The 72,089-nt window shown below is 43.1% G+C and overlaps 2 protein-coding genes across 3 annotated transcripts in view; one reads left to right on the top strand and one right to left on the bottom strand.

Annotated features, from left to right (window-relative positions):
* TARS1 (threonyl-tRNA synthetase 1) overlaps positions 1 to 1,098 on the bottom strand; it is a gene marked incomplete at both ends in the record, with an annotated part of 15,083 nt that extends 13,985 nt beyond the window's left edge. For both annotated transcript variants that reach the window (XM_082013200.1, XM_082013199.1), the window contains 2 exons: positions 613 to 693; positions 1,078 to 1,098. In XM_082013200.1, the coding sequence (XP_081869326.1) occupies positions 613 to 693; positions 1,078 to 1,098 (102 nt within the window). The remainder of the gene's footprint in view (positions 1 to 612; positions 694 to 1,077) is intronic.
* Positions 1,099 to 17,460: 16,362 nt separating this feature from the next.
* NPR3 (natriuretic peptide receptor 3) lies at positions 17,461 to 59,356 on the top strand (the record flags this gene model as incomplete). Its single annotated transcript, XM_082012928.1, has 8 exons — positions 17,461 to 18,169; positions 22,843 to 22,965; positions 27,900 to 28,066; positions 47,125 to 47,260; positions 51,102 to 51,196; positions 54,417 to 54,552; positions 56,044 to 56,131; positions 59,106 to 59,356. The coding sequence occupies 8 exons, from the start codon at positions 17,461 to 17,463 to the stop codon at positions 59,215 to 59,217; spliced, it is 1,566 nt and encodes a 521-aa protein (XP_081869054.1). The 3' UTR covers positions 59,218 to 59,356.
* Positions 59,357 to 72,089: the final 12,733 nt, after the last annotated feature.

The raw sequence follows: 72,089 nt of genomic DNA, 5'->3' as shown, positions 1-72,089 counted from the left end.
ACATATGGTAATAAGCTACTACATAGTTTATTAAACACCTGTTTAATAAGCTACACAAGGATAATAATCAATTTGAAAAGACTGTAGAAGTTCAACATAAAAATAGATTTTGCTTATTAGGTCAAAAAAACTAAGGGCACACCTCTACTCTGAGACAGCAACTGACTCCAGTCTACATGTCATATAATGCCATCGGGGCTATCAGCTTGGGCATAACCAAGTTTATACAGCTATGCAGTTGGCTCAGGATTAGTGCTGGGCAGCAGCTGGCCTTCTCTGTGCACAGTCAGAGAGATCTGTGTTTACCCACCATGACGACAGAAAAGACGAAGCACCTTATGCCCGCTTTCCTCACCCCAGAGTTCTGCTGCCTACCTCCTGGAGCACACAGAGGCACAGTGAAAAGAGCAACTATGGAAATCATAGCTGCTCTCCCATTACACAGGTGTAAAAAGCAACTAAGTCACTTCATGGAAAACTTTAGCAAAATAAAAAATAGTGGGAAAAGGAGTAACTGTAATGCATGACAAAACACTTCAGAGGGATAAACTCCAGCAGTACGCAAGACCGCATCTTTCAACCCCCCCCCGCCACGGCACAAGGGCAGCTCACCTCCGTCCGCCCTCCATCGCCGGCCCCTTCCTTCACTTTTTTCTTTCCGCAGTCTGCCTTTTTTTCTTCCCCAGCATTCACCTGAGGAGGGCGAGCACCATTTCTTCATTCTCTAGCAGTCACTCACACCCACGGCGCTTTAACTCCCCCAGCCAGCTCCACACACCAGCGAAGGGACCCGAGCCCTTCGCCCCGGGCAACGCCAGCGCAGCTCCCTACTCTACCTTCAGGTAAATCCCACCGCCCTTCCACCCTGCTCCCTCGGAGATGGGGAAACACCCGGCGCCCCACTATAAGAGTAAGGGGGAAGAGGCCTAGCTCCCTCCTGCCGCCAGCAGTCGTCCTCCTGACGGCCGACCCCCCTCCAGGCCCGAAGAAGGGGGTGCCCCGCCTCAGGACGCCCTCCGGCCCGCGGAGGAGGGAGCCAGAGCTCCGGCGCGACCCTCGCCGCGGTACCGGGCCCACCTGGCAGTCAGCACCCGCCATGGCCGCACGCGGAACCTCCCGGCGCAGCGGGGAGGGGGCGGAAATGGCCCCGCGCAGGCGCCTCTCGGCTTGCGCAGCTGATGCAACCGGGGGCGGTCGCACTGACGCGGCCTGAGTCGCGGGGTCCGGCCAATGGGGCCAGAGGGCCACGCCGGGCCGCCCTGGGGTGTGTGGCCGGGGCGACGGCGCAGCAAGGGTGGAGGCGGCCTGTGAGGGGCCCCAGCAGTTCAAGATAGCGGAGACCCTGTCAGCACCCATGGGGGTTTGAAAGCGGGGCCGCGAGGCCCGTGTCCCCATACCCCCGCGCCTCTCGCTGCTGCGGGGAGAACGGTACCCAGCCTTCCCCTGCCAGCATGGCCGTAGGGCCCCACGAGGGTGGCAAGGAGGCTGAGGGACGGGGTGGCACTCGGGGAGACCCAGCTGCCATTGCCCTGAGGCAGAGATTCAGTCAAGGATGGATGAACGAATGGGAGCACTCTTTGCAAAGGAGACTAAAATAATCAGATTGACCAATCTCTGATTTCCCGGGAGGCGGGGATAGTGGAAGAGATTCTTGGGAGAATCTGTCAGACCTGCACAGCAGGAGTGCGGCTGATCTTAGCCCCGTCCTGAAGGGGGGCTCAGCGTCAGGGGGTTGGAGGCTACCGACATCCCTAAGAACAGGCTGTGATATTCAGGCACAAGGCTTTTTGCTTTGTAGCCATGCTTTCCTCCCCTTCTCTCCCAGCTGTTCTTTTTATATAATTATATTTTCATTTAGGAAGGTTACTTTCAGCACATTCTCATGGTGGCCCTGGGCTTGCAGAGCGGCATGTCCAAAGGCCCATGGTGTGTTTGATGAATTTGTACAGTAGCCTAGTTTTAAAAAAGGTGTTTATTACAAGATTTCATGTTTTCAAGAAATCCTGGCATACGAACCTTACTTTGAAGTGTCCAGATCAGGGGTGAGGGCTATGGCTTGCCTTGGACCTTGGCCAACTGCAGAGTACCTGACACTTCTGCCTCCTGTAACAGCCGCTGCTTCTTCATCTGCAATAATGATCAGGGATTTTAGAATGTTTCAGTTGGCTAAAATGTGCTTAAATGGACATCAGAGCACCTCACACCCCACGGACTTAAGTACTGCAAGAAAAAGTTCAGGAAAAATGGGCAGTTTTGTATAGCTTTCCAACAGCAGTTATGCAGGGCTGAAGGATGGTTGAGAGAACATCACCACATTACTTGACCACAAATGCAAGGGCCTAAAAAATTATGTAAATGTTTTTATATTTTTTTAAATATTAAACCAGGAAGTTGTAGTCAATATGAACTTAAACACAGAATCAGGTCTAGACCTGAATAATTTATTTGCTGTACAAAAGTAAAATACCAGCAGCATAAATATTGGCAACAACATTTCTTAAACAGCTACATTTAATAATATATGCAAGATGTTGTGTAGCAACACAATGTTTAGTAACAGAAAGGATATTTCTTTTTAAATAATTTTCAGGTTTGCAATATCTTCTAAAATCTTTCAGTGGCTAAGAGACATCACATTGCAAAATCTACAGATAAATTATCTAACCCCAAAATGAAGAAAACCTTGTACTGATACTATTAGAGAAAAGATGATTGGGGATTTCAAAAGCCATCGGGTGAACTGCGGGAGAACTGTCCCTTTTGCCAGAAGATGGCAGCAGCGAAACATGCTGCGCTGGTAAGACGCTCATTCTGCAGGATCCCCCGCTCACAGCTCTTGGCTTTAGAGAACAGGGTTTATGGCACAAAATACAAAACTGAATGACTGTTTTACTGGCTTCGCTCTTAAACAGCGTATTTAAAGATGTGTTAACTGAACTCAACCGGACTCTAAGCCAATGTAAATTGATTTCAGTGCTCTTTAATGATTATCACCAGGTGAATGAATGGATGTTTCTGCTTCATTTGAAGTTTGTTGGAAAAAACATAGTCAGAAAGTTCGATTGGAATGGCAGTGTTGTTTGGCTTATATTTTGTTCGGGAAAACTAAAAATCAAAATGAAGTTAAAATCAAAATTTGAAAAAATAATCAAAATTTAAGAAAATAAAATATAAAAAAAAGCTAATCAGAATTTTAAAATGGAGACGAGAATAAAAAAATAGTGAGAAACAAATGGTAAATGAACATACAAAGAACTGAGGAAGGGGAAACAGATGATATTTTAAGAAAAATATTTCACAACCTGTACCACATTTACACCAGTTACTTGCACCAGCTGCTCTAGGGAAACCCATCTAACTTGTGCTACAGCACGGGCCTTTCTGTAAAATGTCTGGGTTTGTTTATATTTGGTGAACATTAAATCAACCCTATTCACTGTAGAGTATTTCCTAACTTTGCAAACTCCCAACTAATTTGAAAATCAAACTTTATGAAAGCCACCCACTTACATCCAGTGTTCAAAATGTATCATTTGAGTTCAAGGCCTAATGGATTTCTGTGAGCCCACACCAAGCGAAGAGCTATCAGCTCCCATTACAAAATCATGCAAATACAGGAATCTCAGCTTTGAGAATTGAAATCTTTTTGTGCTGTTTTCTGCTGTATTAATTTCACCTGGGCTGATATAACAAAGCAGTAGACTTCTTATAAATCCAGTATAGCAAGCTTTGAAACCTAGATTAAGAAATTTAACAACACATGAAGTTAAATAAATAAATGAAGTTGACATTAAATTAAAATACCTGTGAAAATAACAGAAGTCCTGAATCCTGGATGATTTTTTTTTTCTTTCCTTTTTCTGTAGTAAAACTAGATTTGGCTTTCTTCTTCTTCATAACAAACATAACAATGATAACTCATTTCCCCTGCATCTCAGATTTACCCCTACTGAACTTGGCTACCAAGTTTTAGCATACTTATAGTGGAGTCAACAATATTTTGCTATCTCACATTATGAAAAGTAGTAGGTGTGCATACATTCAATTAAACTCAGGTCTCTACTGTGTTCTTTTCATAGAGCTCATACATTTAATTTTGGGGGGCACATTATTAACCCAACTGATATATCTAGGATTAAGATACTTTTCCAAATCTTTGCCTTTAGGATAAACTGTCCCCCTTTTCACAGTATTACAGCAGATTACTCCTATTTTCCCGTTGCACCTAAAGACATAAAACCGTTGTTTGTTTTTCATTTAAATCTTTTTTGGGTACTGGTCTCAGAAAAAAGATGTGCTGTCTGCAGTTGTGTGGATCTGTGACTCCCACTCTGGTCTCCACTCTCAGTCTTGTGACTAGGCTGTGAGACTGGGATTCAGAGCTCTGGCCTTCCATTTCCTATTCTTTGGTTAATATAAAACAGTGAGGCAGCAGTCATTTAAGAAGGCAAATAAAATCTTAGCAATTTCATATACTGAGGAGGAGGGCTGATAAACCGAAAAAAATTAAAATCACATGTCCTTAACTGTCCTTAATCATGACTTAAACTATTACAAAGAACTAATGTTAAAAATCCAATTGATACAACACTTTCCCCAAACTTCTGGCTCTTGGATGCACCCTTGTTTTTTGTACCTAAATTTAAACTAACTTTTACTATAACTGAACATCACCAAGCTATTCTAGTGTATAAAATCTTTTTGCTCATATAATGGAATTTTGCATAATCCAAAATACAGTTTTGGTAACCTTTTCTCCCTAACAAAGAAATATTATGGTACATTTTAGTGTGTTTAGTTTTCCACAAAAAATAATTAGCCTGATGAGACATCCTTCTGGATACTCTTACCAGAAAAAGTAGTGATTTGTGTGTTACAGAGACCAAACTGTTCCTTCATCTTCTCTGTGGGCAGTCTCCTCCATGCCATGGCATGACGTGGCACATGGAGGAATTTCCTACATAATGCGATTAGAAGCAAGGGATGCATTTCTGAGTCACTCATTTGGTACAGTCCATAACCATCGATTTTCCAACTTCAATTTCTTACTCCAAACAATCTCCATCATACTCCATAGCACTGGAAATGATCTCCAAATACCAAAGGACAAAAAATTCTTGTATTAGCTTCTCTTGCAAGTGCTCCATCAGACAATTTTCAGCGGAAATGACAGACAACACAGAGAAAGCAGATGTTGCATTCTAGGGTCTTGTTTCCTTTGACCGTATTTTTCATTGCAGTTATGACTTAATTTCACACATTTACAGTGAAATTTATTTTATTTGCAAAGTATGTTCTGGGTTTCTCTTTTTAGCCATGACTCAAATGTTCTGGTGATCTTCTCACAACCATCCCATTTTAATGACGTTTCGTGGACACAATCCAGTAACATTACTTCAAATAAAGAAACACATGAAAGCTGATGAAAACAGGGACATCTTAACTGTGAATTTTATCTAACCGCTTGTGACAAGTTATATAAAGTCTTTTTTCTTTGTGTTCTCTTCACTTGGAAGTATTTGGAATTTTATGAAAACTAATACTAAACTGGTAAATCATTTCAAGGTTTTATAACTACACAGATAGAGGACAGAATACTCTCCGTAGCAGTAGCTGCCAGAAGATGGATTCCTAAGGGACTCCATTGTTAGATGCTGATCAGAGGAAAAAGATATTCCAAGGGGAGATACAAGGGGGTTTTTTATTCACAGTTTACCTGGAAGAATGGGATGGGACATCTTGGCAATAGCATGGAAAAGAAAAACAACTGATCACTATCTTGAAAACATCTGCTCCATATGGAGGGACCACAACATCTCCTTTCAGTCTTCTCTCTCCTAGACTAAGCAAACTTAACTTTTGATCCTGTCTCAGGGGGACACACTTCCAGACTCTGGTTCTTCCCTTCTGAACTCTCCAGTTTTCCTGTGTCTCTCTCAAAACCAATAATGCTCAAAAGCAAACATAGCACTCCTGCAGAACAGAGAGGGCTATTGCTCAGACCTAACATACAGCACTTCAGCTAATATACCAGCATCATTTTCCTCACTCGCCTTCAGTTCGTGGGCCTTTAGGATGAGCAGAATCTTTTCTGCAGCTCTGTTCTGTACTCTATTCTGCTTTTCTGTACACTTTCCTGATGGGCAAAGCACTGGACGTTATTAAATTGATTGTTTGACTTCAAACTACCTCTCCAGTTTGTTATGATCATCAAAATTTTAAAGTATGTGTCAGCCCTCTTTCATCTTGACATGTTCGCAGATTTTTAGCATGTACTCTTTCCTCCTTCATACACCTAATGACTTATTGGACAAGAACCAAACAAAGGCTGAAATCAGATTGAAATATCCTTCTGGTTTAACACAGGCTGACTGATAGCCGCTCTAAAGTACATGTTTTTCAAACATTTATGCCAGTTTCATCTAATCATGCAAGTGGTCAGTAAACTAATGCAATTTATACTAATACAGACCTTTTTGTTTCAATAAAGTCATTATCGTCACACCTAGCTGCACTTCTTACTGCTCTCATGTCTCTCTGATATCTCCCCATTCATTTGTCACGATTCTGGCTCTGCCTTCATGTGATTCTCCCATACCTGGAAAGCACTGCATTGTTCATATGTGGCACGTACTCACACTGCCTATGCTGCTAGGCTCTGTACATAAAGCTTTCCTTTCACAAATATCATAGGGTCAATCGCCCCTTTAAACGAGGGTACTGTTTAATGTTGGCACAAAGGGTAAGCCACAAGAGAAGGAAAGATGGTAAAAAAAGATATTGTCTACATATATGTTTATTTTATCTTCTAGATCACCTAAGCCCAATATGCCATCTTAGGTCCAGCTGCTTTGGGATAAGAAATTTGTTACTGCAGCTCACCTGGAGCTATTTTCTGCACTACACCAGAAATTATCACCCCCTCCAGTCTCTTGGCATTTCTTCATGTGGAGCCGCTCCTTGGCCTCGTTTAGCAGAAACACCTTTTACACTCAAATCATACTGGCAGAATTGGGGTAAGCAGCAGCTACACATGCAGTTGTCGTGGCATATCTAGAAGGGCAGTGAAGTCTGGCCACAGGACCCAGCCAGCCAGACAGCTAGGGGCTGGAAACCAGTCCCCAAAGCCTCTTCTTTCAGACCAGCTACTGCCAGAATGAATATGACCTCTAGCCTTCTTTTTTCCCCTGTTTCTTTTGATTCACGACAATCCAATTGATTTCAGCAAGAACAGTTGTACACAAAAACCAGAACAGTTCCACTTGAGCTACATATTACATTGGGGTGTTGCTCTGCTCTGTTCTACATTGGACCAGGTCCTGACTGCCTTTGAGATTAAAAAAGTTGGCCAAACCCATCTTCCTAAAAAGATCTGTCTAGCTTTAAAAACGAATGGTGCAACAATTGAAGAAAAAAAGAATTAAAACCTGATATTTGCTGTCCTTGTTTTCTTATGTGAAAGCTGCTGGGAAAATTTAAGAGGAGAAAAGAGGTGTAAAACTGCTACTTTTTCAGAAAGAGGTCTAATTCTTGCTAACATTTCCACAATTGCATGTTTGCTCTTTCTGTCTGCTTTGGCAGCAAAAGATGTGAAAGAGGTGGGTTGTTTTTTTTACAAATATGGGAATGTTTCCGTCCTTTTGACCTTAGTCTACAAGTGCACATACAGGAGAATGAGTTAAACATTTTCAAGCAGTAATTGTTTTTGTGTGTGTGTGTATGTCATAAAAGCACTTACTCATGATGCCAGCAAAAGCAAAACACTCAACTAACGGAAAGTAGCAGTAGAGTCTTAGGAACATAAAGAAGATGTCACTTCCTAGAGGTTGGTTAGTGCACAAATGAAGCCACACTTCCAAAATACCTCTGTCTTTGCAGAGAGGATGAAGACACCTCCATTTCCTCTTCTTCTGCTTCTGTCAGCTTGAACAAGTGATCTGTTCTGCAATGCCGAGTTCCTGCCTCCTAGCAGGAACTAGAACCTCTATCCTTTTTTTTGTAGACCTCTTACCCATCTCAGTCAAATTAAGTGACATTAACTAATGTATGAAATGAACCGTTCTTCATTAAGTGTCAGATGTCCTCTTTTGACTTGCTTTGGTGCATAACACTTTATTGACTACTGCTATCCCACTCTTTTCTCTGTGCTGTTTTCATTACTCTGCCGTGTCTTCCTCCATCCACTTATCTGTTCCTTCAGCCTTTCTCCTCTCTTGGTAATCTTATGTGTTCCCATTCCATTCATGTGATGTCATTTGTCATAACAAATGACAAATGTGTATTCCACCAAGTCCATACATTAATTTTTTATCACTTAGTGCTTTAATAAGATGGAAATGACAGAACTCCCGAAGCACATATTTTTAGTTAATGAAATATTTAAAAAATCTACTCACTGGAACAAGATCTGCCAATAGTATTAAAAGTGTCTTTTTCCATGCTTTTGCAATAATTTAATCACTAATTAACATGCAAGAGAAAAGACATACAGAGATTTCAGTGCTAATGCCAATTCTAAAGAGTTCGTGCCTCACGTCTCTGGCAGCTTGCCGCTGTCCTTTCAGATCTCTTGCTCTGCCATGCCGACACAACTGCAAACCATATCAATGAACTGATCTGGCTTAAAAATTAATCCACATTTTCCCTCAGAATATTTTTAAAGATTAATCAGTTCCTGGGCTGATATTACTATGTAAAGTGATACTGCCTGTAGTGCTGAACATCCAGCCAAAGCATAGATGTCTTATGTTATGAGACTTCTGTTCCATTTATATGGGAATACATGTGAAAGTAGCACATCAAGATAGTTCCTGTTTTGAGGTTAAAACATAACAGCAATCCAACTCTTTGGCTGACAGTGGAACTGGGATGTCTGATCCCAACTCTGGTTTTGAGGGGCACATGACAATTTTTCTAATATGTCTTTTACAAGCAATATGGGTACCTATTGTAGACTTAACTAAAACTTGAGCAGAAATTATCTTTGCTATCCAAAGCCTTTTAAGTACTCTTGACAGAATTGCTATGGTGCTGGTAAGGCACAGCAAACGTTTGTACTTCAGCACTTGCTACTTATCTCAAACTATGATGTGGTTCTTCGATGGAGACAAATGCACGAGGAACAAGGTTGCCATTGTTCTGTGCACTTCAGGGGTGATCATCCAAGATTTACACTAGCAAAATCCTGGGGCCAAATTTTGTAGGTGTTGTTCTAAGACATGGAAATTAAAACAAAAGTGAAAATCACAGATTGATTGATTGTTGATCCAGACCAATATGTTTTATCCTTCTAATTTAGTTTGGTTGGCATAAAAGGTCTGTTCTATACCCAGATATTATCTGTAAATATAGAAACTGGTTGCCTAGAAAAAGTTAATCTTTCTTACAAATCCAATGTAGCCTAGGTGGAAGAGGAAGGTGCATTTTGGAGAGAGGCAATATAAGTCCAAGGTACTTTATAAGGTTACACTTTTAAAAAGTATGCAATAATTGCTTTCTAAATATTACTCTCATCTCTGAAAGTACTTGGAAAAACAGAAGAAGTGTGGGGTTACTTTGTTTAAATCGACCATAAATGCAAAAACATCTTTCTTAGAAATAAAGGCTATCTTGAAGGTTTTGTTGTCACCTTATGATCAGTATGTCCTTCTATAGGCTTCAGTGGAACCATGCATATGCTGTAAGGGACTAACAACTAATGTAAATAATGTTTGCTCTGTGTAAAGCTGCATTTTGCCCATGTTGTACATTGTCTGGGGTGGCAGAGAGCGGACAAGAAGTATTATTCCTCCTTGAACATCCATGACGAGAAGTTTAATCTTTGCTATTTATGGAAAAGAAAGGAAAGATAACTTTCACTTTGTGGACGTCCAACACTTCTGAGGAGTACCCTTGTAGAGCTCAAGTCAAGTCAGTGGAGTCTGGCGGACTGGCCTCTCATTTCTGTGGCGATATGAGGTGTTTACTGGTGGCACCTGCTTCCAGTTGTTCAGGATATTTTTTTACAGAATGACAATATAAGTCCTGTTGTGCACTGCATTTTGCTGTTTAGGGATTTTTAGAGTGAAAGATAAACAGACATACTTTTTCACTTAGCGATAGGAGCCAGACAATATTTTATCCAAAGTATAATGCAATTATTCCTTGTAATGCATGATTGCTTTCAAAGTTTCAGGCATAGGTTTAGTCTGTGGACCCATAAACAAGGAGCTTCTTTTGCGAAGACTTTCAAGGGAAAAATCAAAATTTTTCAGCATTTTTTTGCAATTTTAATCTTGCTGCAAAAACGTGGAACTCCACTGTTTTTTGCCTTTTTGGGAATCCTGTTCCTTTTTTCTTGAAGTTCAGTTGATGACAAATCACTTGATCAGGCATAGCCTTCTAATGGCGGTACCACATTAAATATTTTCAAGAGATAAAGCGAATCAAAATCCTGAAGTTTGGTGATGGTTGAGTTTATACTTCGATTACACTTAGCGTTTACAAGCAATTTCTGTATAAATAAAGAAAAGACTTAAACTCGATTGATCAGCACCTGGGACTGGCTCAAAATTAAGATCTCTATTTTACAGCCTCTGTTAACTGTTTTCACCACCACAAAACAACTTTCACAGTAGAGCATTGTATTACTCATAGATTTGTAATACACCCAAAAGAGTACTGGCTCTTCTTTCTATGTAGTACAGAAATGACACCTGCACCACATCAATAACTGCTATACAATCAGTGCCCTTCTTCATTTGTGGATTTATGAGTAATTCCATACTCCATTGCCTTTAAGGCCTAACCCTCTTATTTCTACCTGTGACCTGGGTTATGCTCAGCCTGATCAGTCATTTCAACTTGCCTCTTTTGTCTTTCAGGGAAACTCACAAGTGTTGCGCTGCTGCTGAGTGTTTGTCTACATTCTCTGGCTCCATGTTTGGCACTGGTTCAGCACCATGCAAGCTCTGTGGTAGCACAACACACACGCACCACACACACATCTACCAAATTTTATGGTGAGAATGGAATGACTTGCATTTGAATGGGTGTTCGTGACTTTTATTGGCAGCTAATTACCTTCAAAGTTGATGCTTGCAATTAATGCTTATCTGGTTCTTTTTGCTAAGGCCACATTAACAAATGAGTCCATGATTTCTTGTTGGCCTTTGAACTCTTACACTTTTGTTTATTCTGCTGCTTGCTGCCAGTATAATTTCAGAGGGTACAGTTTGTGGATGCTGGACTGAGTTTGAGTTCGAGAGACACACGCCTCTACATGATAAGAAGACTAAGTTCTCCCTAGCACAGTTTTATAATTAAAATACCATGCAAATATAGCATACTTTCTTATTATTAATCATAACCATTAAAAAAAAATGGTCCAAACTGAATATAAAATGTAAGGATATGTTCCTGTTACCCAAGATGTTTTCTTTCTGTGAAGCATGTAAAGTGCTTTGGGAAATCTGTGGTAGGACACAGATAGGAATTGCTGTGCCCAGCTGGAGAATGGCCAGTGCTGGGATGTCTCAGGAGGGGGCAGAAGAATCAGTCCAGCTTTCCCCTGGGCTATACAAAGAAAACAGAATGAGGCTTCCCAGTGTTATTTCTGGCACCCTCATGCAGGAGTCTGGAGTAGCTGAGGTCCCTCTAAGTCCTGGCCCAAAGCAAGCGTATTCATCCCTGTTGGTGCCATGTATGTGCCATTGGGTCACTGGTAGGGTACAGGGTTGGGATGGAGATAAAGCTCAGTTGCTGGGGACAGACAGTGCAGGTACAACATGATAAGCAAGTTGCAAGGGGATGGTGCACACGAGGAGAAAAAATCTTGGATTTATGCTGTTAACCTTTTGCTGCTTGGACTTCTCGTAGGAACAGCAGTCTTCCTAACCTTGGAATTCAAACCTGGTTAAATGGCACATTTTCATGTGCCTGTCCCTCACACACAGGCTCTCTCCTCCACCACTCCCACGCCCCTCCCAGATTGGAGGGATGAAGTAAAAAAGAAGTTGCCAGTTTTTTGTAGATGTAAGGCAATGAATATTTCCTTAAGCTCTTGAGGAATGGCCAAGATTTTCCAGCTGAAGTTAGAATAAGAACAATTAAAAAATGCTATGGTAGACACACATTCTGCAAACTTGAACCCAAACTGTTATTGTTCAACTAAAATGAAAAGAGTCAGTTTATATATAATGGCTGCATGTAATGCCAGTATATAAAGGGCAATATCAAGCAATATCTAGTAGGTAGAGCTAACAATACTGTAATAGCTAAGATATCTTGTTGCTGTGTTTGTTGAAAACTATGAACCTTTTCCATCGTCAGGTCTTTTTTAGCTTTCTTTCATTTTGGAAATGAAAAGCATAGGTGTGGCAAAGTTACTGTGGCAGCTGCAGACATGCCTTAACTGCAGAAGTACAGGTAATTATTTGTTCATTAATACTAGTCATAGGGAGGGAGAGAAAAACGTGCTTTGTAATAATCCCTAAAGCAACTATTTCAGTTTGGAACTGGTAGGAATACTGAAGAAAAATTAACTTCCAATAGAAATATAATCTTCTGCACACTGTTCTTATTTTGAAACACTTCAAAAGATGATTTTGCCTGTCCCTCATAGAATTCGCAGTGTTTCTTCCTGCAGTTATCACAGGATAACCTTCCTGAGATGGGTATGAGTTATTAGAAACTGAAAAACATTATATACAATTAGTGACAATTTTATTTTTTCATATAAATGAAAAATTATTTCCCCATATTTTAAAATTAACATGAATCTGAATAAGGCCTACATTTCCTTGGCAATGTATCATATATTTAGACACATTCATTACTAAGGTAGACGGTTTATTGTTCACACAGACTAGGGCATTAATTGGAAAGGAAACATGGAATGTAATTCCAACATACTGTCTTGATGGACTGCTACTGTAAAATGGGGTTATTCTTACAACTTCACAAGCAAATCAATTGCCTATCTTCAACTTTTTCTTACATAAAAGATGTCAGAGATGATTTATCCCTGCTATAATGCCAAATGGATTGACCTGAAAAGGAAGGGGAGAAGAAATGAGGTGACTGAAAGTGTATCATGGAACAGCTAATGAGACATCTCTAATTTAAGGTTGTTAATGTTGTTTCTGCATGCAGTGAAGGGTGGTGCTTCAGGGAGTCTCCAAAGTCTTCTGATGGAAATGAAGGTATGGATCCAGTTCCTTCGCTACAACTATACAGGGCACAGAAATAAGACTGTTTGAAGACACACTTGCTGACTGTGATTTATACCGTATCAGTCCCAAGGTATGAATTTGGGCCCTTCTGAAGTTGCTCTAACCCATACCCGTTGTTAGTAATCTAATTTTGATAAATCGGGGTATGTCCCTAGCATGCATATCTGTCATAATTCTTCTTATGGCAAACTGGGGCCTCCTATGACAATTCTGTGAGCAGTATTTTTCTGTAAGCCATGGCAGCTCTCCTGCATTTTGCCTTGAATGTTGTGTCTCTGCAAAGATTTCCTGATTTGTGTCGTTCACCCCATTACCTTACATTCAATATAACCCTGTAGATGTGAGGAAACACAGCAAGTACTGATTGGGTTACATAAATATATATCGTGTTGGCTTTTAGCCCCATAATCTGTATGTTTTAAAAGAGTAAGCGCTTTTGAAATACAACCTGGGCACATGAGCAGAATCTGCAACTAATTGGGCAGGGTGGTGTCAGTCTTTTTCATCCTAGGATCTGCTTTTATGTAATTGAACAGCACATCTCTCATGGGCCTGGATCTCAGCTTACCTTTCGGTACCGGTGGGAAACGATGGGTACCTGTAGCACTGTGTGACTGTTGAGGACCATCAAGCCATGATTTCAGCAGCAGTAGTGAAGATAAGCAGTGCAGTGGAGGGATGATCTTGACATCACCCTAGACCTCTGGGACATCACAGTTTCCCTTCCCAAGTTCTGTTCTCTCCTATTTGTAAAATAAAAATGACATCTACCTGCCCGCCTTTACCTTACCTTGTGCTGTGAAGTGGAAGCTGTTATAATAGCAAGAGTAATGAGTTCTGCAAAATGTTATTACATATGTATTGTACATATATGCTTACGGTTTCTGTTTGTTGTTTTGTCATTTTGTAGTTCGTGTATACATACCTACACAGAAGTTGGTGTCAATTAAAAGAAGATCAAGTAAATATGTCCCCTTTCCATGTATTTTTTAGCATCAGATCTGCTCATCTTGAGCTTTCATGCTGCAATATTTTCACCTAAAAGCTGCGTTGCATTTTTACATAACATGAGTGTACAAAGGTAAGACCACAAGACGTTAAAAGAGACACCCAGATCCATCATGTCACAGTATGAAATCCCTTAGGTGTGTTCTAGAATATTGATTCCTTGAAATAAAAAGAGAACAGATTTCCTGAAAAACAAGGAAAGAACTTGAAGTCTGAATAGCAGAATAGATTTGCAGTACAGATGATTTAAAATATTTCATCTTTTCAACCTCTAGGGGGGACTATGTTTTCAGCAAACTTGTCTGTGAAGCATTTTCTTAATCTGCAAACAGGCTGCTCAGACCGTTGCTAATGCCAGCTTGAGCAAGTCAAGTGATTCTTGATTTGAGTTATTTCTGGGGGGAAAATAGCCTGTGTCTGAAATGACCCGAGTCCTAAAGGGCCAGCCTGAAACTGCTCGCTGCAGTCTGCGGGCATTCTGCCTGCTACTGATTCACAACTGCAGGATTTGTTCCTGTTCAAAAGCATTTATGTAGCTGAAAAAAATAATGTCTGTGGAGAAATGTTGGATTTATAGCTATAGAAAATACTGTAAGTGAACTAATGATGAAGTGGATTAAGTGACATTTTGAACTGGGATTAACAAGTAAATTCTCATGCATAACTTTCTAGCTCAAAAAATAAATCAGTCACAGGCTGGGATTCTTCTTTATAAAACTGCTTAGGGTGAAGGGGAACAACCGAAATGTTCCTGACACTGTGACCCCCGTAAGGCTGAATGCAATTGCTCAGGCCCCCTCATGCTGCGGGGGGCCAAATCTTTTCCTGAAAGCATCAAAATTGGTCTTGATGCTACTACTAATACACAGTACTGGCTAGATGCCTTTTGTTTCTTTTTCCCCTCATGCGGCCCTGCTTCTCCGACTCTTATTCATTCCCAGCAGTACTTTACCTCACAAGGAGCAGCCAGTGTGAAGGGATGGCAGCCCTGTGATTTATGGGCTTACAATCTCTTCCGTTGTGATTATAAGGCTTACACTCAAAAAAAGACAGCTAGGAAAGTATAGAGCTCACACGTAAAATGAAAAAGATATCCTCGTGGGGGAAGGAGGGAATCAAGAGAGATCTGTCCAGATTTCGGTGTTGTAAACACATCTGTAGGGTCACCATAAAGCAGTGACTACAAAGGTCAGCATTTCAAAATGTGTCTTAAGAAAATGTTTTTGCAAGCTTTGTGGTGAAGATGGCTGGCGTGTTGTATATTGTAACATTCTGCTTAATCTCCGCTATGTTGTATGGAGTCATTTACAACAAAAAATGCCTGACATAACTTACAGTACAGGAACACACAAAACCAGCTTCACCAGGGTGGATGTTTATGTAATCTTCAAGAACACTCTGAAGTTCAATTCAGTAATCAAATAAAACTACGTGAGAGGCACATTTCTCAGAGACGCTACCCATCTTTGAATTTCTGAGCTTCTTTATTTTACCAAGCCCCATTAGGTAAATGTTCCTGAAAAAAATATTTTTTTGATGATTATTTCTGTACATCACATTATCTGCTGTTTTCATTCCACTTCTCGGTTGTAATTGCACAAGCGCTTGCAGTTTTCTTTTCTTTTTAACCGAGGCATCTTCAAGGTGAGCAGATGGTCACCCCAGGAGCGCAAGTTTCCCATTCATAGACTGCACAGTGAAGGCAGCAACAAAAGTAAGTTTACATGTTCTGCCCTGACAACAATCTCTGTGCTGAACTAAACAAACCCCTTCTGTAAAGCCAGGAGCTGTTCACTCACCTTTTGAATGCAAACCTGGCACTCTCTGGGCAACCATAATACACCAAAGAGTGCAGCCCTGCTCTGGGTTTGAGGATGTGTGCCGTTACAAGGCAAAGGAAACTCCACAGAGGGCCATCCTTTAGGATTTTGCTGTCATACAGCATCAGGTATTTCAAACCCTCTTTCACAAAATATTTTGCACATTTTGCCTTGACTTTATTCCAGAACAGGAGTATAGATTTTAAATGGATAACTGACAAAATTTTAAGCATAGCAGCTTCATGGCCAGTTAAGTAGAGCTGAGCAGGGATGCATTTAACACGCTCAGACGATGCAGTACTGTCAAGATAAAAAGTTACTTTCCTTTTTTTCCCCAAGAAAATAATCTCAGAACAGGACTTGTCTCCTTCATTGGGGAAACCTCTGCTGCTTGGGATCATGAAATTTTGTCTCTGAGGCACAGGGGGTGGCCAGTGACAGAAAACTTGCATCTGGGCCCTCTTGACATGGCGGCGGGGGGGCGTCTCAGAAAGACCCCAGAGGGATACAGGCAGGGGTCAGGGATGCAGTGCCGGATTCCCCATCGAGTTATGCCGTCCCGGAGCACCGGCACCTTTTCTGGGTGAGGAGCTGGGGACCGGGCAGCCCTACTTGTAACCGGCCGCAGCACCCTTCGGGGTGCTGCCTGCACCCCCTAGTACCGATGCTGCCACACCCTCCCTTCCCCAAATCCCCCAGCCCTGCCGAGCACCGACCCCTGAGCCACTGGGGGTATGTCCCAAATACTTCCGATATGCAGTTAAACGCAGCTTAACTGGGCTGAAGCAACATCTCCCCCGCCTCCCCCCCCAAAAAAACCAAACCTGCAATGCTTACTCCCCGACCCTGACCGCGGGGACTCGCTTGGCAGGGAGGGCAGCAGCCGAGCAGGAAGGTAGATGTATGTGCCGCCATAAGCGCTACATACGCGATACGCACGCCCTCCGCGCCGCGGCCGCGGCAACCCCGGCGCTGGCGGGCGCGGTGCGCGGGCGCGGGGGGCGGCGGGAGGGGGCGGGCGGGCGCGGCCGGGCCGGCTCCGCCCTGCGCACAAAGGCGGCGGCGCCGCGCCGGGCGTGCGGAGAGCTGCCGTCGCTCCGCGCTACTTAAGCGGGGAGGGCGCAGCCTGGCAGCCCCGCAGGGGGATCCGGCGGCGGCGGTGGTGGCGGCCGGGGGGGGCGGGCGGGGGGAAAGGCAAAAATTAATAGCCATCATCATCATCATCATCATAATAATCTACCTCTAAGACAACAAGAAAGGCAGAGCCGAGATGCTCCGTCCGTAACCCGCAGGCTGGGGCAGGTTGTGAACTGGCCAAACACCTGAGAAATAAAACACGACCGAACAATTTCGAGGCGGGCGGGGAAGGGGGGCGAAAAGTTTGCCGGAGCTCGGGGGCGTCTCGCGGGGGGGCGGGCGCGATGCCGCCCTGGCTGCTCAGCAGCCTCTGCTGCGTGCTGGCGGCGCGGGCGGCGCTGGGCGGCGGCCCCGCGGGCGCGGAGGCGGCGGCGGAGGAGGAGAAGCTGATCCGGGTGCTGGTGCTGCTGCCGCAGGACGACGCCTACCTCTTCTCGCTGGGGCGGGTGCGGCCGGCCATCGAGTACGCGGTGCGGAGCCTGCGGGAGAGCGGCGCCGGCCTGCCGCCCGGCTACGCCTTCCAGCTCACCTACGAGGACTCGGCGTGCGGCAACCGCGCCCTCTTCAGCCTGGTGGACATGGTGGCCCTGCAGCGCCGCCGCCCCGATCTGCTGCTGGGGCCCGTCTGCGAGTACGCGGCGGCGCCGGTGGCGCGGCTGGCGGCGCACTGGGACGTGCCCATGCTGTCGGCGGGGGCGCTGGCCGCCGGCTTCGGCGCCAAGGCCGGCGAGTACTCGCACCTCACCCGCGTCGCCCCCGCTTACGCCAAGATGGGCGAGATGCTGCTGGCCCTCTTCCGCCACCACCAGTGGAGCCGGGCCACGCTGCTCTACAGCGACAGCAACCCTGAGCGCAGCTGCTACTTCGCCATGGAGGGCGTGCATGTGGTCTTCCAGGAGGAGGCCTTCCACATGGCCGTGCACAGCTTTGACGAGAGCAGCCGCCACCTCGACCTCGACGATGTCGTCCGTGCCCTCCAGGCCGGCGAGAGGGGTGAGTGGTGGTGGCGCGCCGGGCTTGGCTTCTCGACGGAGTTCGGTGGCGGCTGGGGTGAGGGATGGGGCGCTGGGGCAGCGGGAGCACCGGGGAGGGACGGGAGTCGCGTCCCAGCCCGTGGGGAAACTCTCTGCAGCGCTGTGTCAGCACCCCTGGGCTTGGCATCTCCCTACAGGTGGGGACCACCTACCCTGAGCGAAAGCTATGCCCGCAGAAGTTCATTCTGCGGTGGGGAGGGAGGCTCGCCCTCAGGGAGCATGCTACAGGGTTTTGTGGTGTCTTAAGAAATCGGCTTTCTGCCGGCGGTCTGGGTTACCCAAAATTGCCCGCATCTGCAGAGCAGCAAATCTGTTGCTTATTCTGTGAGGTTTCTGAAGTGACTCTCTTTAAGTTCAAAGTCTAAGCAAAGATGTTTCCTCCTCACCCTGCTGTGGGTCCTTTTCCCTGCTCCTGCCGTTGGGAGCCTTGTCGAGTACTTCATTAATAAGAAATGCATTTAGGGGAAGCGGTCATTTCGGGGGATGTGTGGATGGTGAAACCCGTGAGTGTGTGCGGTAATATTGCCACCAACTGTTAGCAAAACACTGTGGAGATAAATGGCTTATAAAAACATCTTGGAAAGTCGCCTCTGGGCTGAATGAACTGGCCAGTAGTAAAAGAACTGAAGTAGTAAAATGCTCAAAGTGCTTGAGGATGTGCAAATTTGTAGTTAGACATGTTTTAAAGTGAGGTCTTGCCAAGTGATATGTGGATACACGTGCTTATCAAAAAGGCATTTTTTATTAGAGGCTTCTCCATAAGGTTATTGCAAAAAAAAAAAAAAAGTGTATTCCAGGAGTGGACTGGAGGATCAAGTTAAAGAAAGTCCTTAGCTGTTTTCCAAAAGAGGTGTAGGTGTAGAAAAGTGCTTTTTACACTTTTTACATCCGTGGTTGTAGAACATTAAAATAACACCAAAATTGGACCGATAAAGGTCATGCTTTGTGTGACTGGCACAACTGGTGTTAATGGTGCCGTAGGCTGCGGGTGGAGCAGCCATGCACTGCTGATGTCGTTACGTTGCTGTTAAATAACGTGTGTGGGAGCGTGTGTGAGATAACTGAGGTCTAATAGCATATGGCACTTTAATTCTCTCTTCATCAAAGCAGGTGCTTAAAATAGAGCTTTCCTAGTAAGTACCATTTGGGGAAATACACAGAATGGAGACAAAAGAAAGTGTAAGTGCTAGAGGAAACCGCTATGTGGGGAAAGATGCTTTTCTTTTTTAATCTGCCTAACTTTTGCCTGTGTGTGTGTTTGACTTCCCTGATGCTAAGAGTATAACAGCAAGCTTATGGCAGGAAAAGCCAAAGGGAGCTGTGGCCGTGCTGTAGGAACATGACCGATGGCTAAAGGCAAACCTCACTCGTCAGGCTGTGCTGTCAGGGAAGAGGGGCTTGCTTTCAGCTTGGGCTTAAATGCTTTGCTGAGCTGAGACCTTTGGTCTTACATCATTCAGTTTTGCAAATGACTGAACAAAAGCAGTTTTGTCTTACTTTTTCCCCCCACCCTGTGCCCGCTGGGCTCCCCTTACTCCGTCTCACCTCTTCATTTGTCTTCTGCCTCGTGCTGCTGCTGCAAAATGCAGCAAGTGGGGCCCTTCCACCTCTGCTTGTGCCCTTCTCATTTTCAAGACTGACCACAGGACTCGCCTTGGACATTCGTCTGGGCTGGAGGGGTGGTCCTGCTGCTCATGGCATCTTTCAGGTTGTCATGGTATTTTAAAAGTCACACACCATGTGAAGGATGAACCGTGTGCCTTAGCTGACCAGATGAGGTCTTCATTTCTCCTCGGAAGTCCTTGGAGGTGCCCCATGGGGCAGCAGGGCTGGTGGGCAATATGGCACTGTCCAAAGCACTTTCTAGAAACATTTTTGTTTGATTGGTTTCCTCACCAGTTTTTAAGGATTTCTGTATCGCACCTACCGTGCCACCAGGATCTTGTACCCTCTCTGTTTCCAGAGTTCGATGGTGGTGGTGGTCCCACCTGAGTGGTCAGGCTTCCTTGAGCTGCTCTGAGTGGAAGTGGGCTGTCAAGCAGATCAGGATACACGTTCAAAACTCCCAGGGCTGAGAAAGAAGCTGCCCCATCAGCTGGCCCGTGGGGACCCAGGGCAGAGGCTGGCACCGAGGGTTAGGTGGGGGTTTGCACTGAGCTCTTCGGGGTCCAGCAGGCGGGGGTACACTCAACCTTGCACCCGTGTTTGGCAGCGACTGCCTGCTCAGTCCCTGGAGACACTTCAAAAGACTCAATTCCTGGAGCCACAACAAAATCATATCAAAAACCACGATGATAAAAGTTAACCATTTGTCTTAATTAACTTCATTAGTTGGCTCGGTTAGCCATGCTGCAGATTTGGTGCTGTAGGTTCAGGTTTACCATAATGGTCACAAACCCAAGACTGCACTTAAATACATCCTACATAAGCATGTAGGCCAAGGGATGCATGTAGCAAAGGGAATGCTTACGCATTTAACTGGAATTAAACTCTCAAGTATTTGCAGGATGAGTCAATAATCCTAGTTAATAAATTCAGAATACTAGTATCAGAATTACTGTGGGTCTGCATGTATTATCCTGGAGGGAGAACATTTTGTCTGTGTTTGCATGTACACATTTTTATGTACACAATAGTAAGGTAGAGATGCAGATTAAATACACATAAATTACATTTTTGGAAGATTGTGAGAGACATGCCTGTAGCTTATTTGCTTCAGAATCTTGAAATATGTAATCTTCGCTCTCCTGCTGGGTTAAAAACCACATCCAAATAGTTAATACTACTTTTCTTACATTCCTTTAGAGGGTTACAAAACGTGACAATGTATTTTAAAGTAGGGTTCCCCCCGCCACTTCTTTTCATTTCTTTTGCTCAAGCTTTTTTACTGGCATTGTGGGAATCTCTTTGATTCCATCTATAGATTACAATTTTATGATAGATGTCAATTATAAAGGCAAAGTCAAGGGACAATTGGGAGGCAGCAAGGAAATGTTTCAAAAGGAAATCTCTCACCTATACTGAAATTAGGAACTGTGAGACAAATTCGTTCCTGATGTGCAGCTGGAAAAGATTTGATCCAAATTTTGTTGTAAGAAATTCTTTTTTGTTCTTCTTTTCCTTCATGCTAATATACTTCACAACGGTCATGAAATATGTCTTGCTCTGTTGCTCTGGAAATTATTATATTACTCTGCTATAATCAGGAGGACAGAGCTATGCATGGTATAACTTTCCTGAAGTGGGGGGATGTACCAAACGTGACTCACGCTGGCAGCGCATCTGGAGCTTTGTGCCTGTCATGGCATCCAACCAGAAAAGCGATGGGAGAAGATTCATTGTGTGCGAAAAGATTTGGCCTTTTCATTTCTTATAATAGCAAACACTTCTACCCAGAAGAGCTGAATGTGGTTTTGATTCAGTTTTATTGTTGGAGTGAAAATATTTGCGTACATTATTGTAGCTTTTGAGCCCTGCCATGCGTGACGGCGTTCTTGGAAACATGCGTGCAGTTGGTTTCAAATCGTCGTCCCCACAGGATCTCTCACGACTTTGCTGTAGGATATAGCCCTGAAGCATGTGCTGGTACAATGCTTTGCAGCTCCCTCTGATGTCAGGAGCTTCATGCCCTTAGTCTTGTGAACCTATATAAAAGACTATGGTATGATTTGCTCAGTGTGGGAGGTGTCTCCCTGTTGCTGAAGACCTCACCTGAATTCCGGCTTTCCCTTTGCAGAGGGAAAGGGTAGCAAGGGGAGTAGCAGTTCCCCCTGCCCAGCAGGTTGGGGAGGAGACCTCTCAACCACAGTTGTCGCAGTGCAGGTCACGGTGCCTGCACGGAGCACACCTGCGGGCTCGTAGGTCCCCATGTGGCAGCGGAGCCCCTGCTTAGCTCTTGGTCCGTGATGAAGGAGGCTCTGTGGTGTTTGATCTTGTAACCACCTTTAATCTTCACGCTCAGAAAGTGGCACTCGCATTTCCTATTTCTGAACATTCATCGTCCCATCAAAGGTTGTTGCCAAGTCTTATTGTGTAGCCTCAGGAGGGGAAGTCACATCCTGGAGAGATTCATACCACTGTCCCTGGATGGCTGCAGAGGTGCTGCTCTATGTTAACTGTAGAGAGGCAACAAACTCTAGACCAGATACCTAAATTTTAGATAGCTGAAGTGTGGGTGAGATGAATCTATACCAAACTGTTCAGTGGAATGGAAATTAAAATGGTAATGTCCTTTTATCGCCTTAATTCTTCATCTTCAGATTGTCTTATGTCCACTTAGGAGTAACAACAGAGGCTTGTGGTTGCAATCAACTCTACAAATACATGCAGTTGAAGAAATGTGATGCCAGAACTTATCACATGTTGCAGGGGTAAAAAAACTTAGATCACGTACAGGCTCTCTTTAACTATTTTCAGAGAAGACAGGGGAGTAGGAAGCCTCTCTGTGTTTGGTACCTGTCTTCTGTCAGCTGTTTGGGAAATTGGCTTTGTTTGCCATCAGTGTTGTCATGTTTGTTGCAACACTGGGAGGACAGCTGGGGTCACTGTCTCTGGCAGCGTTCATGTTTAACAGGCTGTTCCCTGAGGTTCTTGAACTGCTTCTTATCTGTGTTTTTCATTTTCTTCCACCAGTTGTAATCATGTGTGCCAGCGGTGACACAATCAGGAACATCATGTTGGCTGCTCATCGGCAAGGAATGACCAACGGGGACTACGCTTTCTTCAATATTGAACTCTTCAACAGCTCGTCATATGGTAATGTTTTTCCTGCCCAAGTGTGTTGCAAAGTCTTCTGTAAGCCTGGTAGTATTTTTAGATTTGTTAGCTGCGCTGAGTCCCAGAATACATCACTGTCTCTCCCTGCTGTTGGAGGTACCCTCCACTTGGGCTACAGCATTGCAGGAAAGGATCGTGTGGCTGTTGTTGCCACTGGGTGGATCACAAGGTGCCACATACAATACAGGCGTTACTTACTTAGCTTCTTGTAGGGGAAGCAGCACCAGACGGAGACACGGGTTATAGCAGCCGGGTGTGGGTACCCCGTGCTGCAGTGTGTGTGCTCAGCTCTAGGTGACTTGGACCATCCCCAGCCTTGTGACTGCCAAGTCTCAGGGCAGGGGTACTCCTGGCTGGCCTGTGGCCTGTGGTCTGTTCAGATGGCTGGAAGGAAGCACTAGCAACGGCTGGGGCTGTGGACAGCAGGGCCTGGGTCTCCAGAAGTAATTTCTGTGCTGAGGGGTCCACACGTCTAATTTGTTGCAGCTTTTCATCAGAAACTGCATCTGCAAAAATATTCAGCTGTGTTGAAGGGAAAGCACTGGGTGGGACATGGACAGTTCAAATGTACTAGAGCATGGTGGATAAAAAGTGGCTGATTCCATCCCCCTAAGTAAAAAGGATCAGATTTGTTAAATTAAAACATGACTTTGAAATGTAAATGAATTTAATGCGTTTCTTTTTGAAATATACCTCCATTCAGTTACGTTTGATATTATGGCAGTGCATGGCAGGGACTAAACCTGCTCTCAGCTGCTATAGCTGACTCAGTTGAATTCAAAGTAATACTGGAGCAACGTGTTTGCTGAGTGTTAAAACAATATCAGGTGGCTGAAGCTGAGGCAAGTTCATGCCTGGCAACTAGGTTTTGTTGAAGTGTCAACATGACTTTTGAAAGGAGCAGCCTCTTTTGCAGGTGCAGAGAAAATTATTTCCCCCCTGCAGGCTGCCTTAACTAATCCGCTACAATAACAAATTAATTTCAAATTGAAAACCAAGCGGGTGCTGAGAAAGAAGGAAAACTTGGGTTTGTTTTTTTTTTTCTTTCTTTCAAGCCTCAAAAAGCTGACCAACAGGAACAACTGAATTCACAAAAGGATGATGTATTTTGTTTAATAAATCAGTTAATAGTAAGTTAAATTCTTTTACATAAACGTTCTGTTATCCATCTACGACCTCTGAGATTATTTCGTGGTAGACAGTGCTGTTTGTTGAAAATGTCTATAATGAATATATGTAGCTGTTTAAATTCAGAGGTAGATATACCTACAGAAGTACAGATACTGCTATGGGTATCGTCTAGGTTAGCGAAAGAAGTGCCAAGTTTTGCCACGTAATAAGGAAATCACGTAGTAAATAACTAAAAGATAAAGTTGCAGAACAAGATCAAAGCCAATGGTTCAAATCAAGGGTTTTTTTTTTTGTTGAGTTGAATTTGGAGTGACTTTATCCCTTGTGGCATAAGCAAAGTCATTTGGTGGTATTGCAGCCTTAATCGGGACCAGAGCAAAAAGCGGTCACAAAGCCCTAAAGTTTTGGCCCTGGGAACTTCGCAGGCTTGACTTTACGAGAAACCACTGATCAGATAACGCCTCTGGCTGCCTGTGCAGAGTCGTTACCGCTGCGCTAGCGCTGCATTTTATCTCCTAGAGTAGAAATGCATCAGCAGCGATTCTCCTCTGGCCGTGGGTACAGTCTGCGTGTGAGCTGGGCTCCCTTTCGAGTCACAGCACAAAAGTAGGGACCCCGGAGAGCGATACGCCTCGTCCTTAGGTGTCCACGCGGCTCAGATGGATCATCCCCCACGACTGATAACTTCCTTGCCTGGGCTGCAGTGGGCGCAGGGTGACTGCCTGGGGAGCGCTGAAGCTGTCTGGGACAGATAGTAGAAAAACTGTCCGTGAGCAGGGGATGCTCATGTAAAAGCGGTGGCTGCAGGAGGTGGACGGCTGCGTTTTGTAAAGGTTTTGCTTTCCAGGATGGTATTTGCTAGGAAGGAGCGGGGGCTGCAGGAGGCAGCGCTGCGGTCCCCGGGCTCAGCACCCTGCCCCGGAGGGGACCTTGGCATCGCAGCCCGTGGGGGGTGGGTGTCCCCGTGATGCAGCCCCCAGCAGATGACACTCTGTTCAGCGGTGTACAAGGCAGAGCTGTGCCATCCTGGTGTGGGACCTGCACGTGGCACGGGGACGGGGGCAATACCCGTTTGCCCCGCGGTCGTGTGGGAGTCTCGGCACCATCCTCCTTTGCATCACAGGTAGTCCAGTCTTCCTGTAGCTTTGCCAAGGGATTAATGACAACTGTCTGTCTTCTGATGTAGCGTAGTTAGAATGTGGCATTTCCTGACATTTCTAAGTAATAATTCTTTTTAAACCAATTTTTCTGTTTCTTTGTGAATGTTTTTCCCATGAAAAGTGAAATGACTGTGCATCAGAAGTTGACTTTTGTGCAGACATTCATCACATGTGGAAAGCAAGCATAATAGAGTAAAGCAGAGAAATTCCCCCAAAATTCCTTGTTGCCACTGCCTGTAGATACTAGATTTTGTGCCTTTTGTAAGGTACAAAATCTAAGAGCGGGTGTGATTGCCAAATTGGCACTTTGCCTTTAAGTTCAGATGACTGTATTGCAGTTTGTTGTTGCCCTCTGTTCTGAATATTTTAAATTTTTCAGAAGAGCAGGCGTATTAAATGCCAGGGCTGCAATAATTGCACATAAGTACTGTGCAAGACAATTGCCCACAAAATAATCCATGAAGGGGTTTAAATATGTAAATTATTCTAGGAACGCTGTTATGCAAGTGTGCCTTCCCTGTTCCCAGTGTCAGGATTTTAAAAAATAAATATATATAGTGTCCAGGATAGAAATTTACTCACATTCTACCATTTTTTGGGGTCCATAATCTCACTCTTTTTAGCCATGTCCGTTTGTAAACACAAAGCTATAGCAAAGAGCTCCGTGCTGTAGTCTGTGCCTTACTCCTTGAACACTGCACCTCTGAAATGCAGGTACCCAGCTGAGGCACAGGCTTTTCTGTTTTGAGGCTCCGGCAGGGCTTGTACAGTCTTGTGGGGAAGCTAGCAAGATGTGCTAGCTTACAATTGCCAGATGTGCATTTCTTTCTTTTCAAAAGCAGTAACAAGGACAATGTGAGGCACTGAAGGGAAGAGTGCTACCCTTGAGGGCAAAACTGGACGGTGGGATGTTAGTTGCTGCCCAGTGTTTCCATCAGGTCCAGTGAATAGGGTCCTGGCATAAGTCATTTTGACCAATTAGATTTTGTATTGGGAAAGAAATCCCTAAACCGAGGCAGATGTATCTAGAGCTTCTTCCTAAGAGAATGAAATCACTTCCACAAAAAAAAAAAAAAGGAAATTAAGAATCAGTTCATGGTATTTATAAAGATTACAGTCCTAGATCATGCTGAGCTGCGGTAAATAAGGCTTTCCTGGGGTTGAAAACAGAGGTAGAAGGGCTCAGGTGCCCTGTTGTGGGAGTGACAGGAGCTGCCCTGGAGCCAAAAGCATCAGGAAGAGAGACTTGTCCTCTGGAGAAGTGAAGGCCCTTTTCTTTGTTCCTTCCCCACTGCTCTCTGAGGAAGCAGAGCAATTGCCTAATTACATTTATTGTCGGGGGGGCGGGGCGGGGGGAAAGTCCCAGCAGCAGAGCTGGGGTACTGGAAGGACAAAACGCGGGCTCTGTATTCACCTGTTTCGGGGGAACGGGGTGGTCTGTCCATGAATTTGCTCTTGCAGGTCTGCGATGCAGCTGGTGGTGCTGTACAAGGAGCACCACGGGTCTGATGCCTGGGCTCCATCTCCGTTAGCATCTCCACTCCCAAACTGCTTGCTTCTCTTGGCCCAAAGGACACCATGGTCCTTGACCCAAGCAAAGCAAAGCAGCCACATCCCCTCTCACCTCAGGGTCCCATGTGCCTCCAGGTCGTCCCTGGGAGCTTACCATTAGTCTTTGTCTTGGCTCATTTAGCCATGATGGGGTTTGGCTGTTGTTCGAAAAATAAAATGACTGTCTGGCTTTTAATTATTTGTAAGCATTTAAAGGCACACTGCTTAGGGCTACCACTGTTCCCTCTTGGCCTCGTTTATTTATCATTTACGTAGAACAGGACAAAACCTGGTTCAGAGCAATGTGAACCTTTCCATTGATCTCATGAAGCTTTAGATTAGGGTCTTAGGACCTGCCAAAGTCAGGCCCTGTTAGGCAGAAGGACTCCTCTGCTAATTAGCAACCAGTCAGCTATCCTGCTTTTTAAAAATCTGATTACTCTACTGGTGGTTTGAATTAAATTGTTCCTCTGCTGTGACACACAACACATGCAAATAAAGCATAGGCGCAGGATCCCATTTTATTTCTAAGTGTTTCTTTTCCACTAAGAGCAGGGCTGGTCTGGCAGCCACTGCACACATGGTTTCCTCCTTGACCACAGTGGGAGAGCTGCGGGAAAAGTAGCTGCACCATCTGCCTCCTATTTGGGTTGATGGTCATACTATTTACTACATACTAAAAGACTTCACTGGTGCCTTTCTGCCTGTCCAAGAGTGTTGCTGGTGGAGTGATGTATAACAAAAACTTTGTGGACAGATATTTCCTTAATTTTTCTAACTTAAATATCTCTGTGTTTGAGATCTGGCACATGTTTTCTGCTCCAAGATGGCTTCTCATGCTTAGGCTTCAGCCCACCCTTCAAAAATAAGCAAGGATAGCATGAGAGTTAGGTTGTCCTTCTGTTTGCAAATTTACTTCCCACCAGCCATTCCTCCCTGCCTGGTTTTTTGTGCGTCTTGGAGCAGGTTCAGTTCTCCTCTCCAGGAGAGGGGACTTCTGGGTGGAAAAAGGAAGGCAATCCTGTAATGGTACCTAATTTGGAGTTGGAAATATGCTTGTTTTCCCCTTAGGAAATGGCTCTTGGAGAAGGGGAGACAAACACGACCTTGAAGCCAAGAAGGCGTACTCGTACCTCCAAACAGTCACTCTGCTGAGGACCGTGAAGCCTGAGTTTGAGAAGTTTTCCCTGGAGGTGAAGAGTTCTGTTCAGAAGCAAGGTCTGCATGAGGATGACTACGTAAGTACTTGATGACAGGCTTCAGATCTTGGCATCTTCAGAAACATGCCCCTAATTAAAGCAAAGTAGCAGTGAAACCGTACCAGGACAGAATCACTTGGGTTCAATGTAAAATCCCACTGTTGCTTATGTAATCTCCTTTTTCTTTTTTGTCTTCTCTCTGTTCTTCCTTTCCCCCACCTCTTTATGCAAAGAATGAGAGCAGACCTAGGTTAGATGCACTAGGTTTGCCATCCATGACTAATTGTCCTGTGCTCCTCCCCTTCTTCATCAGCAGGAAGGTTGGGGAAAGGCAGATTGCCAGGTCTCTCTCCCACCAGTCACTTGTCTGTTTTTAACACACAGAAAACTATATTTTTTTTGTCCTTTCCCAATAATTTTTTTTTGGTAGAATCAGATCTCAGAAAATTACACTCTCTATATTGCATCTGATGAAGTTTTTCTTGATGTGAATGAGAACAGTGGTCCTACTTCCCAACTAAGCATATTTAGGTTGTTGCTGTTGTTTATTTTAAACTGTCTAAAATATCAGTACAGTCTTTGCAAGTTGTTTGAAGTTGAAGGGAGTGTCACTGTCCTCCAGAGATGGATATGGGAAAGTATATGTTTTTTATAATTTTTATTTTAATTTTTTTTTATAATTTCTCCATGCGTAGGAGGAATATATGGCTCTAAAACTTGCTTTTTGAGCTACTGCTAAGCTAGTTCGTTAGGTGTTTTCACAGAAAAGTCTTCTGTGAAAGCAAGAATGTATAGCACATACCTGTAGGGATTTCTGCATGCTGATACAAGTACTTCCCAGACAGTCAGCCTTCCCTGTGATGGGGAGTAAACTTTCCAAATATGCTTACAAAGAAAAGAGGCTTGAAGAGAGTTCAGTCAGTCTTTAGCTGTAGGAAATGAGAGCTAGGAATTTATGCCTGACACTCAAGAAAGCAATCCAAACCGCTCATTTGCCAGCTCCCACTTTGGCACCTACCTCATATTTTTGCCTCATTGTGTACCTCACAGGTGGACGCATCTTCTTTAGTTTGAAGCACAAGCTGATGAACTTGAATATTGTGTTAATAAATGAACTTTCCTGCAGTTTATTACATAACCTCGTCTGTCTTCAGAAAACTTGTGCTGCTTGGAGTTTGAATATATTTCATTTAAATAATGTTACATTTGAATCACATCAGTGGCTTGTATTTTTCCTGGGAAACTTTTGAAGTCTAGGAAGGCAGAAACAGTCTTTTGTTGGCATTCTTTGCCTTGGGTTAGTGGAGAAACCCCAACTGCTGAGTTCAATATGCTGCTCTCTGAAGAACCTGCTAAATGAGTTTTGAACAAGGCATGGGACTGTAATTTGTGCTGTTCTTCCCTTTTCCCTCTATCTGCCCTTTTGCAGGTGTCACTTAGCAAGCGGTGTACCTTGAAAATCTGCCATGTGCTCTTGGTTGTGGTTGGTGAGAAACGTGATTTTGAATATTGAAGATCCAGTCATCCACAGTTTTGTGGCTTTTCTGGTCTGGGCAGTGTGACATTTCCCAAGATGAGAAAAGTGTTACATCGCTGAGACTTCGGGATGCTGTCTGTGGGCAGTTTGGAGGCAGGGAATGGGATGCTTTCCTGTTCTTTAGCGTGGGGACCCACTGCAAACCCTATGCAAGTTCAGTGTTGGTAGACGCTGTATAGATGCCAGCCCTGTTATGGTCAAGCAGAAGTGGATCCATGAGAGAGCAAATCCCCCGGTGCCAGCAGGGGGGAGATTCTGCAGGCTAATGTGTTTGTTGGGGAGACTCCTTGCACAGCTGCATACCCACTTCCAGAAGTCCTCTCTTCCCTTTCTTCACTCCATGGTTGTGTGTGCAGTCAGCCATCCATGCTGGCAGTGCTCCTGGCTGTCCCAGGGCAGCTGCACGGGTGCCTGGCTCCCCCCCGCCTCGTTCTTGACCTTCTGCCTGGCTCTGAGGGCTGCCTGTCCCTATATCCCATTCCCATCTGTGATCCAGAGCTTTTCATCTTGCTGCAAGCACTCCCCCACCCCAAACATCAGCCTTTTCTACGGCCAGGCAGTGGCATGGACACCTTCCTGCTGCTGCTGCTGCCTCTCCTACTCCTCCTTCTGCTCTTCGTTTCCCACCTGGCTTTCTGCATCCTTCCCAGTCTGTCCTTCTTGGGGCAGAGGGAACTTGTGATCTATGTACACCTGCCACAGCTTCCTGCCGTGTGAAACACCAGTCCTTGACTCACGGGAAGCTTGTGGTGGAGCGACCTGGGGCTCCCTGTGGAGGAGCTACAGATCACGGCTATGGGGGAAGGAGCTTTGGTGTCAAATGCAGAGTGTCCTGGTATTGCGTGGGCACTTCACTTGTACAGATCTCAGCAGAGCCTCCCCTGCCTGCTTTCTCGCAGCCTCCTAACCCAATGGGAAAATCAGTCTTCGTTAACGGAGGTAGCCTTGGGCTGAGCATAGCAAAAAACATTAGCTGTGTTACTTCATTAACAGTGTGTGAATTTTAACTATTTGGTTTGCTTTTCATCATTTATGATGAATTTTACATCTCCCCACTTTGGACAGTGGGAAGGAGATGCTTCATGTTCCCTCAACTGGTTGTCCTGCTGCCGTGTTCAGGGGAGAAATGTTTTGGGGCAGTCTTCAGGCTTAAGGAAAAAAATCCTTTTTAAAAACTAATGGGGAAAAATAAAAAGCCAAAATGAGCCAGTTCTTTCCTCTCTGAAAGATATGTGGGTAGTGGGCACCTCATTAATGGTGCTTCTTTTGGCAACATGGGAAGAAAGTGGAATTGTTGGTCTGGGTGTGTGCTAAGCAAGGCTGTGTCCTCCAAGGGAAGCTTGTGAGGGAAAGGTCCTTCAGCTGAGTGTGTGGGAAGTGACAGAGATGCATTTTTCTCTGTTGGATTCTGCTCCTGAAAGGAAAAACTCTGGGGAAAGATAGTCAGTGGTACAGTCCATCTCAAGCCACATCCACGGGTGTTGAAATATAATCCCCATCCTTTTCTGCAGTCTGTGCCTCAAGAGGATGAACTCAGGGAGGTTTGGATATGAAGCATTCAGTGTTTCTGCTTCTCTCTGGATTTTTCCAGTGTCATGGGAAAATGGGGCCCTGGGTCTGTGGTCTAAATTCTCTTGCCGTGACCCTAACTCAAACAAAAGTCGTTAGTGCTGCCATTTTGTCCTGGCTTCTTGCCAGCACTAATCCTAAAGGCATTACTATCTACCAAAAAATAATATCATAAAAATAGAAAATACACAGATGACAGAAGGAAAGATAAGGGAGACAGAAAGGGCAAAGCCCTAAAGCAGCAGCTGTCCGATTGCCGGATGGAGAACACATATGGCCCTTGGAGGGGTAACAGGTCAGAATGTTGGTCATCTTCATCTCCAGCTGTGAAATCACACAGAAAAGAGAAAAGCGTGTTCTGGGTACATCTTTCCCAGGTCAGAAATTGCTGCTGTTTCTGCATGGATGCTATGCTGTGGAAATGGAGAAGGTGGAAGAACCTGCACCTTGTGAGTGAGAAGGAAAGTGTGGAAGAGGCAATTTCTCTGAGGAATCTCTCTTGTGAAGGAAAAATCTTCCTTAGGCACCTTTAACTAAACAGCATCAAAAATAAGAGTGGCAGAGAGGTTCTGAGAAAGCATCTTAGAATTATTTGGGTAGCTAGTAAGTTGTGCAGGATAGGGCTAAAAATGATGATGCTCCCTGTCTGCAATGTCCCATTGCAACATCCCATTGCAACAGCTGCCTGAGTCCATTAGCAAATATTACTAGTTTGCTTGGTCACCACTTTTGGAGTCTATAAGCAGTTACCGTCATGTTAATGTAACACAAATAACTGTGGGCTGAAGCGTCAGATCTGCTCAGCCCTTGCTTCAGCATTCAATAGTTACGATTTTGCTCAAGAAACATCCTGTAATTCTGTAGAAAGGCTGATCATTTTATTTCCTGCCTACCTGGAGACTGACTTCTCTGATAAAATAGCCAAAAAAGAGGATTTTTTTCAAAAATACATTCAGATTTGGGATTCAGGTATCAGAACAGTAGAATCACTTTAATGCAATTACGCAAATTATAGAAATTTTCTCCCTTCTGTAACGCTAATGCATTACCTAGACATTAACAGCAACATGTCCTCAAAACCAGTTAAGATCCTTGGTTTAATTGCAAAATACAGGACAAGCTCTGCTTGCAGACCCATAGCCTAGGTGAGGTAGGCAGCAGTGGGAATTGCATGCATTTACTTGAAGGAAGAATTTGAAACTGTGAACTGGTGTGTGAATAACTCCCAACAGATACTCTAGTTAAAAATGTTTATGAATAAATAGGGTTTCAGTTTAAGTATATGCATAAGCCATTTTTATTAAATAATGCCCAACACTTAATGAATTGGTGGTAGGCTGCAGTTTGGAAGCTCTTAATGCACCTTCTGTTCCTGACTCAGGCCTAAGATTCAATAAATGCTTTTTTTTATGTCCAGCCCAGTATTCTGAGCTGGGATGATTTTACAGCCTGGGATATTTACTCTTCTGAGGTTACAGACCACCCATGGCTTGTTTTTTCTTCTCATTTAAAAACTGAAAATTTAACTAATTAAACAAATATTTCTGCTGTATTAACTACATGACGGCATTGTTTGCGAGGTGGATGCATGGGTTTTATGCTATCCACAGACATTTTCACACCAAAAACGAGCAGCAGGAGAAGGGAACTGGAGCCTGATTTGCCTCTAAAGTTATCTCAGTGAAAGAATGACCTATGTGGATTAATTAGATCAGCAAGATGCTACTACCTATTAGAAAGGGCAAGTCTGTTTTATTTAACATTTTCAGCCCTCTGAAATGAGAAGTGGTCCACATAAGAGCAACTGTTTGAGCTCCAACAGTTAACTACAAATGCTACGTGGGAGGTAGCTGGGCTCATAAAATTTTATCATCTCATCCATAACATCCATGCCAGACTCTTCCCTGTGTGTATTCCTTACGTCAGTCTGTTAATTGGGATTGTACACCAGCTAAGATAAGGGTTGGGAGAAGAGAGCAATTCAGTCATGTCACCGAGAGAGATGCTGAAAATGTAATGTATTCAGCGGTGTGTGTCCCACTTGTCTTTTTTCAGGCACAGACAGGCAAGATTAATGACAGGCAGGCTTTTGTGTCTCTTCTGATTACACCAGGATGGCAGAGAGTTTTGGGGAGACTTTTTTTTTTTTTTTTAAATCCCTGCCAGGGAATAATTTGTGCAAATGAATAGGTCTATTCAGCTGCTGGAGTGCTTTGCTAGTTGTGTTTGAAAGAATAAAAGCAAACCACAAGCTGCTTTCAGCATCCGGAAAAAACGGGTTCACATGCCAGTTTATTAACAAGATGAATTCTATTAGTAAAACATATCTAGGACTTTTGGGACCAGCCCTTCACCCCTTGGAATTAATGAGAGTTTTCTTCAATTTCCGTAAGAGCACTATTGAACTCTGGACTGCTAAACTTGGCGAATACAGCAGACTTTTTTTTTTTTTGAAGTTAATGCTTTCTTGCTGATAGGAAAGGCGAGTGTTTTTCACATTGGCATCTTCGGCGAAATGATGGCATAATAATATATTATTTGCAGTTATCAGTTGTCATGAAAGGCAAGGAAAAAACAGAAATTATTATTCTCTCTTCCAGTGGATTTCTGTTTAGTTTTTCTAGCCTGTCTAGGCATATTTTTGAAGCTGTGTTAAACCACGGAGGAGATAGTGTAAAACCATAGGTATATCTGAAAATAGTAACATCTGAACTCTTTGGGAATGTAAAAGTTTAGAGTTGATCTTCATATATATGTGTTGTATATTTTCCATTGCCCCATGTTTTTACTTGGGTTTCACAGATATTCCCATGCCACTTTACTAAACAGACACTCAGACATTTATGGGCAAGGCACCGTCCCTTTGAGGTACTTGCTAGAAATATACCTTATTTTCCACTGATAAAGTGTGAAAAACAAGTCTTCCAGCAAGGTTCATAAACTGTTCCTGTTTTTAATGCCTTTCCATGCCATTTGCATTGCCAATCTTCCAAAAGCTAATTTGTCCCATTGAGGTCTTGTTTTTATGTAAATTCATAGGATTTTTGATACTGGTATTAAGTGGTCCTCAGGTTTGGCTCTGAGATGTTTGAGTGGAGGCAAGGAAAGACTATGTATCTTACTTTGCACAAATGACACTTCACAAATGAAAGGCCTTTGCTGACGGACTTTCTAGCAGCTAATGCCTTCTACGAGCCACCTTCCCCAGGTAGCTTGTGAAAGTAAAACTCAGCTGAACGTTTCCTTTTTAATTGTAAAAAAACCCTCAACTCAACAAGGCGTGAAGTGGGAGGTGTGGGTGAGCCTGTTCTGTCAGGGTGCAGCTGTGGCCAGCAGCAGGGTCCTGGGTGGGCAGCTGGAGCTCTTTTCTTGTGGGAGCGTCTGCTTGCCGGATGGCTGATGAGCCGCTCCAGCCTCAGCGCTGCAGGGGGTTCACCTGTGCTGGTAGCCTCACGCTGCGGTAACGGACCGTCTGAAGAGTTCATTGTCTGAAATTTGGCTAAGCCAAACAGCTTAACTGGACAGTTTGCTCAGGAGGGTGGCAGGGGCTCAGGGGAAGAAGCCACTTTTTGTTTTCTTTAGGGACTTAAAGGAACGACAATTCTTCAAGGCCAGAATTGCATGCTCCTTGTTTGAGAGCTCCAGGGCAGAAGACATGTTGCCTCTCAGAGGCAGATTCTGCACTGAAGTGGTTCAGGGCATCTTTCCTGTACTTGTTTGAGCTGTTGATGTGGTGAAAGCTGTCCTGAGTGACAACGGGGCAGAGTCTAACTTTATGGCATTCAGGTGACAAGTCTTCCTGGAAGAACAGTATAGGTGGAAACACCACAAGCCTGTGACCTCCTGCTACGTCAGCACGTTCATTCCCTATGGCTGAGTGCCGGGAGGTTCAGCAGCCTGAGCCTGGCACCGAGAAAGACCCAGTCTCCGGAGGGACAAATCTTTTAACAGGAGGGCTCGCCATCCCCATGTGTGAGTCCAGTCACCCAGGTGTATGAGCACTGGCAGAGCCAAGGCAGGCAGCAGGACTCGGCTGTGGGAGAGGGTCAGCCTACTCTCTGCCAGCTCTGATTGTGTTTTCAGTGGATATTTAGCAATTCCTCTAATGTGGAGGGGTTAATGTAGTTGGCCTGTGAGGATGGGCTGTAAATAAAGGCAGTGGTGTTCTTGTGCACCCAGGGAGCCATAGGAACCCACAGGAGGATACTCCCAACTTTCCTTCCCTCTTTAGTAGATGTTTTCTCGCTAGGACGAGAAGCCTGAGACAAAAATCAAAAGGTTTAGTCCATTCCAAGAAGAGCTAATATATCAAGGCAGATTGAAAAGACAAGGACTGTCTATGTCCTGGAGCAAATGAATAAGAGGGGCATGAGAAAGGGGCATGGGACAATGGGAGAAGGGTAGGTGAGGAGCTCTGGGTGCCTTTTGCTTGGTGGCTGGGAACAAGGCAATATTCAGTAGGCAGGAGGACATTTACATTTGATGGGACACGCGCTTATATAATGCATCCAGTTAGCCCACCAGACTGCAAACCACAAAATACCTTAGAAAGCAAGATGGACCAGGATCTCGGGGATCAGACAGTCAATAAGGAAACAAGAAACTAAGAGTGTGAGGTTTTAGCCTTTTGGAGGGGTTGTAAATCCTCAGATTTTGAGTTATTAACTGCTGTGCTGCTGCTGGAGGGCAGGAGGACACCAGGTGTGTAGGTGGAACATTACTGCCTGCTGGCAGGTACACACAAACATCTTCTGAGGTAGCTGCTGTACCTCTCCTTTCCCATGTTAGTGGGATCCTTGCAGGTATGCCAGCAAAGGGATGGTTAATCAGCCAGCTGAACACCTTTCATCAGATATCCAGTGTCTGCAGGAAAATAACAAAAACAAGTCATTAATTTTTAAATTATTTGGAATGGAAGCATGATGAATAGCAGCCTGAGGGTTTGCATTAGTTCCATGCCATTAAGGTTTAGAAGTTCGTGTGCCCATTTACCCTGGTATTTAATAAAAGGATCATTTGTCATGGCAACCTCAGCCTCGGGTGGGCTCTTCTGGCAAATTATTTACTGCCAATGCGGAGGTACCCCAGGTGTTGGCAGGTCACCCCTCTCCCCCAGCACCTGGGTCTCAGCTCCGAGGCATGGCACGCCAGGATGCCCTGCAGACAGGGCAGGGGAAGGGTGGAGTTCAGATTCCCTGAAAGCAGGGGTTTGATCCTGAATTTCTCTCACGCTAGCAGAGCATTCATAGCTGCAGGGCTTTTAGATGGAAGGGGCAGGGGTTTTGAAAGGACTGGCTCCCTGTGGGGTTTTTGTAAAGACTTGGCTGCATCTCCATGCAGCGGGGAGTTTGTTACCTGCCTGTGTGAGAGTACTGGGGTCACATCCATCCTTCATCCTTCACCTCCTCTGCTGGTGAGGCGTCGTGCTGGTGCTTCGGAATCATGCGTTTGTGTGCCTAATTTTCACCCGGTACTGAATAAGGAGCTTAGATGACTAATCCCAGCTCCAAGCGTAGTTTTGAGCTAAGCACCACTTTTGGCTGTGTCTAAATCATTTGTGTTAATCCAGCCCTTAAGACTGTATTTAAAGCAAATGCTTTGCTGTGTGTTCTTTGCTAACCTGCTGCAAAGCAGAAATACAGTGGTCCTTTCACAGTTTCTGAGCAGATGCTCATGACAACCCTGTGTGGCTTTTTATCCCATCAAAAATTTCACCAGCAGACTTACAGTATTTATTCACAAGCCAGCATAATACAGGTAAATTCAGTTTCAACGTGTGACTTTCCACAAGAGTGATTTAGTGATTTTTCTCAGAATTTTGCATGAGAACTGATGTGATCTTGAGGGTTTTTGTTACAGAAAATAAAATATTTACATGATTTTTGTGGTTTAGTGATACTGTTAGAAATCAGAACCCAAACAATTGCACATTGTACAAGGATAAACATTTAACAAAAAAATTTCCTTCCTGTTTGTCCTAGCTCTGCATTTATTTAAACCAGTTAGCTTAGTTTAGCAAGTGGAACCGATTTTTTCAGGTGAGTGACTCTGTCATCCTGAAAACTGAAATATGTTCCTGCTTGAAAAACACACTTGCTTGCTGCCATTTAAAACTTTTTTTTTTTGGTTAGTAGGTGTTTATCTGCAATTAAAATGTCCCAACGGTTGCATAATGCTAACATAAAATGTAAGCATTCATTACAACTATATTACAGGTTATCGTCAGACTACCAAATGGGGTCTATTTAAAACAAGCATGTTTTAATTTCAGTGTGTGTTCAGCTGAAAAGAGTAACTTTAATATTTCTCATATTTCACCACTGTGACTAGAAGTGTGATTTCTGAACATAGTTTTGTAACTCATCACATGAATGACCACATAGTTTATTAGAAGGCAGGAAATCCTAAAAAGTAGAATGGCTAATTTTTAAATGACAGCTATACCTTTTACAGTTAAGTTCTTTTCAGTATTCAAGCAACAATAATATAGTGTTGTGTGCTGGAGATCCTTTGCATTGGTTGTTTATCTGGAGTTAGACATGTATGATGAACATAGAATCATAGAATCTTTGGGTTGGAAGGGACCTTTAAAGATCATCTAGTCTAACGCCCCTGCAATGAGCAGGGACATGTTGAACTGGATTAAGTTGCTCAGAGCCCTGTCCAACCTGACCTGGAATGTTTGCAGGGATGGGGCATCTACCACCTCTCTGGGCAACCTGTTGCAGCATTTCACCACTCTCATTATGAAAAATTTCTTCCTTATCTCTGGTCTAAATCTGCCCTCTTTTAGTTTAAAAGCATTACCCCTAGTCCTGTCGCTACAGGCGCTGCTAACAAGTCAGTCTCCATCTTTCTTCTAAGCCCCCTTTAAGTCCTGGCAGGCTGCAAGAAGGTCTCCCCAGAGCCTTCTCCAGGCTGAACAACCCCAACTCTCTCAGCCTGTCCTCACAGCAGAGCTGTTCCAGCCCTCTGATCATTGCTGTGGCCTCCTCTGGACCCGCTCCAACAGGTCCATGTCTTTGCTGTGCTGAGGGCTCCAGAGCTGGATGCAGGACTCCAGGTGGGGTCTTAGCAGATCGGAGCAGAGGGGCAGAATCCCCTCCCCCAACCTGCTGGCCACGCTGCTTTGGATGCAGCCCAGGACACACTTGGCCTTCTGGGCTGTGAGCGCCCATTGCCAGCTCATGTCCAGCTTTCCATCCACTGGTACCCCCAAGTCCTTCTGGGCAGGGCTGCTCTCCATCCCTTCATCCCCCAGCCTGGACTGATAGCGGGGGTTGCCCTGACCCAGCTGCAGGACCCTGCACTTGGCCGTGTGGAACCTCATGAGGTTCACATGGGCCCATTCCTTGAACTTGTCCAGGTCCCTCTGGATGGCATCCCGTCCCTCAGGCGTGTCAACAGGGAAGGTGGATTTCACGTTAACTGCAAGAGCACTGTATTACATTCTCTGATTCTGTCCTTTTCCTTGATAGGTGGCCTGGAGCTCTTTAGAGCTAAATTATGTAGGTGAATAGTGTGTAAAGTATACGTAAAGAAAAAATCCTCTAAATAAATATTCTGTAGGTAGGTACCTTCTGGTACAAAATGGTGCTGCATTTTAGCTACATCAGTTGCACTCCTTTGAAAAGGTAATACAGAAACCAAAACGACAGAAAAGGGGAAAATGTCTGTTATTGACTGGCAGAAGGAGTCAGTGAGTGCATTGGATAGACAGAAATAAGTCCCACACAGGTTTGCAGGGGGAAAATCTAGTCCCAGAAGCGCTCCTCATCTTGGAGCAGTGCAGTTTTCAGCTCATCCGCCTCCTGCTTTGGCCGCGTAGTTCGGAGGTCTGGGCTGGTGGTGCCTGAGTCCCACTGATGTCAGGCTGTGGGTTTGGTCCAAAGTTCATGCAAGTCAGTGGCAGTAAGAGCCCTTTGACGTGAGCTGACTGTGGGTAAGGCTGTAGATCTGCTGAGGTGGCAACTCCCGTGGCTGTGCTTAATGGAAGGAGCAGGTTTTGGCTGTATCTTGAAAGTTTTCTGCCTGGCCTGTTGGCAGCAGGCAATAGGGGTTTAAAGTGTTTCCTAGAGTACCATAGGAGAAGGTTGCAAGCAGTAAATAAAGTGTGAGCAGCTCTTGCAGGCAGTGGGGTGGAAGGGTTCCTCCACGCCCTTACGCCTCAGTTGTCGCCATGTCCCTGTCCTGTTCTAGCTGGTGTTTCACAGCACAGCTCCCCTCCCGCTGGGACTGAGTAGGTTTCTGCTTCCATTCACGGTTGAGACAAAAGAGGAACTTGTGGCTGCCCCAGCCAGATGACAGTGAGTAAACCTACCAGTTTTTCAAGAATAGGGTATTGAGAAACACAAGGAAGAGAACATGAAGAACGAGGAGATACAAGAGCAGAGGAGCTGGCTTTGTGTTTAGTTGTCTTTCCCTAGCAAGGAACTAACTTTCACTGACAAAATCCTGTAACTCCCTGATATTGGCAGCTTTTTTAAAGTAAATCCCAGACATTTCTTGCAAATTTCTTTTTATTTTCTTACTGTTAATTTATTTTATTTCAGCAGACCTTTTTGTGGAACAAAGGCCTGGCTTCTGGTCCACAGCTGGCTTTGAAGTTGATGGGAGTTTGTCACTGGTAGTATTTCAGTTCCGGTGGAGTAAGCATCCTCTTCTCTAGGTGGAGCAAGGGTAGCAGTGGTTTGGCATGCCCGAGGTGCACATCAGCTCATGTACCAGCTGGTCAGATGCATGGCTGAACAGTGCAGGCAGGCAAAGGCACGGTCTCACCCTGAAGCAAAAGGGCTTAGCTGCAGCAGAGTGTCTTTGTGTCCAAATCAAACAAAGTGGAGTAAAACCGGGGATCTTTCTATACATCTTGTCTCTCAAATGGTGCTTGCAAGCTCTTTTGTGATGGAGGTGGGCAGCCGATGGCCTGCCACCACTGCTTACTCTCTCAACTTGCACTTCAACTGCGAAGTCCTTATGCCAGGGCCGCTTTGCCTGGTGTGCAGAGTGCTTAGGTGGAGGGGCATGTCTCCATCTCCCCTGCACTCAGCAACACCACTGTACCAATAAATACCAGCAACGAGATGGAGACAGGCAGCCTTATTGGAAAAAGCCTCCTTAAGGTTAAAGGGAAGTGATGTCCTAGAATCACAGAATCAGAGAACAGTTTGGGTTGGAAGGGACCTTCAAAGGCCATCTAGTCCAACCCCCCTCCAATGAGCAGGGACATCTTCAACTAGATCAGGTTGCTCAGAGCCCCGTCCAACCTGACCTGGAGTGTTTCCAGGGATGGGGCATCTACCACCTCTCTGGGCAACCTGGGCCAGGGTTTCACCACCCTCAGTGTGAAAAATTTCTTCCTTATCTCTATTATAAATCTACCTTCTTTTAATTCAAAACCATTACCCCTTGTCCTATCACTACAGGCCCTGCTAAAAAGTTTGTCTCCATCTTTCTTCTAAGCCCCCTTTAAGTCCTGGCAGGCTGCAAGAAGGTCTCCCCAGAGCCTTCTCTTCTCCAGGCTGAACAACCCCAACTCTCTCAGCCTGTCCTCACAGCAGAGCTGTTCCATCCCTCTGATCATTGCTGTGGCCTCCTCTGGACCTGCTCCAACAGGTCCATGTCTTTGCTGTGCTGAGGGCTCCAGAGCTGGATGCAGGACTCCAGGTGGGGTCTCAGCAGATCGGAGCAGAGGGGCAGAATGCCCTCCCTCCACCTGCTGGCCACACTGCTTTGGACGCAGACTTGTCCCACTGCAGTGCTGAATTTTTAACCTATAATTTTAAAGCAGAGTATAGGCCTTAGTTTGCAAAATTAATGTAATAAAGTCACAGACGCCTCTGTAAGAAAAGTCTTGTATGCGTTTCCACACACACACTGTCTCCCTGTGTGTGGAAAGGATGATGACGAGAAAGATGAAATTTCATCTCATTCAAAGATGAAATTGATGCAACACTGTTTGAATTAATCTCTTAAATATGCACGGGCTATTATGGTTATATGACATCTCCTTACACTAGGAAATGCTCATTCTTTTTTTTTCTAGGGAGAGATGTGGGTTCCAGCCCCAAATAACAAATGAGAGTTGGGAGAGTTATCTGTCAATTTAGAAAACCAAGTCCTGAGCTCTGGCCTCATGTTCTTGAGCAGATGCCAGCTGATGTATTTATGTATTTATAAAAAGTTGGTATCAGTGAATGCAGTCAGAGGCTGTCCTTGGCTCCAGCTGCAGTGCCCAGAATTTGATGTAACAGCATATTTTCTTTTTCAGTTATGAATTAAATATTGAGGAAATGGCCTTCTCTAGAGGAGGCATGTGCTTCTATTATTTTTCTCTTTCCCTTCCTGTTTCTTTGAACCACTAAGGTCCAACTCTGTTAGGGAAGCGGTCCGGTTGCCCAGGCAAACAGGCTGTATTTTTAGTATTAGGCATCTAAACATATAGCTTTGATTAACTGTTTCACAGCTTTATCCTCCGTTCCAGTTGCTGGGCTGGTTTCACAGTGATGTGATCTCTGTGGGAACAGGTCAGGTCATGTATCTGTGTCTGTAGGCACCCTGAGACATGCTGTTTATGACGGTTGGCTATGGGAGAATCCTGTGGCTTTGCCTTTGTTATACTGTGGAGTCCTTGAAATCCCAGTCCAGATGCGTGGGAATAGCTGTTACCCACAGGTGACATTCAGGATCTCTGCGAGTTTCTGTTGCATAGTGGCATTAAGAAATCACGTGAAGATCTGAGGAGCTGGCCGGTGAGTTAGTGAGAGCTGTGCACTCATGTTGTGGTGACACGCAGGATGATATGCGGTAGTGCTAGTGACAGTAGGAGTAATAAACTACTGCAAAGCTGAAACTGAATTACTGGTTTGAAATGCATTTTGCATATTTGCAGGTGGTGCTCAGGTGTAAGGATATTCTTCCTTCTGCTTCAAATTCTCAACCCAGATCTCACTTTCATCCAGAGTTGATGGAAATGATTCCAGTGATTCTCAACCTACACCTCACTTCCATCAACTCATTGAGTTTATGCAAACTGAAAAGTTAATAGGAAATCAATTTGTAGCAATCATAGTTTATTTTTGAAAAAAAGGCAATGCTTAAAACTGAATCATCTATATTTGCCTACCCTCTACTGTAAGAAGATCATGAGCACCTTATTCTGGGTTGTGCAGCTCAGACCAAGAACATAGCAACTCAGCAAGGAACTGCTGAGGGCCTCTGGGCATCCCAGGAACATAAAGGCATACTTGTAACAATGGCAACAGCAGTGGCGATGTCTTGGATGGGTGCGTGTGACATCAGCAAATGGTATTGAAAAGTCACTGCTCCAAAATTAAGAGTATATTGCTCATTAGTGAATCGATCAACAGAAGACAACTAAAGATACATGTCCAGAAATGCATCTAAAAATGTTAGCTAAGTCTGGGTTTCTTGGAAAAGCTCTTAAAGAAAGGACTGTAATTGTAACTTACTTGGTGAAGAAGGATTAAAAACAGAGAAGTGAGAGTTAACAACTGCTTAGAAAAAGGCTATTTTATTGACATACGTTGAAACAGACTGTGATAGTTGGAAAACATCTACCTAAACTGTAAAATGTGTTGCGATGCCGCAGAACTCCATAGTCATGAAGCAGATGAACCAACTTGGCATGAGATTGGCTTGAAGTACATCATAGCACATATATACTTGAAATGTAGCTGCTGTATATGAACTTTGTTGCCATATTTTTACTGTGTCATGCTATAATTTTATTGTATAACACAATATTGCTAAAATTCATGAGGTTTCATTTACAGTATTCATAATCTCGAGGTTAGATGAGCTTCATGTGAGTGTAGCATCACACTTCTATACTTGATTGCTTAAGGTTTCATCCTTGTGGACTAAGGGTGAAATATCAGTGAACTTTTAGTGGGCCTTAGCTCATTTAAGCATCATGTCAAGTATGTAAATCAGTAAGATATTTGCAAAAAGTCTGAGTATACCCTGTGCAATCCCCAAGGGTCCTCACTGATTCTGTCTGGGACTATAGTTTGACAACTTGAAAATCACCAGGGGTGTACTGGGAAGTAGATGCAGAGACCCAGTTTGGGGAATGTTAGCTGCTTGTTTTTGCAGCAGAGAAAAAGTGGTGATGGTCCTCCCCACCTAGCGCTGAAGTGGTATGAATGGCTGTAATTGCTGTGATTCAGGGCTGGGCAGTTCCAGATGGAAGAGAATAAGATTATTTAATAGTCAGTGGGCAGGATATGGAAAATTATGGGTCCTGCATAGCTGTAGCTTGGCTGTCTTCCACATCGGTAGTATTTTGCATTGCTGTGTATGCTGTTAACACCTTGGTATATATGAATGGTGTGGTCACACTATAGCTGCTTGGGGAACTGTAACTTTGAACTGTGTAAAATTTATTCATGTGATTTCCATGGAGAGAGGTTTTGGGTTTTTTTTTTCCCCATGGAAGATGGTTAATTAGAGTGGAAAGGTAGGAAAATAAAAGGCACAAATGTATGCTTATTTCATCCAGCTGTGCAGTTAGCTTACCTGCTTTTCAGTTACATGGTACCTTTAGTGGGATGTGAAATGAATATAGAAGATACCTCAGCAGTGAGGTTTCCACATACTTGTATTGCAGCCTCCAAAGATGTTCAGCAAACCTGAACAGCAGCTTCTCTGCTGCCACTCACATTGCTGGTGGCACACGCTGAGGGGTGGCTCTGCTGTGCCGTATGGGTTGGGGAGAGCTGCATTTTAGTAGAGCTGACGTGCGAATTATGATCACAGCATGTGGAGCTCAGCTCGCACCTGTAATTAAAAAAACAATATAAATCAAAATGGAAGATACTATAATAAAAAAATTCTGCTTTTTATTAGAGCTCAACTAAAAGAACTGTTAATTACCTGCAAGATTAGTGGATCTTTAATAGCTTTTATAATCTGCTTAGTTTTGTCCTGAGGGCTGTCTGATGTTGAACCACATGTTATTAGTTCCCATGGAGACCTTCAAGCAACCTGTGAAGACAGCTTCGCATTTACTCTGGTCCCTATTTGGCACATTGATGGAACATACACCACTTCTAGCCCTTTTTAACCCTTTTCCTGCAGCAAAGGAAGGATTGGGGGTTTTTTTCTAAGTATTATTTATTCTTACTGTCAGGTATTCTAAAATTCACATGAACACAGGCCAAAAAGTATAAAAATTTTTGAGGGAAATTTGGTGTCAGTCTGTTTCACCATTTCTGATAGGACTGAATGTAAAACAGAAGCTATGTTAAAATAATTAAAAAAAAGAAGAAGAAAGAAAATCCTTCATACCCGTGAGGTTCATGAGATACCATTAAAAGCTTTAATGTTGTCCGGAAGGGAAGTCCTGGGACTATATGGCTTGGGACACTGTTCTAATAAGTCAGGAGTGGTGTCAGATGGAACAAATTTTGCGCCCTTTTTTTTCAGAGGATCTGTTGTGGACAGTCACAGGCAACAGGGCTGCAAAATGAACCTGAGTGAGCCCTGGATAGGTGGAAAATGGAACAAAGAAAGAGCAATCCCTTCAGAATTATGCACAGCCTGTACTTCGCATTGTAACATTCCTCCCATCACCGATGTTTTCTGCTTTCCAGGTTGGAGCCGTCCTACACGTCGTGCAACCCATTCTCTGTGTAGGATCATGGCAACTTCTAAATGATCAAGCAAGATGATTTGCAGGAAAGCTTTATGCCCTTCATGGCATCCTGTGTCCCCTTTCAAGAACTGGTGCTTGAACATATTCCTGGTATAACGTGAAAAGTGGCCAGTGTGCCCATCATACGGTTTGGCTGGGGAGTGTAGGTGCGGTCTCACCTGCAGACAGTAAATATTGCTCTTTTAGAAGAGGATTTGAAATGGCATAAATTATCAGCAGTTTCACCTTCCTTGGCAATGTAAGATAAAAAGATGGGGTTTGTGCGTGGGGAACAGAGCGGTGGCACTGATGATCTGATGATTTTGTAATGTGATTTTTCGTGTGTAATATCAGGGCTTTTCGCCGAGAGGCAAGGCGGGGGCTGTGGCAGTAACCTCCCAGACTGCCAAGAGCGTTTTGACAGGCCTTGTCTGGCAAATCCGCAGTGTCTACGGGAGGGTTTTCAGGCTGGTGGCATGGGTAGATTTCAGATTGAGCAAATGAGCTGACAACATGGACTTTGAAGGTTGCTGTGTTACACTGAGAGGTCTTCGCCACGGACAAAGGAAGTGACAAATAGCTTTCCTTGAAATGAATGCCAGCCACAAGCTGTAAATCAGCCAGCAGGGAGGTAAAGCAACTAGAGAGACTCATTTCTCTCCTGAGAGAATGAGTGTCACATCAAGAAAGCCCATGTTTGATCATCCACAGGCCACTTGGACTCTAAAGCTGGCACATAAAGCAGTTGTCAAGCTTTGTGGTTTCTTGGTTTGTTTTTTTTCTTCAATTCTGAAAAATTAAACCCCCTGCTGGCAAAGCCTGTCCTAGTGTGCACTTTGTCTATCAGCTCTTGTTATTCTACCAAAACCCTGACTTTCACCTCTTTTTTCATGCTTTCCTCTTAGGTCAAAATAACTGCAGCTGCCTTTTAGTCTTTGGCTGTCAGACTGAGCTGAGCTGTTCTGTGCCTTCTGTAGCGCTAAACTGGTAGTGCATTTTCTTCATGAAACATATGCTGGAGTTAACTAGAAGTCCAATTTTAAATGCCAGAGCAATGTAAACTTTTGTATTATCAGTAAATAATCACAAAATTCTCCTTACTTAGGAGAATTTACCTTACCAGCTTACTCTTTCAGCTGTTTTAAGAGTGAGGGAAGGTCTTGCATGCAATTACATTACCAGGGGCTTGGTTGGTTGGGCTTAGCCAACCAACTATGTAACAGTTTTTATGCATGGAGCTGTTATTTACTTACCTGGGTACAATTTTTTATCTTTTAACGTTTCTAATGTCCGTAAGTAAATAGGAACATCTTTCTTGCAGCTGAAAAGATAATTTACTCTGAATTATTGTGCATCAAGCCAGAGTGCATTGCACTACTGAGATGTGAGTTGCTGCTTACAGAAGAGAAATACCTGTGCTGCTCAAGCCATGTGTGTCTGCTTCTGCTGATGGGTCTCCATCTGAATTCAGCTCCTAAAATAATCACTGTTTCACCATGGGAGCACACCAGGCTCCTGTGAACAAACCCGTACTGTTTCTGCAGCACTCTGCTTTTAACTGTTGTTGTTAACTCACAATGTTGTAGACCAAAAGCTGTAGGTTGCCTACGTAGACTTGTGGGAGGCACAGCTGGTTGGCAGCAGTCTTTTTTTACGTTAGGGTTAGAAATCAATATTTCACTCATTTCATGTCACTTACTGAAAAAACTGCAAAGGACAGGAAACGGTTCTCCTGGCAGTTCCAGAGAATGCATTACTGTAGAGGGTAAGTAGTTTCCTCCATGGCTCATTTGCTAGTGGAGAGATGCTCAGCTGAACAAGGGCCAGAAATGGAAGTGGTAAATCATTAAACAAGCAAATCCACCAGTTGCACTCTCCAAAAAAAATCATGGCAGAACATGCTTCCCAATCCTGAGAGGTGCGAAGTCCTCTGCGCAGGGGAAGGAGGACGTACTCGGTGCTGTGGGATGAGGGTGCTCAGCACCTTACAGAATCTCACATGGTCAGTTGCAGAATTTGTGTGTCTGGGCACAGGAACTGTGATCTGCAAATTTCTCCCCTATCTGCAGAGCTATTCAGACACAACATTAAAGTGTGATTTGAGTGTTCAGGATAACAATGGTTAACTGTTTTTAAAAATGGGTCAAAAGTTGCCATTTTCCCCCTGAGGTTTTTTTGAGACACATTCCTTTGTGTTCCAGCAGTTGAGAAAATAACCCTCCAAATTAGTCATTTTGTTTAATTTGGAGATCCCCTCTAGTTAATCAATTCCATAGGGAAGAAAAGTTTTTCACATGTCAATTGCCATTGCTTTTTTTTTTTTTTCTTCTTTTTTAGGTGAACATGTTTGTGGAAGGATTCCATGATGCTATTCTTCTTTATGCTCTAGCTTTACAGGAAGTCCTGAAGTTTGGTTTCAGTAAGAAAGATGGGGAAAAAATTGTTCAGCAAACACGGAACAGAACATATGAAGGTAAGAGTTAATACGTAATTCCAGCTTTCAGAGTCAAAAAAAATCAGGTCTTTGTTTGTGTGCAGAGCAAGAATCCATGCCTGTTCCACTCTTAAATGAGAGGAAAATAACCATATGCAAACCGTATACACCTTTAAGGCTTGCTCACATACCTCACCAGTCTTGACTTTTTTTTGCACCAACCCTTGAGGTCTTACTGAGGTTAAAAAACTCCTAACAATTTAATGACCTTCACTGATGTTGTAAAGAAATACCAATAATTTTCTCAGGCTCCTTCTTTGTTTTTGAAAAGATTACAGCTGCTCGCTTTACTCACGTGCATCTATTAGCTCTGAGACTGCCTCATTTTTTCCATTTGACTTTTTTATCTTAAAAGCCTGGGAATAGATAGAAGCAAGCAGGTGCCAGGGTTTTTTTTTTGTTTGTTTCTTCACGAGCTCCTTTGGGCCCTGGAAGGATTTCCCCCCAGCCTCCTTTCAGGAGCCATGCATGTTATCTCAGAGACAGCAGCTGAACAGCACTGTGCCTTTCTGTGCCTAATCCTGTAGGCTGCAATTCCGCAGTGCAACTGGCACATGTATGTCACCCTGCTGATGCGAAGCGACGCGAGTGCTTTTGTCAGGTAGGGATCGTAATACAGAAGCCAGGGATTACTGGATTCATCTGTCATCTCTTATAATATTCCGATGCATCTCTTTATAATATTCCCATCCATCTCTTGTCCTACTCCAAACTTTTGATGTAGCGTTGGCAAGATTTCCTATGGAAATGCCTAAGAGAAGGAAACATTTCCCCTAGATAAGAAGTGAATGATTAATTTGAATGTGTAAGAAAAACCTCAGTGGCCAGGTTCTCTGCTGTAAGAACATACTGGACATAGCAGAGGATGCCAAGAAAGACAGCAGCTCCAAACCTGTTTTCTATTCTCAAATTCCGGCCTGAACGCGTGGCAAAAGGATCCCCAGGGCAGCTTAAGGCAACACAGGGGTTGCAGTCATCCCGTAAGGAGCCCTGCACCAGCTGGAGATTGTGCTTGATGTCCCAGTACCTCCCTCCACATCCATGGCTTCCCAAAACACACTGTTTTAACAGAGGAAATCCTGTGTCTAAGGATTTGCCTCACTTATCCTGTGTATGAACAGATACCCCAGCACAGCCTGTCTGTGTTTTCTCTACTCCTACTTCTCTGCTCCAGCAAGCCACCAGCTGGTGTGCCTCTGCAAGTCTTTTATAATACTATGTGCCTCTTGCAGGTTATGTGGTTGATTGTCACACCTTTCTTGTCAAACCATCTTGTCAAAAATGTTCTCTTTCCCCACTTGTTAAAACCAGTTTGCTGTTGCTGGCTGACCTGTCACAGCTATTCTGAAGATGTAGCTGTTAAGTTGAGCTGTGAGGGTACAGCTGAAAAGGTTAAAATGCCATGTAAGTCATATGCTATCTTCTGCCGGTGGCAGTGCTTTGCTGGACATAATTTACAAGGATAAAATTGATTTTGAAAGAGGCCTTTAACTTGATGTCTTGCAAACCAGTCCTTTTAGGAAAATCACATCCTTTTATTCTGCCTGTTAAGCCCCTCTCTGAAGTGGATGCAGCATCCCAAAGTACAGACCATGCATATACCCACCAGGTTCTACTGCAGGACTGAAGCTTTATAATTTGCTTAAACTTTTGCAGGCCTCAATGATGAGAACTCAAATTTCATTAATAACATTAATTTAACTGCTGACATCTAGATATCTAATTGCCTGGGCACCTCATTTTACAGCCTGCTCTGAATAGGTGACCCATCAGAACTCCAGTGGGCTGTGGATGCTGTTTCGTGCAGTGTTCACAGTCTGCCAGCCACAACTGCACAGGCAACATCATGTGCTTAGGAAAGGGTAAGGCTGAGGTGATCAAAGGATTTCTTATTGCTTGAGTTGTTAGAGACATCCTGGTATAACTGCGGGGCGCGTTTTGTGGAGAATATTTTCTATTAATTGGCATTTCCTCTGAAAAAGTATCAAGATTTTCTGTATGTAGGCATCTAACATAATAGAACAAAGAGTCCGGATAAAATCCTTCCACCCTCATCCAAATGCAGTTCTTCATTAAATTTGTTTCAGAATTTCCTAAATACCTTTCTTAAGGTAGAACATTGCAGGAAATGTTGACATTTCAAACTCTTTGTTTTGATTCACATGGAAAAGTTAAAACTGAGTCTTTCCCATTAAGAAAAAATCCCATAGGATTTCTGAGTTTCAGCAAATTTTACTACTTCCTTCCAAAAATTGAGTTTTGGCTTTCTTAGGCCAGCAAGGTATCTGTTCCAGTTAACACCTCCTGTCAGATCCAGAATCCAAATTGCTGTGTAGGGATGTTGCAGCTCTTTGTAGTGGCCTCTTCCAGTGCTTTGACCTCCAAGTGGTTGTTAGACCCATTCTGTTTTCCTGCAGTAATCAAACTGGCAATTGTTTGATTACTGTATTGTTATAATGAAACAGATGCTTGACAATAACCTTTTGATGGCTACTACGTATTTTGAAAATCACAGCAAGTTTAAACATTCTTGGTATCACTAAACAGGAACAGAGACAAGATAAATGTAGGTGTGTTAATCTGTTCCTTGTTTACTATTATTAGGTATATTGAGGGGAATTTATACTCTGGCTGAATAGCTGACGTCTCTCTTCTGATTTACAGTCACCGAGAACCTGATTCTCTACTGCTTTGTGCCTGGGTTAGTCGTGGAGTTGGTGTAACATGGGTGTAAAACAATGCCTGTTTGAATTGCCGTGTAAATGGCTATGTTTGGTGTCAGGCAGTGGAGGATCACATTTGAGAATATCTGAGGTGATAAGGCATGTCAGGAAAGTCTTACATAGAGATCCTCATCATAGTTAACTGCTGTTGTTTGATGGATTTTAAGAACCTGTTTGACTTACACTGCAAGAAGTTGAAGCCGTGCTCTTTGTACACAAGAGCACACGTTGAAACAAGAGGTTCAGACTGAATACAAGGAAGTGTTTTTTCACCATGATAGCTGGAACAAGTTGTCCCACAGAGATTGTGCAGTTTCCATCCTTGGAGGTTTAGAAGACCAGATAAAACTCTGAGCATCCTCCCATTCTGACCTCCTGGTTGACCCTGCTCTGAGCAGGAGGTTGGACTTGAGACCTCCTGAAGTCCCTTCAAAGTTGAGTTATCCCATGAGTCTATGATTCCCAGTTTCCCTAAAGTTTCCTAGAACTTGTAAAGGAAGGAAGTAGACTGGGGGTCTAAAAATATGAAAGAAACAGCACCATATCATGCAGTTAATCCTATATAAATGAATGCAGGACTTCATGCATATGTAATGCACATGGTGCCTCTTGTCCACACCCCCTCCAGTATCACATCATATGGAAACAAAACTGGATTGGCCCGATGGGTGCACCAGCCCTAGCGGTCTGTCGAGCCTAGGGCTGTGCCCCTGTGTCCTCTGCAGTACATGAGCTGTACTCTCCTTGTTGAGCCATCATTAGATGTTTCAGGGTTAGGCTTTCTGTAAATAATTCACATTAAATATGTTTGTGTTTTATTCTTGCATGCTGGCTCCTGGATTAGATTTTTCTCACGTATTCCGCAAACAGTCTCACACATTTGATATTTAAAAAGGAGAACTGTTAAGAATTCAGGAATGCAGACACCGAGATGAAATTACAATTTCTTTTGGAATGCCAACAAAAATGCTGGGAGACTGATGAGATTTCCTGTCATATCGGTCTGTAAAAACCTGTCCACTGTTTTCTTGTTTTCCTTGGAAAGGCTCAGTATTTTCACTAATTAATTTTCTAATTCCTCACATGCCATTCTTTAGGCATTGCAGGCCAGGTGTCCATTGATGCCAATGGAGACAGATACGGGGATTTCTCTGTGATTGGAATGACGGACCCAGAGGCAGGCACGCAGGAGGTGAGGAAACAAACACCACTGCACTTGGCCACTGATGAATTAGCCAGTGTAATGTAACACCATATCATCTGTTTACTTGGTGGGCATCTGTTTTTTAATATACACACTAAAATGGTATTGCTTAATCTTATCAACCTGAAGACCAAATCCTTTCTGTAAAATAATTATCTTGAAGTAGTTATCCTAAGTTTGTTTTTTTTAACTTACTTAACTTCTTTTCTTTAACAATACATCTTTTTTCACATGATGCTAGAGACTTTAGAATTTAAAGGGTAAAAGCAAGCTAGCTAAGCACTGACAAATTTTGAATATGAGAAATTATTGTTTAAAAGGAACAAGGCCTTTTATTCATGGATAAGGAGAAAGATTAATCTTGCAGCAACAGGGATGCACAAGTTACCCTGATGTATAAACACAGTGAGTACAGGTATTTTAACCTTACCCTGTGGTCAACCACAGGCAGGAGTGCAGACCTTGCCTCACCTTGTTTATCAGGCAGTAAGACCTCAGTGCCTTGTTCTCAATGTTTAAGAGACATTTTAATCAGATGGCTCCATATACACCGTGTGGGTTATTCCACTGGACACAGCAGGAGTGGAAGCAGCCAGACTGTGAAAAACAGTCTATGTGACATAGCACCAGCTGCATATACCACAACTGGGTTGAGTTTGTTAATACATACGTTGCCCTAACTCCAGCTGCAGCATGAAGCTCCTGTTAGTTGCAAAGTCAGCATCACCCTAAGCTTTGCTGGCCTCCCCTGTTTCGCCAAGCTCAAATGTAAAGCAGCAGTAAAACTGAGCTGGACATTTCTACCTGTGGATTTTTCTGGTCAGTGCTGTGTCAGAGATGAACTCAAGAAGCCTTTTGAAAAGCATGAGGATGTCTAGTGTGTTTTGGTGTGTAAAGGTGACTTGAAAAACTACAGTAGTAAACTGCAGATACTTCCAGGGGTAGGAGTAATCGTTATTCATTGAAGCTAGGAGTACAAATTGGTTGCAGTAACTTTGGTTTGAACAAATTGTATCTATTCAGTTTGTTCAGTCCATTAGCTTTTTATCTCATTTTTCAGTTTAATCCCCATCTCCTACCGTTCCTTCCATTGCTCTTTCACTTGCAATTTAAACTATCTTTTATTTCTTTGATGTTACATTTCTCCTTTTAGCATACTGCTTATTTTAATTTCTATCTGTTTTATGATGCATATAAATATGCATGGAATTAAAATATTTTACATATGATTACTTATTACTTATGTCTGTTACATTCATTTGTACCCTCATGCCTCACTCTGAAAACATTGTTTCTTTGATGTTTTATTCACTTTGACAGTTTTTTCTATGTCCATACGAGAATGTTTCTTAAATGAACTGAGCCAAATAAATGGATGTTTGGGCAGAGCTGTTTTCCCAAGTCCATTCACAGAGTTTAAAGCTAGAAGAAAAGACCAGATTACCTAGTTGGACATCTCCTGTATTGCAGGCAGGCAGGTTTCTTACCCTTGCATGGAGCCCTGTAGTTTACGTGTGACTAAAAGCTCATGCTGTAACAGGCATTCCTTTTTCATTTGGAGACTCTGAAGAACAGGAGCTGCCTCTCTTGCTCCCTCGATGTTTGTTCCACTCTTGGAGTTTAAGAGTTTAACCGCTCTTGGTCTTTAAAAATCTGTATCCTGCTCCTGATCTGACTCTGTTTGGTCACTGCTTTTAGCTATTTCTTCTGCTTAAGCCTTTCTACATGCTTTCATATTTAGTAAGCCCTGATGGTAGAGGACTCTCCCACTCCTGTTTGATAGATTGAACAGTCTCTTGCAGTCTGCTGCCTGCAAAGGGTCTCTGAGGTTTTTTCCCTCTAATTTTTCCAGTTTACTGAATTTGCCTTTATTTTTGAACAAATGTTAAAAAAAGTCTTTCTTCTAAGGATTTACCTCCTTAGGTAGAGATTTATCTCCTTAGAAAAAAGATTCATCTCCTTAGAAATTAACTCCTTTATTTAGAGTGAAATGTACATTTGTGTATCTAACCAGGACAAATATTATCTTTTAACTCTTTCCCTTCAATATGAAATTTAGGTGAAAGATTTGAGCAGGCCATCAGTGGCGTGAATTCTAAACCCAGTAAATTAATATATGGTTTTTATCCATGGTAGGACAAATACGTCTTTTGATGTGCTTCTGCCATCGCTTCTAACTAATTCAGTGTCATGATATTTGGCCTTTATTACTGTACATAGATTTTTTTGGGCAACTATTTTCAGATGAGTGACCCGCTATTGTTAGCATGATTTAGTCCTGTAACTCTGCACTGGCTCCAACATATGTTATTTTGAATAAGAATAAGCTTATAATAGTAATAAGCTTAAATATGTTATCTTGAATAAGCCTGGATTTACCGTTGAGGACAGGACTGAAATTCTAAAGTATCTTGATTAATTGGTCTGAAATAATAGTCCATGCTGCCAGAATACTAAGCATGAAGAGCCCTTTCTGTGTAAACATCAACAACTGTAGAAGTGCAAGGTGGAGAATGACAGGCTTTGTCGTAGTTCTTCAGAAGATTTTAGCTGAACATAATCAAGTGCCTCCAGATCCTTGCCAAACATAAAAATCCAGCCTGAATTGTGTAGCTGGGAGCCTCAGCATACAAAGTACTTGAAATGATACTTTCACTTAGCTGGGTGACAGTCCTGAGCACTCAACCCACTACGGAGCAGTTGAAGAAAGCCCAGGGAGAGCAGGAGGAATATTCAGGCGGTTGAAAAGACTTGCCTGAACTGGATTTATATAGAAGAGAAGCCTGAGGGCAGACCAGATAAGAGCCTGTGAATAAGTGATGTCTTAGAAAGGAAGGGTCTCTATGTCCACTGGCAATTCGGTAAGTAGTGATGGATAATTACGACAAGGGACATACATGTTAAGGAAAACCACTGACAGTAATGATAGCTAAATTCCAGAATAACTGCCTACAGGAATTGTCAAGTCTTCATCTTTGGAGGCTTTTAAGAACAGGTTAGATAAACATCTGTCAGGAATGCTTTTGTTCAGCTGATCCTGCCCTGGGGCAGGGCATGCACTACATAACCTCCCACAGACCCCTTCAGCCCTGTTCTCTGTGATTCAACATCCTGCCACAGGAGTCCAAGTGAGTGATGCCGCTCTCCTGTTTGTTTTACTTCCCTAAGTTGATAGGAAAGTCTTTTCATTCCTTTCTTTTTTGCATAGGTGATCGGGGACTACTACGGGAAGCAGGGGCGTTTTGAAATTCGATCAAATGTGAAATATCCTTGGAATCACGGCAGGCTGCGACTAGATGAAAGCCGAGTTTCAGAGCACACAAACAATACACCGTGTAAATCATGTAAGTTTAGTGACTTAATGCTTCTGCCAAGGCTGTCAGAGAGAGGAATCCATGTGGTGATGTAGCATAACGGGCCGTATTAAATTGCTTAGCACAATGACATCGTGACTATGGCTCTCTGCTGGCTGTTTGGGAATTTAAGGTCTGGCAGCCCTAGGTTGTACGTGGTTTGAAGTGCTTCCCTGAACTTAAACATGATAGTAATCATGATCCACAGCCCAAGGCCCTGGAGGCTTTAGGACTTTTCAGGGGCTAAAAGGTAAAATCTCTTTTAGCCAGAAAGAAAGTTAAAACTGAAACCACAAACAGAGAATAATCATACTGATAATTAGCAGCAGGGGGGGCAGTGCTGATGAGAGCAGTGGTCTCCCAGTGCAGAATGATTTTCAATGCTATGAGAAGGCACTGTGAGGGGCCCTCTGGGCTGAGAAGTGAAGTCGGTTGAATGGGGCAACACCTGTGAATCCAGAAGGCTGGGACTACCCTCCACAGAGAAGGTGTCCTTCTTTTCCAGTGTACTGACTTTGCAGACCATGTTGTAGTGAGCAGGGTATTGCAAGGAGGTAAGGGTAGGAAGATACAGGTGGCAGAGGGTGTCTTAGCTTTTCACAGGAAACAAATTGCTAGTCCTGCAGGGAAAAGATATCTACAGCCTGATAATTCTTTGATCCCTGAAAAACCTGTGTGTACACATATGCTGTACAGACTGTTTCCAGGCCATATTCTCTACACCTAGCATGGTGTAGCTGTGTACCTTCTTGCATCCACACATCCAGAGGTACAGACAAAATCCCCTCAAAGGGTCAAGGGTCAACAAAGAGGAGGGAGCAGTTTAATTTCCTTAATATTTCTCTGTTCCTTTCCACAAACCAAGGTAGGCATGGAAGAGGGAACAGGCTGCCCCCACATGACAATGCCATCGTTCTTCAGCTGCCCTGCACGTTGCAGGGTGACTGTCCCTACTTGGGCTCCCCTTCAGCCACTGTGTCACTACTCTGCCTCTGTTGAGATTTGCAGCAAGGTGAAGCTCATGTGGCTTTTATCTTGAAACAGCATAGGTTCAGGAAAAAACCAAAACAGCAACACTGAGGAGCTGTTGGATAATCATGCAGTCATTTTAACAAACCTGGGTGATAGAGGGTTGTGATGCTAAAACAGGTTGTGCATTGTAATCCCAGTCTGTGTTATAATTCAGACCAAGCTGTCCAGATCAGTTTCTTAACAACATTCCTGTGTATCACATCTCTAGAATTGTGTCTTCATCTGACAGTGATCTTGAGGGCTTGTTTAACCCCAAGGAAAGCAAGGACAAAACATAGACATGCAGAAACGGGAACTAAAAAAGAGGTTCCCATGGAGTCCTGAGCCCTGAAAGGCTTTAGTTACTATCTGATGTTGGTCACTCATTTCCTAGTTGTGTGTATTTTCCAATATGTGAATGCAAGTAGTTCTCAATATGAACCCTGATTGTTTATTTTTCCATTTTTCAAGCAGGTGGTCTAGGAGAATCAGCAGTTACAGGAATAGTTGTGGGCGCCTTGCTCGGAGCAGGATTGCTAATGGCTTTTTACTTTTTCAGGTTAGTCCAATCCAATGAAAGTTCTGTAAAGTCGTTACTCATCATCTAGGCCTCTCAGGTCCTGGCAGCACATCCTTGTTGGGGTACAGAGAGGCACCACAATCATGTGTGGTAACATTCCCACTAAAGACAGTGAACACACTTCGATTGCCCTTTTGTGTATATCCAAATCATTTTACTGACTCAGGGCCTCATCCTGTAACCACTTACATATCTCTGAGTAACTTTGCTTATGGAAGTAATTTCAATGAGTTCCAGTCATTCATGTAGCTTTAGCAAAATGCCCTGGCCTTGAAAGCCTTCTTTGCACAATTGTGCAGGCTGTGATCGTGCAGTAGATTTATATCACTTGCCTGGTACCATGCTTAGTTTTTGAGTATTGAGTGGAATTGTACTGGAAGCTAGAAAGAAATTTCTGTTTTGGTATAACAGAGCATTTGGATTTCAAAGCTGTGCATTTAATTTAATAAGTTGAGGTCAGCACAAGGTGATTAGTGTTTTATTCCTTTTAATTTTTTAAGTAAAATTATTCTTACATGGCTAGTCAGCAAATCTAAAGTCTTGAGAGTTGATCTGACACTAACAGAATAAATTAGTTATACATGTTCAGCATCTTATATATACAACAATTTATCCTCTTACGGTATGGAGGAGAAAAGGAAGACAGGAGAACAGAATTAACCTCTGCATGTAAGAGTCAAATAATTTTCTCAAATAAAAGTATCTTATTTGTGAAAAAACGTTAACAAAATGAAACAAGCAAAAACTGCTTCAGTTCACCAGCACACTTCCAGGGTTTCATAAGATCCTACAGCCAAGCTTATTCATCGAGTACTTACAAATTAAATTCTGCAGGGTGATTGTGTTCTTGCATGTGTTTGGTGCTTATATACTATGTTGTTTGGATTTGAGTCAAGATAAGCCATCTGGGACTGGTTAAAGACTGTCTTTAAAAGACAAAAGAAAAAGAAAATACAAGTCTGTCTTTATAGTGTATGTCATCAGAGGTTCTTGCATCTTTTATACATTCTGAGTTTGAGATGATAATTTTTCAGGTATGTTTTTTAGCATCGCTGATATTGGGAGGGAATTGGTCTGTGAGGACAAGAAATGAGGCAAAAAACATATCCTGAGCTGGTAGAAAACTTTGCAAAGCATCTTTGCAGGAACAGGTCTTAAACTCCTAGTCATCTGACACAAAGACTTGGATTGGAAATTGGTGTAAGCAAAGATGAGGGCCTGTAAAAGTAGATGTACACACTTGACCTCAACACCCACTCTTTGCATTTATGGTCAGAGGGGAGAAATTAGCACTCTTTTGGGTGCAGTGAATGTCAACCTCATGTAAAAGCTAAACCAGGTTAAAAGAATGCCGCTTGGAAATGCCTGTTTCTCTCTATTGACTGAAGGAAGGTGTGGGTACTGTGGTCAGATAGATCTGCATGTTGGAGACATCTAAAGACACATGAGTCAATTTAATCCTGGAGATCTGATTGCACCTGTTCAAAGCAGAGGCGTAGGGACAACTCTCTAATGCCACCATTCGAATAAACATACAAAACATAGCATATCAGGATGTCAGAAAATGGAGGTCTAATGGTTGTGTGCCTGGAAGTAATTTGTACCTGCAGCTTCTGTGCCTTTCCAGATTACATCTCATTTGTATCTGTAATTGCCACAAATGAGCATGTAAACACAGTTTTGAGCGTGCAGGCAAACTGGTAAAAGGTCTGGGTAGTAGTTCTAATGTGTAGCTTTGAAAGGATCTAAAGAGATACATTTATAAGATGTGGAGCTGTTCTTGTGCATGAGCTACTACTGTGCATGCTCTGACCAGTGGAAGGATCTGACTTGAAAATACGTAAACAAAGTAAAGAACGTAGGCTTTTCAAGTTATTTCAGAGCCTACTGATACAGACACAGATATATAGGGAATCTTTAACTTGTAGGTTCCCACTTTCTGTTGAGCCATGTTACCCAAATTAAAACCTTGGAGATTTGAAAATCATTCTTCCACTGCTACGTGTCTAGCTCTGACTCCTGCTACACATGCCAGTGGAGCAGAGCTTTCCTTGGCATACAAGCTTTCTGTCATGCATCTGCACCAGCAGTACTGTATGCACATGGGGCTGGACTAACGCTCTTCTGAAAAATTGGTCCTGAAACTCAGCAGAAGCATAAATGCATAAAATATAAATGCATTTTATATTTTATGCATTTATGCATAAAATTTATTTTATAAATATAAATTTATTTTATATTTTATATACAAATGAATCTTCTTACAATTTTTTCAGGGAGATTTGGGTACTAAAGGGGAAACTGAGAGGCAGTCAGAGGGCTTGTTTGACGTATGAAGTAACATAACAGAATTATTCAAAAGGTCCTAGAGGAAGACACACAGGAAAAACTGTGTCTGATGCATGAGCAATTGTATTTACTTCTTATCTATCCTCTACATCCCTTTTCTTAATTCATCATGCTACCTCCTCCGACATTACAAACATAGTAGCTTTCTCAGAGGGAGATGGGAGGATTAGTTAGTTAATGTATAGTTTCAGTGAGAAACGCAACTGAATAAAGAGTCAGATCTGGTGTTTGAACTCTGCAGAAAGTGCCCCCCCATATACTGGAAAGAAATTTGGCTTTGATCAGTATAAAGCAGTGATGTGACACAGTTGACATGACACGTCACAAAAACTCCCTAATCACTTAGATCAGAAATTTTCAAAGCAGCAAACGTCTGTGTCTTGGTGCTTTGAGTCTGCTGTGTAGAAATTAACAGGCATTCTTGAGCCTGGGTAAAATGTTTCGAGGCAAACTACTTTAATCTTTGACCAGGGTTTCACATTCTGCCACGTTTCATTTTTCAACTGGCACCCAGCTGTCCCCTACAGGCATTCTTTATAAGGGAAGTCCTGTTGTCCTATAGCTGGAGAAGGATTTCTCACTCTCTTCCTCTCCTTTCATGCAGAAAGAAATACAGAATAACTATTGAGAGACGAACTCGACAGGAGGACTGTAACATGGGGAAACATCGGCAGTTACGTGAAGACTCCATTAGATCTCATTTTTCTGCCGCATAAAGAAGAAAAAAAAAGAATCTCATTCTTCCTGGGGAAAAAAAAGAGTTAGGGGAAAGGACACAACCAAAGACATCAGTGTAAAAAGAAGAGGCTTTTGAAGAACTCACTCTTTTAAGCAGTAATTCTGTCTTAATTTCTTTCAGAAGCTCAGGAATGATTTGCCAATCATGTTATGCCGCATGGCCTTTCATCTCATGAAAAAAGAAAATTATGCAGTTTGATGTTATAGGATGTACTTAATATGTAAAGACAGTATTTCTTAAGGCATATATTAAGGGCAGCAGATCTGGGTTTAGTTGGTGGGGAATGCCTCATTCTGTTCCCTTTTTTTAGCTCCTTCCTTAATAGCATCCCACCCATGGGTATCAAATATGGTTTCACAGGCATAGGTGCTGGTTTGCTGTCAAAAGGAAAAAAGGGATTAATTTGGGGTATGATCCTGCATCACTGAATCATTGCTGTTGTTTATTGGGGATACAAGATTGAGCATATGGAGTTTAGTCCTGGGAGGGAACTGGCACTTGAGTGTGATTAACTCCACTGGGGTGTAATTAACTTCACTGAGAAAGTCAGGCAGGTGGAAACACACACAAATCATTCTTTCCTTGTTTGTGTAGTATCACAATCAAAAGCACTGATTCTTCCTCTTAGGTGCTGGGAGTTAGGAAAAACTCCAGTGAAGGATGTGGAGTTTCACTGGTGTGAAATAGTGAAAGAGAAGACAGTCAGGCCTCTTCAGTCTTACGTGTGTTTTATCATGCTGTTTCTCTCTGCTGCCATCACCTTTCAGAGAGACAATATAATCCATGTAGAGCCTGCTCCTGTTCCCAGTGAAGTCAATGGCAAAATCCCACTAACTTCAGTGAGCACAGGCCTGCATCCAAAATTGTAAATATGAAAGTGTTTGTATAGCTGAGGCAATTCTAAAGGGGATCTTTTTTGTGTAAAAATGACATTCCATGCTATCATTTTATTTTTAGGATATTTTTTATCTTGTATTTTTCTATTAAAATATCTATTTTTGCTTTGGTAGGATTAAAAATTAAGGGAGAGAATGTTTTGAAGACGTATTTTTTGTGATAGGAGTAACATGCAGGGGAAGTCAACAGCTGTAAATACGTTTTAGAATTTAGGGGAGGAGAAGTGACTTCATGGATAGTAATGAACCTTTTGCCCCACTTTCTTCTCCAGGCATGTTCAACATGCAAATAGCTATTTAAATGATTTAAATGCAGTTATCGCATTGTCTATGTGATGATGGCCCTGATCCTGAAAATAATGAACATTTCACATGTTAAATAGTCCTACATTAGTCAGTGAGACTAACTATTCATGTGTGTACAATTAAATGTGCAAGGAACTACCTTCAGGAATCGGGGTGGTAAAGCACTACTCTAGGGCTGACTTTAATCCTGCTGCCATCAGTATACCTGCGACTTCTACCATTGACTTTATCAGGATCAAAACTGAATCTGTGATGAATTAGCTACTGACAGGTTATTTTACGCTACATAAAGGAGAGCTCTGCGCTTTCTAGTCCACAAATGGAAATGAACAGTACATCTTAGAAATGTGGTGAAGAAGGCCCATAAAAATATTGTCTGTGAGAAAACCCAGCTATGACTATGATTCTACTGTGTGAAATCTTTTGGTTTATCTGATTCTGATTTCATAAGCAAAACTTCTGGTGTCAGCAGTCACAGTCAGATTTAACAAGAAAGTTAATCTCAAAGCTGGCACTGAAGCCTGTGTTCTGTGAGGCTTTTAGGCTTTGAGAAGCCAAAGTGCCAATTCAGAGAAGCCATTCTGGGGTAGCTGGAAGTGAATAAAGAGTGAAAGCTGTCTCTCTCTTCTTTCTGCTTCTTTTTATTTGTTGATGGGGAAATACATCATGGAGTATTTCCTTGGGCTGGTTTTGCTATTTATTACACACCAGTGTCTCGTGGCGTATGCAGGGGTTCATCACCTGCCCTTGTGAAATGCTGTCCCATGTTGCTGGCAGCCGGAGGGCAGGGCTTCCCAACTGTCCGGGCAGCTCCAGAATAGGTGGTGCCTGTTGACCGAGTAGATTTAGTCTCTTTAGGACTCACTGTAACAACTGTTGTTCACATGGTAGATCTGCATCATCCCATTTCCCAGTCTGGGCCTGCATGACTTCTGCAAAGGTGTCTTGGACAAAATAACACTGTGGTCAATTGGCGGTTTTCTGAAGTAGCCTCCGTATCTCATGGGCACTAGAGAAGAGCAGGCTAGAGCAGCATTCCTGTTGCTATGGAGTTGGAGAAGAAAAAAGACTCCCTGATTAGTTTTTGGAGATTTTTTTCAAGCAGTTGAGTTTTTCTAGCCTCTGGGCATGCTTAAATTCAAAAGGAGTTTTGATCAACTTTTTGTTTTGCAAATGTCTTTCAGTATTTTTACTTTCTTTCATCCATTTGACTACTTTGCCACAGAAAAAAGGGAAGGAAAAATTTTAAATGTGTAGAGAAAAGGGCATGATTGGAAGCATAAGCTTGCTTTTTTTAAATTACGTTTGCTATGACTTGCCTTGCAGTCTGAACTGGTCCCCAAGCAGTCACTAATTAGGGAGCAAGGCGGATCTGCGATTTCCTGTGGCATGCACAGTTCCAGTCAAGCCAGGACATCTGGCAGGGACAACAATGTTAGACAACTTTTTATTTGTGTCATCTTACTATAAGTAAACATTAAAAAAAGTATAATGAAAGGTCACTTTTCAATGAAAAAGATAATCTGATCTGCAGCTTTATGTGGGGTTTTTAATCATGACCTCACAAAGTGTTTTCATGAGGTGTCTGTTAGTGGGATGTTGATGGAGGCCTGGCCTCCTTTACATTCCAGCACCTCCCAAGAGAAGTGAACCTTTCTTGCATGTTAGAATATTTTAAATCAGTGGGCTTTAATCTTTCTAAATTGGTGCACACCTTGCCGTGCATTTTTCCAATGTAAGTGTGGAGATCATTTAAGAAATTTCACATTAAGTAGATTCCTCTATAGAGTGAAAAACTTGCTGCTCTTAGCTGCCTTTCACAGGCCTCTTACTAATAGTTCCCAGGTCTTCCACGAACCGTAGATCAGAAACTGTTTTGAGTTTAGATTATTCAGCAGAGAGATTTGTTACCAGCTAATGCACTTTTCCTTTTTGGTTCATCTGCATTAGATCAATGCCACAATGTTTAGGCTTCAAACTCTGTAAGGGAATGCCTAATCAAAATAATAATAATTGATTCCTAAAAGAGTTTTCAAAACCTACATTTTTGGCTTCAACAAATCGCCCATGTTACAAGCATACGTCTGTATTACAGAGCAGCACAAGAAGGGCCTTGACTCAGCTCAGCACTTTAGAACACACTTAAAATATGCTCAACTTCAGCTTCTAAGTGTTTTGCTCACTTGGGACCAAGGGGTATGATCCTGTCCGTGGCTGAACCAAAGGGAATCCTGACATGCACTTGAATCAGTGGAAGGTTGACCTCACAGTTCTTATGTTTATTGCTAAGTCTTACAGTTGTACCTGTTAAATTGAATTGAACTGGTGGCTTCATACCTTTTGTTTGCCAAAGTTTGACAAATTCTGCTAATTTAGCATTTCTTTAAATTACTGAATATTGGTCAGCTTAGTAGCTAATTCACCTCAGCATCCTCTTCTTGAGGATTCTATGGACAAATTACCTGACTTTCCACCCTCTTACTTTCAATGCATAGACTTCCACTGCAGGTTGACAAAGATGAAGCAAAACTTTCAGTGTTAACCTGTAATTTATTATGCTGAGACCCACAACTTCAGAGTCAGATGTCTAGATGCTTTGTCCTGAGAAGAAACTGAGGTAGTTCTGGAAGCTTTGCTTATGGACAGTTTGTATGTCCTGAATAGTCTGTGACTACCACCATCAGCTGTTAATTACCAGTTCCTTCTGTCACATGCTTCACCGAAGACCAAACCAGGGTAGTTCCTGAGAACATTCAGTTGTTGCTAAAACTTTTTACTGAGGGAGCTGTGCACCTTGCAAGATTGTGGCCAGAATTCAGTTCATTAAAGAGAGATACTCATTCACTTCTGAGAATAAATTTTACTAATGTATTTTCAGTTTGTTTTTAAGAAACGCTTTATTGCATTACTGAAAGTATTTTGTTGTTTTTTAATGGAGAATTATTAAGGTGTAGCTAATGCTTTCAAAACATTTCTGCTGGACGAAAGAAGAGTACTGCCTGACCGTGTGTTTTAGTGGGAGGTTGATGTCTGATTCATGTTTTTGGCTTAGAGATGCGATCACACTCTTGGTAAGCCAATGAAAAAAACTCTCTTTGATTCAGTGGAAGTAAACTCAGCGCCTCAGTGAAGTGTCTTCAGGCTTTAAACTCAGCATCTTGAAGCAGTTCAGAGTGAATTTCTCAACTTTGCAGTAGAACAGGCTGCATCAGCCTTAGCTGACCTTGGCTCCAGCACGATTTTCACCTCATGAATGCCATCATGCTCCTGGAAAGCCAAGAATAGACATCAAAGACAGGAAACTAATAGTCCTGGTCATAAATTTCTTTGGCAATTCAGTCTACCTTTTCCGGAACTCGAGACAGTTCCACATCCTTCCCTACCCTCCTCTGTGTTTCAGAGTAGCCATGTAGCTGTTCTGCTTCTTTAAGTAAAACAGTTGAGGTTATTTTTCCTCATTTTCTCCCAGAGTAGAGTGAACACTCTTCCCTATTTTTTTCATTTCTTTCTAGCTTCAGAAGTGCTTTGAAAAGAGACAGCCATTTTCCATCATTTAGTCAGAAATGCTCCCTCTTCACTGAGAGGTGGCTTTTACATAATTTCAGCTGTTGTTCATTGCCACCATGCTGCTCAGCTGCCAGCACACCTCATGTTGGCCCATGGCCATACCAGCTGTCATCAGAGATCTAGACCCAGAATTGTCTGATGTTGCCTTTTAACCAAGCAAAGCTGAAAAATTGGGTTGACCAAAAACTTTCTGAAGTTTCATCTGAATTTTGCAGCTGTCATCCTTTCTTTTTAAAAACAACCAAGTCTGGCACTGTAAATTGTTGTTATAGAAGCAGTGCCATTTTAAAGCTAATATGTTTACTGGGTGCCACTGGGCTAACAGAAAATGTTGTAGTCCAAGCATGGTGAGAGGATGTCAGGTGATGTCAGCCAGTCTTTTTTTTTTTCTTACCCTAATTGTTGTTGCTATAGAATGACATCAAATCTATTGACCACCTTCCCCAAAAGCAGGACATATGGGAACAGAAATACAAGTTTCTAGTGGTATATTACCTTTTCTGTTGGCCAGGAACATGCCCTAGTAACTTGTCTCACAACAGTGAGCCACGAAGGCACAAATTTCAGCACAGTTCATGTTTCATAGGAGGAATTTTAGCCCTTTTTAGAAACAAAAAATATAGTAAGTTACTTTTTGGATTATATTTTTAAGAACATGCTGGAAAAAGTTTTGCCTTCAGATGTGTTGTGTGTCCCCTCTCCTTCTCCCCTTCCTTTCTTGCTGTTGAAAGCACAAAAAGATTTGTGTGTGTGTGAAACCTTTCAAGTGGAAGAATAGAAGTGTTTCACTGTGCATATCCCTGCTTAGAGGCAGAAATTAGTTCAAATGGCTTGGGGCCTGTATTTTTTCCATTCTCAGATACCTTTTAACATCCGAGCTCTGAGACTGCTGGAAAATGATTGTTGAAATTAAAACAAATAGCCTTTTGTGAGAGACCTCAGACCTGGCTGTCTACAGGGGTCAGCAAGCTGTGCAGCAGACTTTGATAGTGTCTTTTCTCTTCTAGAGAATGGCAGGAAGCCTAAGCACTGTGGTTTGCCCCAGTAAGTCTGGCATAAATGCAGCTCTCCCTTTATCTCACCCATAGAGGCAGAAAGGATGAAGGTTAACATTGGTATTTTTATGAGGGTACTGCTGGTTTTGATCACGATGGTAATGCTGCCATGGCTTTGAGGCTTTCTTGGGCTAGTGTTCAATTATGTCCAGTGTATCATTACATAGACTATTTTATTATGCTATTACTTCCACAATTTACCTTTCAGAATGCCTCCTAACTGACATACACCGAATTTACAGCAAACAAAACTAGCTTTGAAAGGAGAGGCTCAGAGTGCATTCAGAATCTCTCACTAACCACTAAGTTAATATTCTGCATCAAATGCAAAATATTCTAAATATTAGAACACTGTTAAAGTTTGTATGTTAAGCTATAATACTTCAGAAACCTTGTGTGGATTCATTAGGTGTTAAATCTTCGAAAGGTTAAAATCCACTCTGTGTGAACTGTTGCTTGGTGTTTCTGTCACGTGTTTCTAGAGGACACTTGAGCAAGCACAGAAAATGTACCAAAAAGGGTATTTAAAAAAATAATCTTGGTTTAATGGTTTCTTTTATAATCTCAACTGGCATGCACAGGGAACACACAATTCTCTCCCCCAAAATATGAACAGAGCTTTTGCTAATGTTACACTAAACCATCAGCAGACATAATGAGCACAGCTATGTTGGTTCATACTTGGTGATGATCTGCCTGGACTTCTCTTTCTCTGTGAACTGCGTATGCAGTGTGACAGAGGAATGAGCCACCACTGAAAAGCCAATACCACAGTTACTAATCAGCGGTCATTTATCTTGTTGCCACGTGAGAGAATAAACATCTCCTCCCATATCTAGTATCTCCCTGATGTAGCTTTGTGGCAGGTGTTGTGATGACTTCTGCAGTATAGGATGCAAGGGATGAAAAGATCTGTTGAGAATATAGGGAAAATACCTGTGCAGTTGAGTGAGGGAGAGAGAAGACAGAAAATGCTCAGGGATTGATTATGCTCCCATGATGATACTATTGACTGTATGGAGGATGGGATCAAGCCTTTTCTGCACAGTACATTGTCTTTATTGTTCCATATCTACTTCCTTAGACACTCAGCAGAAAGCTTATTCGCCTTTTAAATCCCACAAAGCCACCTTACCTAAGATTTAAATGGGGTTTAAGTGGTAGATAGGACCTGCTTAGGGTGTACCATGCCCTTAGGTTGGGAATTTACCTAGTACCAATGTCATCTTGACTGTGCATGTCTAAAGTGCTGAGAAGACTTGGGTAGAGTGGCAGGATGAAGGAAATGGGTAGAATTTGCTGTGTTTCTTGTGCATAGGGTGTAATTATCACAAAACCAAGAGGAATCAGGATAGACACTGTGGACATTAACTTTGTCCCCTTTTTTCAGTGATACTGTTCATTATTAATGTAAAACAGAGAGACCTAGTACCAGTCTGATAGAAAACAAATGGAAAGCTGCACAGTATATTGTACTGATGTAAGTAGAACTATCTGCATATAATGTGATTTTATTTATTGTTGTTTTTGTGTAGGGGAGAGTGAGTATTCATGACTGTGGATATAACCTTTGTTATTTGTGTAATGTATTTTATTTCTTTTATGACTTGGTCATTTAAAATACCTGCATTCATTGGTGTCCTTTGACTTTTTATTCCGTGCATTTTCATTCACACATTTTAAAAATGCAAGAATATCACATAACCTAAATTGTAACAAAATGTTTCCATTAAAGACATAGGAATATGTTATCACCCGTTTCTGTGGTGTCTTTTGTCACCTGTTTACTACATTCTTGGTCGGTTTCATATAGAGGTTGTTACCAGATGATATGGAGTTAATAACAGGAGGGTTATTCTGGGTCTAAGACACCACATAAACACCTGATTTTAATGATGATTAGTAACTGATTAAATCAGGAATAAATCAAACCTTTCTTTGGAAAGAAAGTTCCCCCTGGTATTTTAAGGTCTGGGAAAGGTTTTAATCAGTATAAACAAATTTTGGGTATTTTTCTATTTATTCTCAGTCCTCCAGAAATTAATTAGGAACCAAATTATTTAAATACATTGGAACCTTCACTAGCAAGCATTAATTTTTATAGCCTGCAGAGAGACAAAACTTACATATTTTACTAAGCCAGAAGTTCATTTCTTTGCAGCAATCTTATCAAATTGGGGGAATTTAATTCTGTTTCTTTCCTGTGCTTTTAAATACAGTCTTCACATTATCCTGTTTTGTCTAGCCTTCTGCTTTCTGTATGCATGTGTCTGTTGCCAAATTTAAGATTTGTGCTTGAGAGTATGCCAGGCCTTTATAAACTAAAATAACTTGGAAATGAGTGTGAGGAAGAAATTTCTGATCACAGTTGTATCAAAACTACAAGTACCAAGAATTCACTGGAGAGTTGATAGAGAGGTGGAAACATCCTCTGGGTTAACTATGGACCTAAAATCTTTCTGCAGCCCAGGACTGAAAAAGGCAAAGAGTATTTTTATACAGGCTTGGAGAAGCCCATTCAGTTAGGGGAGAGTTGAACTACTTTCCTAGCTGCAATGCCATTCACATTAGTAAATCTAAATTTGTCACTGAATTTAATTAACTCAGTACTCCCAACAGGGAAATGAATATTACAAGTTTGTATAGCTGATTAAAGGTGCAAAGAGATTAACTTTCCAAAATTGTAGAAGATCTTCCAGATGTATGTTAGAATTGAGGTGATTTTAAATCTGGCTCCTCAGAGATAGACTTCTAATTGTATGAATGCTGTACAGACAGAAATTACTGTTTCACCTGCTTTTCCTTGATAGTTATGCGCTTATGTCTTCATTCCATTGCAAACAGGAGTTCCCTGGAAGAACCTAGTGATTTTCCAGTATTTCTGTGCATTGTAGAAAAAATTGTACAAGTAGTGCTTTGTGTTCCTTATAACTGCAGTAATCACTAAAGATGTTTTGTGATCTTTTCAAAAGTGCACATTTTACATTACTCATCTCTGGTCTATTCTAAACAATTTAAGATTCTAGTCAGGATAAATGAAAGATTAGTTTACTAATGTTTACTAATATTCTAAGTTTGCTAGAACTGGGATCAGTCATGATACCTGCTTTACTGCGGCTATATTGTAGGGACGCATTGTCAGGGAAGACAGCAGGAGAAACTTCTGACATCTTGCTTTCATTGACAGCAATGGGAAAAAATTCTTATCACTGTCAATAAAATAAAGTTTTTACTCAGGCTTGGGAATATATGGCATGAGAAATGATTAACTGAATTGATGTTCTGTATATTACCCTCAGGATATTAGTGCACGTCAAACACGTCATTACCTTCAGAGTGGCAGGGCTTTCTTCCACTGTCACTAGATTTTTTTTTTCTTTTTTAATAGCTTATCCTTCAAAATGAATCCTTGAAATATGTATGATGGATTATGTACATGTATAGATGCATCAATATTTATGAAACAGTTCACAGAATCACAGAATGACTGGGTTGGAAAGGACCTTCAAGATCATCAAGTCCAACCATAAATCCAGTGCCACCATGTTCCCTAAACCATATCCTGAAGCACCACATCCACAAGTTTTTTGAACACTTCCAGAAATGGCGACTCCACCACCTCCCTGGGCAGCCTGTTCCAATGCCTGACCACCCTCTCAGTGAAGAAATTTTTCCTAATATCCAATCTAAACCTCCCCTGGTGCAACTTGAGGCCATTTCCTCTTGTCCTATCACTAGTTACTTGGGAGAAGAGGCCACACCCTCGTCGCCACAACCCCCTTTCAGGTAGTGGTAGAGAGCGATAAGGTCTCCCCTCAGCCTTCTCTTCTCCAGACTGAACAACCCCAGTTCCCTCAGCCGCTCCTCATAAGACTTGTTCTCCAGACCCCTCACCATCTTCGTTGCCCTACTCTGGACACGCTCCAGCACCTCAGCATCCTTCTTGTAGAGAGGGGCCCAAAACTGAACACAGTATTCAAGGTGCGGCCTCACCAGTGCCGAGTACAGGGGCACGATCACTTCCCTACTCCTGCTGGCCACACTATTGCTGATACAGGCAAGGACACTGTTGGCCACCTTGGTCACCTGGGCACACTGCTGGCTCATGTTCAGCTGGCTGTCAACCAGCACCCCCAGGTCCCTTTCCGCCGGGCAGCTCTCCAGCCACTCCTCCCCAAGCCTGTAGCATTGCATGGGGTTGTTGTGACCCAAGTGCACGACCCAGCACTTGGCCTTATTAAACCTCATACAGTTGACCTCGGCCCATCGATCCAGCCTGTCCAGATCCCTCTACAGAGCCCTCCTACCCTCCAGAAGATCAACACTCCCACCCAACTTGGTGTCATCTGCAAACTTACTGAGGGAGCACTCGATTCCCTCATCCAGATCATCTATAAAGATACTGAACAAGACCGGTCCCAGAACCGAGCCCTGGGGAACACCGCTTGTGACCGGCCGCCAACCGGATTTAACGCCGTTCACCACAATTCTCTGGGCTTGGCCATCCAGCCAGTTCCTCACCCAGCGAAGAGTAAACCTGTCTAAGCCACGAGCCACCACTTTCTCCAGGAGAATGCTGTGGGAGACGCTGTCAAAGGCTTTACTCAAGTCCAGGGAGACAACATCCACAGCCTTTCCCTCATCCACTAGGCGGGTCACCTGGTCATAGAAGATCAGGTTGGTCAAGCAGGACCTGCCTTTCATGAGCCCATGCTGGCTGGGCCTGATCCCTTGGTTTTCCTGCACATGCCCTGTGAGCACTCTCAAGACCAACCGCTCCATGATGTTCCCCGGTACAGAGGTCAGGCTGACAGGCCTGTAGTTCCTGGGATCCTCCTTCCGGCCTTTCTTGTAGATGGGAGATGATGGAGAGTTCATCCAAATGTGTTGGGAATCTTTTTGTCAGAGAGTATCAGCTTGTCTGACAGATAAAAATTTCATTTGGTGAAATTACTTATGGCAACTGATCTTAAGTGGTAGCAACTTTTGGATTCATTCTAGATATCCTGTAACCTAGCCACATTCTTGTGGCTTTCATAGGAAACTATTTCTTGAGGAACATTCATCACATTTCTGAAAAATTATGGTGGCATTTGAGCCAAATCTTGGTCTTGAATCTCAGCCAATGTTTTCTTGTCTTGAAAGAGCACTGCCAATAAAAAGTAATTGTACAACTGACAGAACCTCTTTTGTTGCCTCCTAGGAATAACCATAATTTACAGTCTGTAATGCCAAAAAGGGTCTCCCTGTGTACATATGCTACTCTTGGTAAATTTTCTGAGTCATCTTAGGGTTGATTTGATGGTCTTCAGTCCTCTGCCTCAGAAAAAAAGTCGTATTTCCCTTTTTATAAGTAATTAATCCAGCTATTAACAAATAACTACTGTCCAGCTATTTGATCTGGCAGTGCAGTGGTTTACAGAATCACAGAATCGTTAAGGTTGGAAAAGACCTTCAAGGTCATCAAGTTCAAACATCAACCCAACACCACTATGCCCACTAAACCATGTCCTGAAGTGCCATGTCTACACGTTTTTTGAACACTTCCAGTGATGGTGACTCCACCACCTCCCTGGGCAGCCTGTTCCAATGCTTGACCACTCTCTCCATAAAGAAATTTTTCCTAATATCTAGTGTAAACCTGCCCTGGCACAACTTGACGCCATTTCCTCTTGTCCTATCGCTTGCTACTTGGGAGAAGAGACCAACACCCACCTCACCACAATCCCCTTTCAGGTATTTGTAGAGAGTGATAAGGTCTCCCCTCAGCCTCCTCTTCTCCAGACTGAACAACCCCAGTTCCCTCAGCCGCTCCTCATCAGACTTGGGCTCCAGACCCCTCCAGCTTCGTTGCCCTTCTCTGGACGTGCTCCAGCACCTCAACGTCCTTCTTGTAGTGAGGGGCCCAAAACTCAACACAGTATTCAAGGTGCAGCCTCACCAGTGCTGAGTACAGGGGCACAATCACTTCCCTACTCCTGCTGGCCACACTATTTCTGAAACAGGCCAGGATGCTGTTAGCCTTCTTGGCCACCTGGGCACACTGCTGGCTCATGGTCGGCCGGCTGTCAACCAGCACCCCCAGATCCTTTTCCACCGGATCCTCCTTGCGGCCTTTCTTGTAGATGGGCGTCACATTGGCAAGCCTCCAGTCATCTGAGACCTCCCCTGATAACCAGAACTGATGATAAATGATGGAGAGTGGCTTGGCAAGCTCCTCCACCAGCTCTCTCAGTACTCTCGGGTGGATCCCATCAGGCTCCATAGACTTGTGGGTGTCCAGGTGGTTTAGCAGGTCCTTAACTACTACCTGCTGGATTATGGGGAGTTTATTGTGCTCTCCATCCCTGTCTTCCAGCTCAGGGGGCTGAATACCCTGCGGATACCTGGACTGGCTATTAAAGACTGAGACAAAGAAGGCATTAAGGACCTCAGCCTTATCTTCATCCTTGGTGACAGTGTTCCCTCCCATATCCAGTAAGGGATGGAGATTCTCCTTGGCTCTCTTTTTGTTGTTATTATTTTTTTAATCTGTTTATTATCAGTGTCTATTACTTCTTGACACTGCCATTGAATTTACACAATAAACCTTGGCTTTCAAATTTTAGATGCATGCATGTATAGTTTAGAAACTAGCTGATGGCAAAAATTGTAACCATGGATTTATGCTTGTCCAGGACATAAGGTGACATAGGAAGCTCATGTCTATGGAGGCCAGTTCTTCTCCCACCTATATTTCTATAGTACCAAAGCAATTTCCCCAGCCTACTCTATTCCTAGTACTCACTATGTGAACAACCACCAAAACTTAACTACTACTGTGCTGTTGCATGAGCCAGCAAGCTTCACAACTGGTTATTTCTCATTCCATCTCCCTTTTTGGGGTCTAGCAGGATAATGGCATTCTTAAACCATACAAAACTTGTAGCAGAAGTGGTGCTTGTGCCTCTTCCTCCTGCCTGTTGCCTAGTGTTAGAGTAGTAGTGGTGTGACTGGGGGAAAACCAGTGTCCTGGATTTGGATCA

Source organism: Phaethon aethereus (assembly GCF_964289735.1).
Source record: "Phaethon aethereus genome assembly, chromosome: Z".
Classification (NCBI taxonomy): domain Eukaryota; kingdom Metazoa; phylum Chordata; class Aves; order Phaethontiformes; family Phaethontidae; genus Phaethon; species Phaethon aethereus.
The sequence above is the reverse complement of the archived record's forward strand: the minus strand, read 5'-3'. Positions and strand labels throughout refer to the sequence as shown.